Below are 72089 nucleotides of genomic sequence, written 5' to 3'. Positions count from 1 at the left end.
TGCAGCTGCATCAGCTTTTGCATTCCCTTTTGAAATTCTATCCTGTTGTTTTGAATGAGCTAAACATTTACAAATCGCCACTTTAGTAGGTAACTGAATAGAATCTAATAGGTTCAAAATAAGTTGCGCATGATTAATCGGTTTACCATTGGATGTTATCATTCCCCTGTTTTTCCATTGTTGCGCAAAAACATGCACTGTAGAGAAAGCATACTGACTGTCAGTATATATGTTCACACATTTACCTTTCGCTAGAGTGCAAGCCCGTGTTAAGGCTATCAATTCTGCTGCTTGAGCAAATAGGTTATGCGGTAAGGGTTGGGCTTCTAAGTTTTCTGTATCTGTAACTACTGCATACCCCACTAGATTCTTTCCTGTAGGACCCCTTCTGCACGAGCCATCCACGTAAAATGTCACCTCGGCATTATCCAAGGGCATATCAGTGAGATCTTGTCTGGACAAGGTTATTTGCTCAATTTCCTGCAGGCAACTATGCGGTGTGCCATCCACAGGGGTTGGAAGCAACTTTGATGGGTTCAATGTTGTACAACGTTCAATTACCATATGAGGTTGGCTCAGCGGTATGGTCATGTATGAAAGATGTCTAGCAGGTGAAAGATATGCTATTTTTTCTTGCAGTAAAATCATCGCGACTGCATGAGGCACTCTCAATGTGAGAGGGTGGAATAACACTACTGAGGCTGAAGCCTGTACTGCCATTGCAGCTGCGACCACTGCTTGCACACAGTGAGGCAACGATCGTGCCACTGGGTCTAACTGTGATGAATAGTAAGCTATGGGGCGTTGCTTATCCCCATGCTGTTGCATCAGAACTGACGTCATATATCCCTGTTTACAATCTACGGTCTGAAAAAATCGTTTATGGTAATTCGGAAGTCCTAAAACTAATGATGAAGCTATCAATTGTTTTAGTCTGCAGAAAGCTGTTTCTGCCTCGGGTGTCCATTGTAACAAATTTTGCGCTGCCATTGGTGTTTTATATATTAAATCAGCCAGTGGAGCAGACTCTAAAGCATAGTGTGGTATCCAGCTTCGACAAAAATTAGTCGTTCCCAGGAAGAACATCATTTCCTTCTTGGTTGCCAGTTTGGGTGCTTGTAAAATTGCTGTTTTTCTGTCTTCATCTAATATTCTACCTTCATTGGATATTACATATCCTAGATATCTAACCTGTTTTTTCCAAAGTTGTAACTTACTTTTGTTTACTTTATGTCCTTGTGCTGCTAAAAATTTCAATAACGCTATAGTATCCTCCCTGCATTGATGCTGGGTGGGGGCTGCTAGCAAAATGTCATCTACATAAAGCAGAATTTGACTGCCTCCTTGTGGGGTAAACCCTGTCAGGTTGCTAGCCATTTCTTGTGCAAATATTTTTGGACTCTCACAATATCCCTGTGGTAGCCGAGTATAGGTATACCTTTTACCCTGAAATGTAAATGCAAACCAATACTGGCTATCAGGATGTATAGGTATTGAAAAGAAAGCATTGCTTATATCTACCACAGTGAAATATTTTTGTTGTGGCTTCAAATCATTCAACAAGGTATGTGGGTCTGGCACCGTAGGTGCTCTAGGTATTATTGCATTGTTTACAGCTTGTAAATCCTGTACCATCCACCACTCCCCGTTTGCTTTTTTAACAGGAAATAGAGGGGTATTACATGGTGAATCAAGAGATTCTACCAGTACTCCTTCCTTGAGTAATGCTGCTATAATAGGCTTGATTCCCTGTTCTGCATCTTTCCTCAAGGGGTATTGTCTTTTCTGTGGTCTAAATGCTGATTTTGGTGTAATACTAACTGGTCCTGCTGTTCGAATAAGTCCTACATCTGATTTGCCTGTTGACCAAAGAATCTTTGATATATCACACAAGGCTTTCTCTTCTTCTTCTAATAAGAATGCTAATCAGCTGTCCTCACTAGTTTGTAAGTGTACAGCTGGATGTGTCTGTGTTAGCCAATTCAATTTCTGTTTTTGTATTCCCTGCTCTGATAATTCTGAATCAGTTTGTTTTTCCCACCTTGTTACTTTTTCTCCTAAGTCTGCCCATTTCACATTCTTGCTTTTCGTTAAGCTAACATGTGGTAGTCGATTAGACTTGTACAGTGCTATAAATTCCTGAGGTAATGAACAGCTTACTACACTGTTTCCCTCAGTATCCCAATACAAGGTTCGTAATACTAATCTGTTTGCAGGATTTTTGAATAACTCTTGCTCGTATTCTTTATCGGGTCCTGGTATACTACAGTAGTATAGAGTACAGTGTAACAAATGCTGTCGGTCAGTGTCAAGGGGGGGTTTTACTGATGGCTACGTTCATCAGTTCCTCGGTTACTGCCCCTGGACCAGTCGTAACTAGGTCCTGGCTGTACCAATAAAAAGTTTCACCCTCCGGTCGCACCACAAAAGTATCCATTTGTCTTTGTGCCTCCATACCCTGCATAGTGGGAACTACCACTATGCCAAATATCTGCATAAGATCTCTTCCCAGTAAGTTTACTGGACATTTTGCAGAAACTACAATTTTACTTTTCTGAGTCATACCTGAAACAGGGTCAGTTATTGCTATATAATGGGAGAGTGGCTCCCTATATAGCTGTCCGTTTGCTGCCTTCACTAATATATAATCAGGTGATTCAGAATATTCTGGTAACTTGGAGGGGTGTATCAAAGTCCGTGATGCCCCTGAGTCACACAGGAATTTTACTTCCCTCCCCTCCACCAGAAGTGTAACTTCCGGTTTCGTGTCTGCCAGATAGAGCTCCAAGCTCAGTAATGCAAATCTAAAATTTCACTTTCTTCATCCTCCATATCTACTTGCACTTCCTCTGTTCCTTCTACTACATTTACATTTGTTCTTTGTTTGTTAACCTTTCCTGATGATCTCTGACTTTCATCACTATCATATAGTCAGTCTTCATCATCCTTGCTTTCTGTGGTTACCTTTTTATTTTGCCTGCAATCCCTTGCTAAATGTCCTTTCTTTCCACAATTAAAGCACTCACCTTTCTGTTTTCTTTCTTCAAAATCTTCTGACCATTTGTCAGATTGTCTATTTCCCTGGGAATTTTTCTTACCCTTTTTACCTGACTGTACTACAAAGACCTCATCTCCATCTTCAGCTGTGAAGACCTGTGTCTTCTTTTTCTTTTTACTATTAAAGTGTCTTTCAGCATGTCTAGCATATTCAAGTAAGGCTTGTAGCCTACTTGTTCGATGATCTATCATATGCTTCGTAATGAAGCTACTGATAGGTGCAATGCAACCTTTCAAAAACGCATTTTTCAGTTGCTGCTCATACGAGGTATCATGTGTTTGATTTTCAGGAATAGTCATGCCACTATGGTTATTGAAACATTCCAATAATCTACCATAATACACATCTACAGTTTCATTTTCTTGTTGTATGCATTGATTAATGCAAGTCCAATCTGCTCTAGGTTTCCATTTTTCAGAAATTCGGTCTGTAAGACCTTTTACTCTGTTGTCTAGTTCTGCGTCACTATGTGGGAGTGGTTTAAGCTCTGCATTACGAGGATTCCAGGTGCCACAAATCATGTGCCAGTCTGGACCCACAATTTGCCTAACAACCTTTTCCACTTCTTCCCCATTCAAGTGGTAACTTAGTCTCATACCTTTTAAATCTTGTAAAAACTTTGTATAATTGACTTTTGGATGGGGAATTCCCTCAGTAGCTTTCTGGATATCTTCCGGTGTCCATGGTCTATATACTAGAAGAGTTGGGTCCTGCCCTTCCTGTCCTGCCTGAGGATTTGGTACCTCGATAAGTGGACAGATTTCTTCCTCACTTTCCTCTAGTGTGTTTTTTCTTATTTGATACGGGTCTGTGTCCCCAAGTGTTTTACGCGTCTGGGACCTAGTTTCAATAGGATCTCTAACAAATGGTTTTAGTGTCATCGTGACGTCAGGATAACGTGGAGGTGGACTAGCTTGTCCATCCACTTCATATCCTGCAAAAGGCATCAGAGGGGGCGGGGGAGGAGGAGCCGTCGCTATTACTATGTTATTATCCTCTTTGTCTAAAAATAACGTCTTAGCATTTTTAGTTTTCTGTTCCCTTCGGTTTACTTCCTCAATCCACCTGTGTGCCTGAGGAATGCCTAATCGCTGTTGCTTTTTCGCCTGACCTTCTGCGTCATATTTCAGTTGTTTTAAGAGTTTCACTAATGAAATTTTATCTAATTTACCATCGAATCCATATTTATTAACCCATTTTGTATAATACCTAACATTATCACCCCGTTGCAATTGCATATATTTTGCATCTTCAGTTAGGGGCGGATCTCGCGATGTTTTAGTGCACTGATTTCCCATATTAAAGAAAATGTTACGTAACCCTTTTTTCACCACGTGGTATTTCAATTCCTTGCACAGTTTATCTAGAATAACTGCCTACCTTATTCTGTTTCCCTGATCTCTGACAAAATATACAGTAATTTCCTTTTGTCCCTGATCTGTATAACAAATCTCTGACAATGGCATTTACTGTAACCTAGTCCCTGATCTAAAACAGAAAAAAGGCAAATATCTTCCTACCTGAGCCTCCTGGGTCGACCAGTTCAAGACCGCTCTTCGGCCGCAGATCAGAAAGTGGCCAGCCTCTCAAAACGACAATTCAGTCAGAGGTCTTTCGTATTTCAAGAACCATTTCAGTAGCTTCTCCTGCGCAGTGTTTGACCACCGGTACACTCTGATCTGTAGCTGTCTGAGGGTTTCCGATTCAAGAAGGACCAAACTGTTAAATAAAAACAAAGTTACAACACAGGAGGCTCAGATGCAAAAGTTTACTAGTGTACACCAGGAGGCAAAAAACCATACAAGTACAGAATTTTGTCTGACATGATGCAGGAAGTACACAATTTTATATAGGTTTAACATTCAAGCTGTGCCCACCTTACTGACGTGGTCAGTCACAGGGCACCTACATCACTATGGTTTACAATGTTCTATTCATAAGAAAAGCTGATGTTATACATTTTAAAAGTTTTTCCTATGGGAATAATACAGCCTTGCAAAGCACCTGGTCAGTTATAATGTCTCTCTGTAAATGTTACTCCTTCAAGGTTTCAGGCCTGCTCGAATACAATAGTTGGTTCAATCTTGTAATACGCCTCTTTGTTCTTCTTGCAACATTCTCCCAACAGCTGTGTCTTATCTCGATAACATTTACAAGGCCGATTGTCCCAGAGGAAGAAGAAGAAGATTTTCAATGCTTTATACATTTAATTTCCTGACCCAGCAGATAATCATTAGTGAAAAACATAAGCTTGCTGAGCTGGCTACTGCCAGGGTCAGAGTTCAAACACACTGCAGCTCCAAAGCTTCAAGCAATTACATGTAAAATCATTCTTATTGTCATATTATTAATAGAATAAAATGCATTATATACTATTTGCTTTTTAACTAGCACTTTATATATGTTCAAATACATATTTTTCTAACATGAAGTTTTTCAGCGTGCACTGGAGCAAATTTTTTCTGGTTATCCCTGTGCCATAATAGTAGATGATCTATTGGTTGGAGGCAGTGGTGAAACAGATCATGACAGAAACCTCAAGAAAGTTCTAGATAGAGCATGTGAAGTAAACTTGAAGCTCAGTCCTCTGAAATGCAAATTCAGACTTCAAGAAGTTACATACATAGGTCATTTGTTTACGAGTACAGGCTTGAGACCAGACCCGACCAAGCAAGCAGCTATTCTTGAAATGTCAGCACCAGATAGTGGACAAACTTAAAAGTGTTTTCTGGGCATGATCAACTACTTAGGCAAATTTATACCAGACTTCAGTGAGTTGACAGCAACTTTAAGAGAGCTCACACACAAAAATGTTGCATGGTCATGGCTGGAACAGCACCAGAAGGCATTTGAAGACCTCAAGCAGAATATTGCCCCCCCAGCGACGTTAAGATACTATGATGTGAATAAACAAGTTACTCTTTCCTGTGATGCTTCAAAATTTGGTCTAGGTGCAGTTCAAGAGGGCAGACCAGTAGCCAATGCATCTAGAACGCTAATCCAAACTGAGATGCAGTATGCTCAAATTGAGAAGGAGCTTTTGGCAATAGTATTTGTATTTTCCAAGTTTCATTATTATATTTATGGTGGAGCTATTCAGAATGAAGCTGACCATCAACCTCTAGTTACTAATGTAAAGAAGCCTATGCATTCTGCTCCAGCGAGATTACAAAGAAGGATGCTCAAATTGCAAAAGTACAATTTCAAAATGGTATACACTAAAGGCAAATTGCTCTGTCTGGCTGATACCTTGTCCAGATCACCCAGAAATTCAACAGAACAGCTTGATGCAGAGAATTTTGACTTTGATGTGATGTCAGTGAGTAATTTTTCCACCACTAGACTTGAATTAAGAGATCACAATCAGACTGATCCAATTTTACAGAAACTCAATAATGTCGGATGGCTGTCTAAGCAATCTAGTGTGTCACCTGAAGTGCAAATGTATTTTCCTTACAGAAATTAATTGCTGATGGAAGGTGGCATTATTTTCAAAGGTCCTAAAATTGTTGTTCCTGCTTCCTTACAACAAGAATATATCCAGATTTTCCATCGTCATCACCCAGGTCCACATCTACTAAGAGAAGGGCAAGAGAATTAGTATTTTGGCCTTCATTACCAAGAGACATTGATAGAGTTCTTTCATCTTGTTCAGTATGCAATAGTACTAAACCGTATTTGCAAAGAGAACCTCTTCAGGTAAGTCTAGTTCCTGAACTACCTTGGTCTACTGTAGCAATTGATATCTTTGAGTGGAACAATCAACACTACTTAGTTTTGGTAGACTCTTATTCAAATTGGTTTGAGATTGATCTGCTACCTAACCTAACATCCACTGCTGTTATTACTAAGGTGAAATGTCATTTCTCAGTACATGGTAGTCCACACAAACTTTTTTCTGACAATGGTACTCAATTCACTAGCTAGTTGTTTCAGAAATTTGCAAAAGAATGGGACTTTGTACATGTCACTAGTAGTCCTGAATATCCTTAGTCCAATGGTCTAGCTGAACATGCAGTGCTGAGTGCAAAGGAATTACTTGAAAGGTCAAAGCATGACAATACCAATGTATTCTTGAATCTACTTAATCACAGAAACATACCCAGTGATAATATTCTTGGCTCACCTGCTCAAAGACTACTTTCCAGGCAAACTAGAACTATGCTACCTATTTCTCCAAATTTGTTGCAGCATAAATCTAAGTACAATAAAAAACATCAAGGCTCAATTGTTTAAGAAGTGTAATATCCAGAAATCTAGTTACGACAGATCAAGCAGATTACTTTGTCCATTGAGGGAAGGAGAGATGGTACGAATTCAGACAACAAAAGGTTTTGATCGAATAGGACAGATTACAGGCATCTGTGCCAAGCCGAGATCCTACTTAGTAAACTCTGAGGGTGTGGAGTATAGGAGGAATCGCAGACATCTTCTTCCTGTGCCAGAGTCATCATCATTCCAATCACAACATTGTTTCTGTGATGCAGACTCTAAATCGAAGAATGAATCAGACACTGTTTCCAGACCAGAATGGGTTCAAACTTCTGATTCCATTCCAGAAAGTGATTTGAAGATTCCACAGGTCAACCATTTTGTAGAAACTGTTCCAGTTGCTAAATCTAATTCCCAGATTTATGCACACATTATGGACAGATATCTAAGCTTAGTGTGAAATACGCAGCAATGTGGACTTGATTGTATTTACATGTATATTTAGTATTGTATAATGCATGAATATGGATAACCTGTGATTTCTGTATACCAAATAGTTTCATAACAATTGTTTGATCTAGTTCTCAAAGAGAGAGGATGTAGATCATAAGCTAAGAGTGTTTATGCTACATCTTTAAGAAGCATGCGAGGCTGTATGTGCACGTATAAATTCCTGATGTGCAATCCCTAGTGCCATTTTGAAGAAGCAGCCAGAGAGGGAGAGCATGTATAATCACAGTTGTTAATTTGTATATAAGTTACTTAAGTTAAAGTTAGTAAGTCTCTATAATGATGTGTTTGTATAAAATAAAGCTGTTTAAACAGAACCCAAAAAGACTCGTTTTATTGTGCCCTAGACACAAAAGCGACACACTGTTTGTCAAGGATCTGTTCTGAATGTGTCTGTTCTGAACGTGTTGGGTGTAAGTTTGACATTAAGGAAATTATTGAAACAAGATGTGCACTAGTGTTACAATAAGATGAAAATGAGATTTGAAATGCTTAAACAGTAGTTAACACCTGCCAGTTTCTGCAGCGTCTTAAAGAAACTTATCTGTCATTCAGTCAAATTTAAATGCCATTTGCAGAGTCATCACTGTCTCCCCAAGAAATGAACATAACACCACTGAAGAAGCTATGTGAAACAACATGCTGACTTTCTCTACTTATCTCTTAACTAAACTTATCAAGAGTAGCACCTTCCCTCCACTAGTCTCCAGACTATTCAGAGATGCACCAACATACAACCTTAGACATCTTAACCACTCGTATCCTTCTCCAACCCCCCCCCAAACCACACTTCACTGCACAGACCATGCTTTCTCAGTCCTTGGTCCCAAGCTATGTAAATCTCTCCCTTCTTTTCTTAAAGGTCATTCCTCTTATCCCACTTTCTGTTCATAAATAAAAGCAGATGTCAAGACTCTAGAAAAATGCAACTGCTGTCTCTCTGGTCATATAACTTAACATTTTTATTTCCTTTTTCTGTCTACATACCTTGCACTGACTCTATTCGATTGTGAGATTCTACTCTATATTTAATGCATGCATATACTGTGCTTTTTCACTCACTCCATATATAATGTCATTGCGTTTATATCCTCAAGCCAACTGTGATATTCACTTTGTATATATTGCATTTTGTCATTCTCTGTGTGTATAATGTCATGTACTTCTGCATTTTATAGCATAGGCCAGATTCAGACTTGCTGAATCTAGACTGTTTGGTATCACCTGAGCACTAAAACCAGCTCTTCAATGAGATACTGAAAGGTCTCAGACATCAGTTGCTTCTAACTAACTATAAATGCCTGTTTTTGCTCTTCTATTGCACTTTTAATTTGTATTTGTATTCTGTTGTCTGTATGAATTGTCTGAACTGCTTTTTGCCACATTTTACTGTATACTGTACTAGTTCAGCTGTAGTATAGCCCTGGTCCAGGTTTGCTGTTTCTGGCTTTGTTTTGGAACTTCTGAGCATCAAATTCAAACCATCTTTGTTGGTGAAGGCCCTTCTGCACCCGTGTGGGAGAAGAGTGCTGTCAGGGTCCCATCTAATTGAATGTAATTGGACTAGAGCTCAGAGAGAGAGAGAGTTCTTATTGGCTAGTATGAGTTAAAAGGATTATTTCTTGTTTTATTTCCTCTATACACTTTATTTCCTTCTTCCCATAACCTATGCCTATATCTGCTGCTAGGCCCCCCACTACCTATAGTACACTCTGTACAACCTTTTACACTCTGATTTTTCTTATTTCCCCACCTTCCCTTACCTCCTCTTTACTGCAACATATCTCCATAATTGTATTCTCTCTCTCTCTTTTTTTTTTTTTTTACAGTCTGCCGTTTTGGGTATTCCCTCCATACATTTAACCCCAAGAAATATTCCTCCCTGCTAAGACCAGATGACACCCTGAACTGCCTGCTACCTAGGCACCACTGAATGCTACTAGAACAAGGACATCACAGTGTATGTAGTATTAAACTAAAACTTGTAACCTGATAAAGCAGCTGTAACTATTACTCTGACCCCTGCGTGAGCAACAACAGCCTACCACAGCCTGAATGCTATTTTTTCCCCTCTTTACTCTTAGTAGCATTTTTATTTTATTTTGGAGCACACAGGCCCTTCTCTCTTGCCACTAGGTGGCAGCATTCTCCACACCATACGATCACACACCATATAACTGCAGTAATTCCTATACCAGAATTAAAGTACTTACTTAAATCTTACTCCCCTCTTTTCCCTAGCTAGACCTCCCATTTACTCTATTTGCTAAAACTCCCAATTCTTCCCTGTAGGAAAAGTGTCTAAACCACACTTATCTTTCAGTATTAACTGTAGTCCATCTTCATTCATCTTTAGGTTTCAGCTGGTGATACTTTTTTAATGGGTCTTCACTTCCTTTTGGCTCTTCCCGCTCCGTTTGCCCTACAGGCTCACTCCCCTACCCTACCCCCATTTACCACCCACCCCACACCTCTATATTTATACTCCCCTAACCACTCCTACTTCCTCTCCCCACCCCTTTCACCACCATTCACATCTTACTCCCCCTACATACCATCTATCACCCCACTCTCCTCTTCCTTTTTAATAAGGCAATACCTACTCCTATACCTTTCTCAACACCATATATCCACCTTAGCAAACCCTCAACATGCCTGCAAAATATACATCCTTCTCAATTCAACTATTACTTCTCCTAGCCCTTACTTACAGCCAATACCTTAACCCTCACACCACTCCTTCATACAACCAACTCACTCCCCACAACACACCTACACTCATTTATCTCAATATCCCCTGGTCTTTATCCCATTAATAACCATCTATTCTTTCACTACAAACTAATCACCGCTTATAAAATCTGTACCTCCCCACTAACCTCCAAAACCCTCACAAAGCTAACAATACACAACCTTGAAACAAAGCAATCCAAACATGTCGTCAGCATAATCCAACATCTAACAACCATACATCTATCTGGAGATATACACCCCAACCCCGGCCCAAACTCCACTTGCTCTACATCCAAATCCATCCTACTAGCTTCTCTAAATGTCCAAAGCATAGCTAACAAAATTCCCAACCTACATGCCTGGCTTCTCCACAACAAACCTGACATCTTAGCTATCTCTGAAACCTGGTTAAAACCTCATATAAAAGATTCTGAAATAATATCACCTAACTACTCCATCATAAGAAAAGACAGAGCACAGAAAAAGGGTGGTGGAGTAGCTCTACTCTACTCATCCTCCCTATCCATTACTCCCTACAATAAACCCATTCCCCACTTCACCAATGCAGAATTAATACTAGCTCTATTTCAATTAAATAAACACAAACACATATGCATAGCCTCCCTTTACATTCCTCCTGGAGACAATATCTCCGTACTTGAGGATATCCTCTCCTGGCTTTCTAGCAATATCAGTAATGAAACTATCATCCTGGGAGACACAAACATTAACTGGTCCTCCATTCAGTCCCCTACACACCCCCTAAATATCACCCTATATAATTACTCTCAGCTCATCAACTCCATTACCAGGCCCTCTAAAGACTTCTCCAGTGGTAGCACCCTAGACTGGATCTTAGTCTTTCACCCCCACTACTACCATGATAGTGGGACTCTTCCTGATTCCCTCAGTGACCACCTTCCCATCTTTACAAGGCGTCTTCCTTCTCCTTTACAAGTAACTCATAATTACATCACCATTCGCTGCCTAAAAAACTTCAACCCCCAAAGTCTTCTCTGACTCCCTAAAATCACTTAACTGGAACCCTGTAAAAACTCTACCCCTGGAAAATGCTGTTGCACACTTTAACGCAACTTTCCTAAAAATGCTAGATAGTTATGCCCCCATAATAACAAAAAGAATAAGAAACAAAACCGCCCCCTGGCTAACCAAAAACACACTGCCATGCACCTTAGGGAAAAAGCCTGGGCATGTCACCAAAGAAACAAAACTCCCACCACCCTTATTGAGCTCAAAACACTCCGCAACAGAGTTAAAAAGCTTATCACAGCAGACCGACAGAATTACTTCTCTTTACTTCAAAACAACCATAAAACCAATCCACAAAAATTCTGGAAAGGCAACACTGTCCTACTAAAACCCAGCACAACTGAAAACCCAAGCCCTGACCCAAATGTACTAGATATAGATCTGGCCTCCCAATTCAACTCTTTCTTCATAGACTCTATTTCCAAACTAACCTCATCCTTCTCTAACAACACTTCTCCCCCTACTTCTGCATTTCATCTCCTGTCACCCCCTTCACCTCCACTCTCCCATACTCTATCTTCTCAACCCCCACCATTCTCCATAAAACCCACTCCTACTTATGCCATAACAAAAATTATTGCAAAAGCTAAAACCATGCACCAATGCCCCCGATAACATTCCCTCAACCTTCCTTAGCATAGCTGCTGAAGCCATTGCCTTCCCCATCCACATCCTAATCAATCACTCTATCCAAGAAGGTTTTGTACCCCAACTCTGGAAAAAGGCTTTCATCATTCCCTTGCACAAAGGAGGCAATAATAACAATATTGCTAACTTCTGTCCCATCGCCATCCTCTCTCCCATCTCAAAACTCCTAGAAAAATGTATCCATCTTCAACTCCTTCCCTATCTCTTACATAACAACTTATTAACTCCCACCCAACATGGATTCAGACCCAGTCACAGCACTATGACTGCCCTCCTATCCTTCTTGGAAACTGTGAATAAAGCCAGAGATTCTGGCTATATTGTATCTACCCACTTACTTGACCTCACTAAGGCCTTCAATACTGTCTCTCACAACCTTCTCCTTACTAAACTTTCTAACCTAAACCTATCCCTTTCCTCTCTCAATTGATTCACCAGCTACCTCTCTAACAGGCAACAAGCTGTCAAATGGAAAAAAGCCATCTCCTCTTTCTGTATCAACCCCACTGCTGTCCCCTAGGGTTCCATATTGGGTCCCCTCCTCTTTAATATATTCATAAATGACTTCTTCCACACAATCACTTATGCTAACCTTATTCAATATGCAGACGATTCAACGATAATCTGTGCCACCACATCCATCCCCACTCTCTTAAAGCTAACTCAAAACGCCTTCTCCACCACAGAACAGTGGATGAAAGACAATCATCTAGCACTCAATGCATCAAAAACCAAACACATGGTATTTACCCCGTCTAAAACCAACACCATTGATAGAAACCTATCCTCCATCACCAGCCAGAACAACACACCTCTTGAACTGGTATCTGAAACCAAACTATTAGGGGTCCAAATCGATGACCAACTTAAATTCAGTTCCCATCTACAGCTAAACATAAAAAAACACATCAAAACTTGTTATGCTCTACTGACATAACCAATTCCTCACTACATCTACTAAGCTCACTCTCTCTGCTACATTCCTCATTCCTTCCCTCCTTTATGGTGCCCCTCTCCTAACAAACCTATATTCATCTCTCAAGTCAAAACTCTCCTCTTGTTATAACAAAATTGCCAAATTTGCCACTAGCCACAAATCTTCAACTCATCACTGTGCATCTCTCCACAAACTAAACTGGCTCGAACTTCTCAACTATCTCACCTATACTCAGCTTACTTATGCACACAAACTCATTTTTCACCCCTCCCTCTGTCCCTCCCTTTCCTCTACCTTTAAAATGTACCACCCTGAAAGACTCCTAAGATCTAACAAACAATACCTAATAGAACTATACAGACCCCTTCACCCCCCCAGGACAAAAACCTCCTGTCCTTTGCCCTAGCACGCCTATGAAACTCCCTCACTCACATCTAACATTCAAGTGGGAATGCTCCTGCTCACACCCTACATAGCCTATTCTCCACTTCCTATAGGTAACTATCTCATATATCCCAGACACTAACTTCATATTTGCATCTAGCAAATACTAAGCCAATTTAAATAACTTGTACTACTTCATTTCAACTAACTGTATATTTACTAATTCAGTGTTTTGTCTTCTACTAAATGTAACCTAAAAATGTAATTGTAACTGCTGAAACTTTGTGTCTTGTAACCAAAAATTTAATTTGTAAACCGCTATAATCTTTGTTTTGTCATGGAGCTTTTCTCCCCAGGACTCCATTGAAAACTGGTTCTCATTGGCCCAATGGACTATCCTGGTTAACCAACTGCAAATAATAAATAAATAAATAAATACATAAATTTAAGCCCCGTGTTTGTGCTTGTTTCCGTGTAGCGCACCATTGTTCACTGCCTCGTAGAGGTGGTCACCATTGGTGGTTATAGACGAAAACGCTTTGCTTGTTAAATTTTCCCCTTAGCATTTTGCTTGTGGTCCTTCAGAGGTTTTCGTGGCCCTGCTCTACTGTCAGGGGGAACACTAAGCCTAGCCTCAGAGGTACCAACACACCTCTCATCCAATAGCCATTCCTAAGTGAGACCTCATTTCCTGACCATATAAATTTACCTAACACTATGGATGGACGGTTTTCCACAGTTTCTCCAGGCATCTCGGTTGACATGGGCATCCTGAGGCAGTGTAGCAACTGCCTCATGTTCACCGACAACCTTCTACTCCTGTTTTACATAAACTCAACATGTGAGAGATGCAACTGTATTAAGAACCTTGAATCCATGGTCTTTCATACACGAGTCAGTACATATGATAATAAGCGGTTTATCAGCATTACACACCTTACCTCGTACTCCACTCAAACCCACATAACACATACCTGCATATGCGGCCGTCCTCACCAGAAACATACCTAAACACCAGAGACCTCCCAAATACAAACACAAGCATGCTACACATAATACTTCCTCTGCAGAAATAGCTCATGCACCAATGTCTCACATGTCAAGCCCTTAAGGCAAAACACAAAACAAGACAAATTAGTCTTAGGTGATTCCATCGTGAGACACACAGTTGTCCCTGTCACCAGGCTGTATAAGGAAAAAGTCACAGTCAGCTGTAAGTCAGGTGCCAGGATCTGCAATATCACACATGCACTCACGTCTCTCAACAACAGGTACTGTTATGACTCTGTCACAGTCCATGTCAATGTGAACGAATTGAGACATACCTCTCTGGACTGTATGAAGAGAGACATGACTGAACTCTCGGACTATGTGTCTCAGGCAGGTATGTCCCTATCCTTAAGCAGCATTTTACCTTCACCTAGGATGATGCCTCAATGCAAACAGAAAATGATTGACTTCAATAATTGGCTTATTTTCTGGTGTCATTCTAAGAGGATTCAGTATCAGTCAGCCTGGGATGACATGATCGATAGACATTGATGCTTTGCCAGAGATGGTCTTCATCTGTCACCCCTGGGATTTCGGCTACTGGCTAAGGCGCTTGCCATCCCCATTGTGCCTTTTTAAGGCAGTGTCTCAAGGACAAAATTCCCAACGTAAAAACTCCAAATAAAAATAACCTTAAGGTTATGTGCTAACTGCTAGGAGTCTCAACATGAAACTGCACTCACTGGAAGTAGTCCTCACCTTGGAAGATGCAGACATTTGTGCAGTCACAGAGACCTGGTTCAAGGCTGTGGAGAGCATCCTAACCATACTGGGTTATACCTCCTTCCACATGTTCAGACCACAAACTGAAGGCATGAAAACTAAAAGAGGCAGTTTATCGATATTCATTAAAGATAAATACATCTCCAAATTGGTTAAACAATATGATTCCCTGGAGATACTTCAGGTGCAATTAACCATTGGTAGGACACCTATTTAAGTCATTGCCAGCTACAGGACCCCCTCTGTGAATCAGGACATGACCTCTGCCTGTTTGGATCTACTTGAGTCTATCAAGATACATCCGAACTCCATGTTTTTTTGTGACTTTAACTACCCATCCATTGACTGGATAAGTTACTTGTGCTCAAGCTCACTTGCCCAGAGGTTCTTTGACTTCATTAACTCCAGTGCCCTGGACCATCTGGTTGACACCACCACAAGGGGTGCAGACATCCCGGATCTGATGCTTACCATTATGGGGGACCACTGTAGCACCCCCACTGTGAGGTCTTTCCTGGTAAGATCTGACCACAAATCCGTCTCATTTGAAGTAACTGTCACATCTGACCCCTCCCACCAGCACCTAAATTAAAAAAAACTTCTCCAAAGTAGACTATAACCTCTTATGGATTTTATAAATAGATTCATTGCACTGCCTCCCTCAGATGGATCTGGCAACTATGCAGAGTTCTACACCAATACTTGATACAAGCACTTGTATAACTGCATTGACTCGGCTGTACATGATAGGATCAAAACAAGCTTCTCAAGGAAGAGCAAACCTGCCTGATGGACAACTGCCATTAATAGGCTTTACAATAAGAGGAAGAAATAGCTGTTTAAAAGTAAGAGAGAGCATGCCCTAAACTGGAAACACTCCCTCCTCAGCTTAAACAAGCAAATAAGACTTATTGTGAAGTCCTCCAAAGCAAATTATGAATCCAAATTAGCTTCCTCAACTAAGGACAACCATAAGGTGCTCTTTAGTTACATCCATAACCTAAAAGGAAAGGCCCAGATCTGTGCCGAACTGAAAGCTTATGATACCACATATACTGAGCCTATGGACATAGCTAACCTCTTTGGCTGACAGGTTCTGTGAAAACTTCACTCCCCAGTCCTGCCACATATATCCCCACGACATCCCTACCACCTATCCTCTACATTGTATCAATAAAGAGCAGGTTGCAAACACCCTCTCTAAGGCCAAAAACACAGCATCTATGGGACCTGATAACATCCCAGGCTGCATTATGTATAGGCTCCAATGAGAATTAGCAACACCATTGGGTACTCTTTTAATCATAGTCTAAGCCCTGGCTTAATCCCAGCTGAATGGAAAACGGCCACTGTTATCCCCTTGCACAAAGGTGGTGCTTCCACTGACCCTAGGAACTATACATCTGTTAACCTGACTAGCTTTATCTGCAAGGTCATGGAGCGAATGATCATGGACCTTGTCAACAAAAATATAAGTAATCTCCAAACACTTGACCCTACTCAGTTTGGATTTGTCAAAGGGAGATCATGCCTGCTAAACCCGGTGGACTTCTTCGAGATAGTCAACAAGGCCCTGGACGAGGAGAAATCTGTGCATACAACCTACCTAGACTTAGCAAAGGCTTTTGCCACTATCCCCCTCTCAGACAGCATTGACTAACTCACCCAGCTAGGTATCAACCCTTATATCATTAGATGAGTCGCTAACTGGCTCACTAATAGAACACATATAGTCAAAGTAGGAGAATCCACCTCTAACAGCAGACCTGTAACCAGTGGTGTTCCACAGGGATCACTTCTGGGACCTCTAATGTTTGGAATCTATTTGTCTGAAGTACAAGCAAAAACTAAAGGTCTGTGGCTGACAAAGTTTGCTGATGACTGTAAACTGGGAGCAGTCATAGAATCTCCAAATCATGTCAGCATCCTACAAGAGGGTCTTACACAAACAAATGATTGGTGCCAAAGTCACAGCTTTAAACTCGATACAAAAAGTGTATTATCATCCATTTTGGTAAGAGCAATGTTTCTTCTAACTACCACATCAATAGCAACACCCTACGTACACAGTCAGTGGTGACAGATCTAGGCACACTGGTTGACAGCAGCCTTAACGTTGAGCACCATGTCTCCACAGTGGTAGGAAGGGCATTTTGTATTGCTTATCTCATAAGTAAGGGCATTGCCTCCAGGAAAAAAAGAAGTTATAGCCTCCTTGTACACTTCCTTCATCAGGCCAATAATTGAGTACAGTGCCTCTTTTGGTATGTACCTTTCCAAGCACCTGCAGCAATTAGAGAGACCACAAAGGTTCTTCACAAGGATAATTCAAGATCTTCAGCATCTGTTCTATATGGATCATCTTAAATCACTATCCCTGTATTCTGTTTCCTACAGACTACTAGAGGCGATCTCTGCCTTGCATATAAGGTGATCTCTGACCGTGCTTTATTGGAAATGCTGCATATCCACAAGTCAAATGGTACATGGGTTACTCAATATAAAGACCTTAACCTGGTATGTGACGTTAATACAACCTGCTAGAGTGACAGATTTGTCTCCCAGAGGTTACCATACCTTTGGAACAGACTCCCACTTCTTGTCAAACAGACAACCTCATTGGCCCTCCCCAAACATAATCTGGGTGATTTGATGGGTAACCGTAAATTCAACCTGGGAGTTTCACTTATGTTCCTCTTGGACAGGGGCGATAGGTGCTGATCATGGAAAAGGATAGAACTTGGCTAGGCTTGTAAGAGTCCTAGGGCCATTAGCCTAGTAACTTCCTATGATCCTATGTATCTATTGCGTTTTCTCTGGGCTGAGATTGAAGTGGGTCCAATGGGATCAGTGTTCTACCTCTTATAACAAATTCAAAATAATAAGTAAATAAATAAATACCTCGATTATACAATTATGATGCAAGTAAGTCACTTCATTATATTGGAGGTAGGTGCCTGCCAGGACGGAAGTGGTGCATTGATTCTATAGGACCAAGAAACAGTTGCTTATAGTTTTAGAACCTTTATGAATGCTAGAAAAAGCTAGCCATAATCTAATGTTGTAATGGCTCAGAAAAGTTCTCCAAATATATTTATGGGAAGAGTGTTGGTTGAAAAAGTCTGAAAGTCCTTACAAAGCATATTTGAAATGTCTTTCCACAAGGTGGTATCAATGCTGCAGAGAATGTTACTAAAGCAGAAGAACTATGGCTTAGTGTGTGAAGTATAGAAGTGCATATAGCAGATACGCTGAGATGTCTGTATTTAGGGTCTATATTGTAAGTTTGAAGTTTGAAAACTTCGAATCTCATATGATCGACATCATATGAGCAAAGTTTTCAAACACTGAACGTTACAACAGAGATTGCCGTAGGGAATATTTCCCTTCACTTCAATGTAGTGCGATCTCAGAGTTGGTATATTTAGGTAGCAGGGGGGCTTGCCCCCCTGCATAGGGCATTCAGGTCGATTTTTTTTTATTTTTAGTTTGTTTATATTTTATGTTCAGTGTTTGCAAACTTCGCTCATATGGAGTCGATCGTATGAGATTCGAAGTTTTCAGACTTCGAACATATTATATAGACCCTGTATTTACAGTAGCACCAAAACTTGGCGAGGAAGCAAACTGGGTAATTCTACAATTGTTTATGACTGAAATGGAGATTGAAAGAGTTTCAGCTATGTACTGAATGTGATACTGAGATGCACTTTATTTAAAATGTGTTGATGAAAATTTGTAAAATATTTCTTTTACCAGCTAAGCTAGGGGTTATTGATTCAAGAATATACTTCCTACCTCTGCTTTCTTACTTTAGGTCTGAAACCCTGAGCTCAATTCAAGAGGTGGTATAACAAAAACAATGTAGACAAAAATGCTCCTGTAATAAAAGGGAAAGGGTGCAAAGGGAAAATTGAAGAGAGACTGAAACCAAACCCATCTCAACAAAAGTGTTACTTTGATTGAAGAGCAAAACACCTGTCTCCTTTAAGAGAAGGGTGTTGGGAGTGAGACTACGACAAGGCTCCATAGAGAAAGCAGCTTGAAGGAGTGGCTGTAAAACAGAATAAGCAACACAAATCATGTGTTGTTCTTACTGAAGATGGAATGTTGCTGAGAAAAAAATGGAGAGATTTATTTAGTATAGATATGTGTTACAGCAACTCTTCCAAATACAGATACTGTGATGCATCTAGCAGACAGGCAGTTGGACCAGTTGGTCCAGAGAGATATCCAAAAAGGTGGCCTAAGAGGTGTTTCCAGCAGCAGTAGTAGCAGCAAGTTTATTTGCGTCTATAGTATCCATTGGTTCATAGGTTCATAGGTATGTACTAGGCTAACGGCCCTGGAGCCTACATAAGCCTAGCCCAAGAAGATTCCCTGGCATCATGCCACCCAAAGTTAGTTTCCATTGGCCCTATCAAGCAAAGCCACTGAAGTGATCCCCAGGATGAACTTCCTATTGCCCATCCGCTCGTCAAGATTTCTCTTAGAGGGCCTGTGAACTGCTCTGCTTGATGTAAATGGGAGGTTTGTTCCAGAGTATGGGAAGTCTTTGGGTTAGGAACCTGTCCCTCTAGCATGTTCTGTTTATTGTGGTAATTAAATTTAGGTCCCTGGAGCATGTGGCACAGAGGGATTGGGATTTCTTTAGGTGTAGCATATCTAGCAGCTCTGGGTCAGACATGGCTTTGTAGGTCAAGCAGAGATTGCTTCTAAGTAGGTGATAAGAGACAGAGTAAAGCTGGAGTTTTTTGAATCTGCTCATATAGGGCATGTGTCTGAGGCCAAAGATATTCTTAGTGAGGTATTTTTGTGGCATTTCCAGTTGTTATAGGTGTCTAGTGAGGTACATACCAAATGAGGCGTTGTATTCTATAATAGATCTAATGAGAGACGAGTAGAGAGGAATTATGACCTCTTTCTTCCTGGATGACAAACCTTTTGTAATGAGATGTGCCACATAGAAGGATTTTCTGACTACAGTGGCAATGTGGCTATCAAAGGAGAGGTTGCTGTCAACCTGTGTCCCCAGGTCTCTTATCACACCTTTGGTTTTTAGTGGACTACCACCTATGTGGTAGTTTATAGGCACCAATTTTTTCTCAAAGGGAATGACAATGCACTTTTTGGCATTGAGCTTAAGTCCATCATTCTGGCACCAGTCACTGGTGTCAGGAAGGCCTTTTTTGTAGAATGTCTACATCAGTTGGAGAATCAGTAATGGCTCCCAGTTTGCAATCATCTGCGAACTTGGTCAGCCAGTCTCTTTGTGTTGGCTTGAACTTCTGAGAAGTAGATGCCAAACAGGAGAAGACCTAGGACCGATCCCTGTGGGACACCACTTGTAACTGGTTGGTAGTCAGATTTGGAGTCTGCTACTTTCACAATGTGGGTTCTATCAGTGAGCCAGTTGGTAACCCATCTTATGACATACGGGTTTATGCCTAGTTTAGTGAGTCTATCTATGATTCCTGAGTGAGGGATGGTGTTGAAAGCCTTGTCAAGGTCTAGGTAGACTGTGTGAACTACCTTGCCCTCATCCACAGCTCTGGTGACAGACTCGAAGAAGTTTATCAGGTTGAGCAGGCATGATCTACCTTTCACAAACCCAAACTGCGTGGGGTCCAGACTTTGGAGATTCCCTATGTCCTTATTTATAACGTCCATGATGATGCGCTCCATAGCCTTACATATCAGACTCGTCAGGCTAATGGGGCGGTAGTTCCCAGGGTCTGTAGTCGCTTCCCCTTTGTGGGGTGTGATGATCATAGCAGTGCACCATTCAGTAGGAACAAAGCCTGAAATGAGGCTGTGATTGAACAGGGTACTCATGTGTAGTGCCAGTTCACTTTGTAATTCATGTAGAATAGAGCCAGGGATATTATCAGGTCCCATGGAAGCTGTATTCTTGGCTTTGGACATTGCATTTTTTACCTGTGTAGCCGTGAGAATAGGGACTTGCAATTCCTCAGGTATTGTTATAGGCCCTTTAGGGGGTGAAAGGGGGGTAAAGTTCACACTGAAATTGTCAGCCAATATGTTGGCAATATCAGTTGGTTCTGTGTATGTATTGTCATTGTGGTGTAACTCAGAGCAGATCTGAGTATTGCCATGTAGATTCTTGACATAACTATAGAATGCCTTGTGGTTGTCTTTAGAATCTTCAGCAATTTTGTTTTCATAGCTAGCTTTAGAGGATTTGATGATGGATCTCAGTTTTTTGCTGAGGCTGACAAGGGAGTTTTTCCAGTCTTGGGACTTCACCCTTTTCTGCAACACTCTTTTCCTTCTGTTGTAGAGTTTGGTTATGGTGGGGGACCACCAGATTGGCTTCCTTTTTTTGGAGGAGAGCGTCTTTATTCTGTTTGGTATGGCTTTGTTCCATGCACTTGTGTATGTGCTCATACAGTGCATTGGTGTATGATTCAGTCATGCAACTATTTTCCATTTGCATGGGTGTCATGAAGTTAACCACCTATGTTTTTAGAAGTCCAAAATCGGCTTTGGAGAAGTATTTTAACAGTGGTTTCCTTTGGGGGGGGGGGGGTTGAGAGTGGGATATGGATATCAATGGTGATTAGCTTGTGGTCAGATCTGACCAGGGAGGAGTTGATTACTGGTGTAGAGCAATGGTCGACCATGTTAGTAATGACCAGGTCAAGGATGTTTCTACCCCTGGTGGGGGTAAGAATGAGTTGGTCCAGAATGTTGGAATTAATGAATTCCAGAAAACGTTGAGCAAGTGTGTTGGTACATGAGTAATTTTCCAAGTTAATGGAGGGGTAGTTAAAGTCTCCCAGTATAAGGGTATTGGGTTGTACTCTAATATTTTCCAGTGTGTTTAGGAATGTGGAGTGGGAGTTGTTGGACATGGTGGGGGATCTATAGCAGGCTACAACCTGGATTGCAGTTTTACCCAGTGTTAGTTGTACCTGAAGTATCTCTGATGTGTTATGCTGAGCTACTAGTCTGGAGGTGTGCATATCCTTTATGAATATGGAGACACCACCGCCTTTAGTGCTTCGATCCAGGTTTAGAGGCTGAAAGGTGTGGTATGAATTACAGCCTGGTAGTGCTGGGGTGCTGTCCTGAGTCTTGAACTAGGTCTCGGTCACTGCACAGATGTCAATGTTCTCCATTTTAAGAAGTGCTTCGAGCAAGTGCATTTTGAAATTTAGACTTCTAGAGTTGAGTAGCATTACCCTCAAATTTTGTTTGCTTGTAGCTGTTATGGTGGTAATTTTGTCTTCAGGGCATTACCTAAAAAAGGCACCATATGGGGCGACAAGAGCCTTGGCCAGTATCCAGAATCCCTGGGGTGACAGGTGCAGGCCATCTTTGGCAAAGCATCGAGGTCTGTCGATCATGTCATCCCAGGCAGACAGATACTGGATCCCATTAGAATGACACCAGAAACTTAGCCAATTGTTGAAGTCAATCATTTTCTGCTTGTACTGTGGTATCATTCTGGGTGACGGTAGGATGCTACTCAGAGCTAGGGTCATATGTGACTGGGCTAAAAGATCCAAGAACTCTTCTATGTCTCTTTTCATGTAGTCCAGGAAGGTACGTCTCAGGTCATTCACACCAACATGGACAATGACAGAGTCAGATTTGTACCTGTTGTGGAGTGACCTAAGTGCATGCGTTATGTGGTGGATCCTGGCACCTGACAGGCACCTGACCGTAACTTTCTCCTTACTTAACCTAGTGAGTTCGACATGAGTGTGCCTTACTATTGAGTCACCTATGACTAGTGTATTGGGTAAGTTGTTTTACTTTTTGGGCTTTGGTTGAGTGGCTATGTGTCTCATGGTTTGTGCTGGGATGCAGTGGTTATTTGCGTTTCTGCCTCAGAGGTCTCTGTTGTTTGGTCAGATTTTTATTGAGAGCCTCTGCAAAACTAGGTGTGTGTTTTGTGTTACTATGTGAGGGTTATGGTGATGTATGTTCTGGAGGGCTATGTGTTGAATGTGGTGTGGTGCAGGTTTTGACCTTTTCCTCTTGACTGGCTAATCCAGTCTTGGCTGAAGAGTGCTTGGCTTCCATTTTGGCTATATATGTACATCTCTCACATGTCATAGTGATGGGAGGTAAGAGGAGAGGGTTGTCTGCGTACATGAGGCAGTTGCTACATTGCCTCAGGATGCCCAAGTTCACCAGGTTGACAGGAGAAAGCACAGGGAACTGACCTTTAGACATGCCTGGATATGAGCTCAGTATATTAAGTACTGAAGTCTTTTGCAGGAAAAATGTCACTCAAAGTGTCTGAGTCTGTACAGAGCACTGCCAAACAATTGAAGGGAAACTAATACTAAACTAATACGTAGACCCTGAAAATGTAAAGATGAAGTATTAAGGCAGATATTCTAAAGTAAAGAAGAAGTCAAGCAATACTTACTGAAAATAAAGAATTAGCTTGTCAAGAATGATAAAAAGAGGGGAGTCGCATGAATGGCTACTGTTTGGCTACTAGTAATGCTGGTCTCAGCACAGCTTCATGCTGTTGGGATACAATACTCCTTTGCTTCTTCTCTCACCAGAAGCAAAATGTTAGCACTAATCCCAAGAAAAGAAGCAGGCCACGGCCTGTTTGGTGATCCACAGTCTTCTCCCAGATGATGCAAGGGTCTGCAGTCTTGTAACCTTTTTCTGGTAGATGCCTCGAATAGCGACCAGATCAATCAGGTGCGTTAAGCACAGACACTCACTTTCGAACTAGAAAGACATTGACTCTCTGATTAGGAGTTAGCTGATAGAGTTCCTAGTGGGCAGCATCCACAATTCAGACTAGTATGTCCCAAATATTCTGCATTTTGGAAGATTACTTAAGAAGTTGGTCAGACACTCAGACGATTGGAAGGACTTAAAAGTATTGATTGTATTTACTGAATTAGCCACTTTTGTAATGTGTTTTAAATGTGTAATTGGGTCAAAAGCATATTAAAATGGTCTGCATTGAAATTCAGAAGAAAGTTTTGAATTTTTTTCATTTTACGACATTGCGCAGACATGCAAAGACTCTCTTGGTAATAAATACTATGTATTTTGTATGGCTCCATTACATCTCCTTAACACACCAAACTCATGTCACTGAAGCTTTGTAACAGTAGCTCATTAATGACGAGTTCAAGCACACACATTCTTGCAACATATATACTCGAGTGTGCAAACGTAAGACAAAAATGTGTCTGTGTGGCCAGTCTTCATTCCCGCACTCCATCTTTATTATTATTTTCACTTTGAGGTCACTGTAACTTGGCATTGTAAAGCCTGTGTCAGTCTTTCTGCAGGAGGCTGTGAGATTGAACCATTCACTAAACAATAATATACAAGTACTTTAATCTTGCCAGTATATAAATCATGGACCTGTCCACAAGCAACAGCCAACCCAAGTCATTAGGCTGAAGCAAGTGTGACACAAGTTAAGATGATCCAAGCAAGTGACTATACGCCTTTGCAAACATATCTGCATAAAATCTATCTCAATAAAAAAGAGAAATAGCTTCTGAAAAAAGATGATGTGTTGCATAAAGAGATTTGCTTCCTTTAGTTTTATGTTGGAGTTTGTAAGGTACATCATGTGGTCCTGCATCTCCTGCACATTCAAAGATCTGTAGTTCACATGCAGTCCCTTCTATCTCATTATTTAGGCTTACTTGAATACCCAGCTTTATGGAATATTTTCCTTACAGCCTGGGGAAACTATTTTGGCAGCTTCATATATCAGGGGATGTAGACCCCTCCAACAGAGATTCTATACATAAACCAGCTGGAGTTACAGGCAGTGATCTTTACCCAGTGGGGTCTGGAGTAGGACTGAGGCCAAAGCCTCATCTGAGAAAGTTCAACAACCAGCCCATTATGTGGTACGTAAGCGCTTGTACCTGCACTTAAATACATATTCAGCTGCTTCTAAACCCCTGTATAGAAAGGTGGCATAGATCTGGTAATGGGATAAACACAAATGCATCACTGTTATAACTGTTAAGATTGTAGGGGAGGTAAATGTACAGATGGACTCCAGGAACTGCTCCCTGCTCCTCTGGTCTTTACCTTGAGCTGAAGACCAGAGGAATTCTGTCTGGCACATTCTTCCAAGACTGTGGAACCTAAGGGATGGACCAGCTTGCTACCTAGGAGAATGCAGCCCCCCTTATGCTCACTTCAGCATTGCTAGGAAGAGGTTATAGTGGATGTAGTCTTCTTCTTGTGACAACAACAATCCCTTTACACTTCTTCCATCATTTCTACTGACTGTACATCTAATTGCAAAAGTTCTGAGAAAAATACCAAAGTTAATCTTTGTTCTCACTTAATGACCAAGAAGGGTGTGGTTTCATGCATTCAGGTACATGAGAGAACTGACACTATTGCAGCCTAGAAACTTCCTCTGGTTAAGGTGACAAATGTCTGCACCACAGGGCATGTCTTCTGTTTTAGATGCCTTCCTCCTTCTTGAGATTCTTTTGAGCTTCTTATGAGAATTTCAGTTGTGATTCAGGCCTTCTGTTGTACAGACTTATTAGTAAATATTAAAGTTTCTTCATCTATATGCAGCAATAGCTGGTTAGCCTACATTTTGTCTGACCCGAGACACCTGTTTGATTTGTGTCTCAGTTATACATTTCATGGTGCAGGTTGCTCACATTTTAGCTCAACATTAACATGCGGGAGGGCAGGAATGTTGATTAGCACTGGGTCAACAGACAGCTCCTTAAAATGCTTCTGCATTTTTATCTTGTTTTGCAGAATCTACTTTGTGTCTGGAATTTCTTAACTGACAGACTGTATGTCATATGCTGGAATCTGCGTCTTTGGCATCCCTGAAGCAGTAGCTTTCTTCTCTACTTACATGAGCTCAGAGACTCCCTATTGTAAGTCCAGGAATGATAAGTTTGAGACCTAGAATTATGAAAAAAAACAGAAATGCAAGAAAAAAGTGAGTGTTGATCAATGCACACCCCGTATCTCTCGCACTTGTATATACTAACTCCAGGATCATTATACAGTGGAAAAAGGGAGCACAATCTCAGACTTAGTGTGTTAAGTCCACATTCTCACTCATTCAAGTCTCACAATTCTGGGACTTGCACTAATGACCAAATCTCAGATCCTCAGGCCCTTATTTACAGAAAACCATACTCAGTCATTCACAAGGATTGCGTGTCCCTTAGAATTATCTTTACCCAAGCATTGTTGTTTTGCACCATAACATCAGGAGCTGGTAATCCTTTGGCACTTCATTATTAAAGACTTTTACATTCAGAACTTGTGCATTTTAATGTTCTTTGGCATGGCCTTTAGGAGATTTTTAAACTGCTTTGGAGTCTTTCCAGTAGTCTACACACTGGGGAGCAGTTCCTGTAGCAAATTTCACAGATATTTGTTTATCTGCGAAGGTGTCCTCCCTAGTAGTTACATTTATCATTCCACATCTTTCTGTGATAAAATGACCACTCCATTTAGCAGCTGCTGGAAGTTCCTGTAAGCTAGACAAGTACATATTAATACATCCTCATATGTTGTTGTTTTTGGGAGCGAACTGGCTAGTGCAGGGCCTAGGCATGCCTTCCTTATCTGGCATATGAACTCAGTGCATGCTGTTGTAGGAGGCATATGTGCTTAAAAGTGCAGGAGATGAAGATGAAAAAAAAGGAAAATAACCAAGACACTTATTGCATGAGAGAAACTCCTAGCGGCCTGCATACAGAAGATGACTCCCTCACTGATTAAGTTTCCAGTAAGTACATATCTGTTTTTTTCAGCTGGTTGACACTGCTGATTTACAGTTCTGTCAGTTCACTTTTCATTTTGTAGGATAGCTCCTAATGAATGGCAGCAGTTATCATATTATTTTAACATTTGGAGTCTAATGGTTTGAGCCATCTAATGTTTAACATCACAAAAAGAAACATAATGGCTCTGTCTGTCTAATGTTTAACATTGTGAAGAAACACTTAACCGTCAGTCCACATTGAAATCAGCCCTGAACTAATATGTTTAACTAGATTATGGAGTGAAGGAGGAAAGTGTGTGACACTTGAATTTATTATCAGAGCTGAAAATTGTCGTGCAGTGAACCAAGACAGAATGAAAAAATAAACATTTACAAATAAATTATCTTGTGAGAATTTGTTCAGATTTTTTAACTGGATATATCTGCCCTTTACAGTTGTGAGATAACAGTACATGACACTGGAATGCTGGCATTTCACCTAATTTACTTAAATTTCAGATGTTTTTATTGTTTTGTCTGTGTACTGCTGTCCTCCCATTTTCCTTTCTCTAGTACAAATGTCAATGAAATATGTGGATGTTCAAACAGCTCACAAAGTCCTTGGAACAGCAGAGCCAAAGACACTTCTACTTCTGCATATGATGTCCAATTTGTAATGTGCAAGAAATGTGTGAGGATTAGACCAAGTAACTGCTGCACAAAATGTCCTCGATGGAAACTCTAGACCAAAAAGCCTGAGAAGTAGCCATGGATCTTGTGCAGAGGGCCTTAACTTGTCCTGGTAAGGAAACATTTTGGGAAGAGTAAATAAAGGTAATACAAGCCTTCAATCATCTAGCTAGCGAGACTTTAGGGATCGATTTATGTTTGTCACAGAGAAAGATACAGGCAACTGATCAGAGTTCCTAAAGTACTTGGTCCTGTCTAGATAAAAACAAAGCTATCTGAGAACATCAAGCAAGTGAACAGTATATTCACCTTTGTTTTCATAGTTGGGGAAAAAAGACTGGAACATCAATAAACTAATCAATATTCCTTTCCTTAGCCATCTTGGGCATGCATGGGGAAAAGACTAATTAAGGACCTTTGTTTTAAGAGAAAGAGAGCAAGTAAATGAAAAAGAATATTGACTATTATAAGGCTTTTTTGTACAGCCGCGGTGGTGCAGCGGTAGCGTTGTTGCCTCACAGCAAAGGGTTCTCCTGTTTGATTCTCGGCTGGAGTGCAGGGAGGGCCTTCTGTGTGGAGTCTGCATGTCCTCCCCATGGTTGGGTGGCGTTCGAAAGACATGCGTAAATGGGCGTGATTAGTTAAAGGTTGGATGTCGAGGTGGCACCTCTGCGTTCGTGAAAATCTACTGCCAATCATTAGCAGACTGGAGTTCCGCTGTGGCGACCCCTAACCGGGAAAAGCCAAAAAGACAAACAACAACTTGCATATATGTATACTAAGTAGCATGCCTCCATGAAGAAAATTTGATATAGAGACACTGGAGACAGTCTGGTGGAAGGGGATTGGCTGATTGACAAGAAGAAAAAAGAGCAAAGATATTGGCTAGGACATAATATTCTCTGAAAACAATCAGGGGTTTTCACAGGTGTGGCAGCTTTAAAGATAATACAAAATCAATTAGACGAAGTAAAGTTCTCTCATTTTTTTAAACATAGTGGGGATACTAATATAAACATGTGCTTTTGTTTTTTCTTGCTTAACCTTCTTATCTCTTTTTCTTTGTCCAGTTTTGGGAAATGTAGGCACTGCAATGTGGAAAAAAAGAAGAGGGGAGGAGATGGTGGAGAGCAGAAGGGTCTGGTTAAGAGAGTATGACAAAAGAAAAACAGTGTGCTTTTTCCCATGCTTGCATAGGGAAATGACTGGGTAAAAACCCTAGGCAGTATCCAGTAACAAGTTTATTACAAAGCATGTAAAGGAAAAAGAATATTGAATATTGCAAGGGTTTTTTTCTGATAAACAAGGTACCCTTAACAGTTTTGTGTCCAGTTTGCATGTCGGTAGAAGACAATTTGATAAAGAGAAAGGGCTTGGACAAAGTGTTTACTTGAAAGCATTCAAGCGATTTCGCATTTGGGAGAGTTATACAGATTTACAAAATCAAATAGCATTTACTAATAGCACAGGCTGTACCATGCATCTTAGCATGACTAACCTTTATTTTTGGTTAACTTTAGCCTTGTCTGTGTAACTTATGTTCTTACTAGGAAGCAAAAACTTCAATATTTGAAGATGTACATAGATCTGATGTTGTCAATCTTCATATAATCATTGACTGTGAGCTTGGTTCCCGGCCTTGGAACCAACTTGGCAGTTCATTTCAGCTCGCTCCTTCCAAACTTTCAAGCTAGGCTTTACCCATAATGCTCCTTTCAAAATTACCTCAGATCTTGTTTGCCGCTTCATGTGTCAGATGTTTATGACCGCTGTCGAGCTTTCGATTATAATTAACGTAAGATTTTTCTGTAAAAATATCTTTTTTCTCTTTTATACGTCTCCCTTTTATCTCTAGTGTCTTTTTTCTCTACCTTCTCCTCTCGTTATCTTAGTAGCGTGTGTGTGTGTCTCTCTCACACTGCTTTCACTAATATTGGTAGTTCTTTCCTCAGTACCATTGTTGATACTTCCTTGTACCAATTTAGGTATTCTCTTAAATATCATCATTGGTATTTCCTTTCTTTTTCTCTGTTCTTAATATAAAAAAAAAAGAAATTTTGTTGTTCTTTTCTGGTTAGTATGTGCGAGGGTGTTTGTTTTCATTATGGCTGATAAATCTGCTTCCCCAGCCAAGTCATGTAAGGGCACCTTGGGGTTTAAAAGGTGCCAGAAATGTGAGAGAACAATGCCCAACTTGGATTGCCATTTGTGGTATGTTTATTGACTAGGTAAAGTTCACCTGCAGGAGGATTGTTCAATATGCCATGGTTTCTCTGCTAGGACACTCACCAAACAGAGAAATAAACTTATTCTTAAAGGACTGCTAAAAGGTGACTTTGAAGAGGCCATTTCTGGGTCCAAAATGGAAGCCAGTTCTTCTTCATCATCTTCTTCTTCCAAGAAGCAGCCTTCCTCGGTTTCTAGTACTTTGTACCCACCTAAAGCTAAACAGCCTTCGGTGTTGAAGCATTCCTCGGCACCGAATGGCAAAAAAGATTCAGCACCTACCAGGACTTCGGAGTCGACTTCAACTGTCTCGGCACCAAGAGACTCGGTACCGAAGCAGTAAGAGGTTATTTTTGTTCCAAGATCCAGATATTTTCCTTCTATAGATCTGTTCAAAGATAGACCACTGAGCCCCTTTGTCAATCTGACACCCCCTAGGTCTCCTTTGATTTCTTCAGTTCGATCCACTAAGAGTCTCCCTTGAAGAGAATCTCATATTATGAGACTGGTGGATCAGCTCCTCATGGCGAGGGAATTGTCTTTGGTTCCTAGTCAAGCTGGCACTGGGAGCGGCCCTATTATGACACCATCCGTTCTTCCTCCTCCAACTCCTATTAAGTCATTGGAGCCCATGGTCCTAACATTCATGGCTTCGACTGTCTCAGTTCTGGTAGCAACTTCTTCTCTGGAACTGAGGGTTTCCTTGATCTCCTCTGGGCTTTTGGCACCAGAGGCCTCCCAGGATCGAGACTCCCTGGCCAGTTCTGAGGTGCATGGATTGACTTCATTAATTTCAGAGCCTTCCATGACCCTCAGTGCTTCGGCTTTCATTGGATCGACCCAGATGTCAGTTTTGGGGGGTCGCCTCCTTGGTGCAGGGTGAGAGCTCTGTTCTGCTTCCCATCCATCTTTGGGGGGGTAGCTTTCCAAATCATGGAGAAGGCCTTGTCCATTGGGAGCTCATAGTCTCTGCCATCCCTGTCGGGCCAGACTTCTACATCTCCTCAACCAGAGCTTTCATCAGTCTCTTCCCAGGGACAGAGGGCACAAAGGCCCCAGGAAAGATCTCTTTGGTGATTTCCTCTTTGGACATTTCCAAGGAATATCCCCCTGAGGAAGTACCTGAGAAGAAAAAGTGCAAGAGGAAGCACTTAGATTCCCTGGAGGGTCCTTCATCAAAGATACTGACTTTGATAAAGGGGAAGGTTCCCCAAGGTCACCCCTGATGATGTTTTCTTTGGGGATTTCCTAGAGATCATGAAGCAGAGGGGTAGCTGGTCTTCCCTCCGACCTTCTTTGGAGGAGTTGGTATACCTGGAGGCTTTTCATGCCCACCCTTCTACCTCTTGGATCTCTCTACTTGCTGATGAGCTTACTAGACTGATTGCTCAGTGGGCATGGAAGATGCCTGACTCCATGGAACCAATCCCCAAGAGACCTGACTGGATTCTTTCCACCCCCAAAGAAGAGCAACATTGGTCCAAAGGCATACCCGTGGTCACCATGGTGATAGTAGCAGCCACTAAGAAGGAATTTTCTGAGGAAACTTCAACTGTCCATCCTCCTAACAAGGAGTCTAGGACTATGGATAGGTTTGAGAACTGCTTTTGCGCTTCATCAAACTTTGCTCTCAGGTCCTTGAACTACATTGCGCACTTTACAAGGTTAAAGAGGGATCTAATCAAAGAGCTCTTGGATACCCTCTCAGGAGCAGTAGCTGAAGAGGTATGGGACAAAGCTGCTTCTCAGCTCGCCACCCTTGAAGCAGTTTCTAACTCATCCATGATGCTGATTGCCCACACAGCTGAAGGGATGGGAAGAGCGGTAGCTGAAGGGATGAGGAGAGCGGCGAGTTCCGTCATAGCCTTTAGAAGGCACTCCTGGATGTGCTTGTGTGACTTTGTGGAGCCAATTAAACCATCACTTGTCAATGTTTCGTTTGACAGATCATCCCTTTTTGGTCTTAAGGTAAAAAACACTCTGGCCAGATGTGAGAAAGATGAGAAGACTCTTTCTGCTGTAGGCATACAGTTCTTCACTCCTCAATAACCCTACTGTAGGAACCAGAGAAGTGGGAGACTATGATTTAAAAAATCCCAAGGGCCTTTCCAGGATTCACTTGGCAAAGACTTTCCCTGGTACACAGGGAGAAGTAATGGAAGACAATGCCCTAAAGGCAGAAGTGGCCCACAGAACCCGGGGTCCAGAGATTTCTTCTTTGGTACTTCCTACCAGCACTCCTGAGTGGAGGCCCGATTGCTTTCCTCTGGAGGCAGTCAAGGGATGGTTGTCTCTGCACCAACCTGCCTGGCAACTTGTAACTTCAGACAAATGGATGCAGGGAATCATATCCAGAGGTTACAATATTCCACTTTCTGTAGGTTCATATTCCTAAAAAAGACTCCCTGATGTTCCACCCAATCACAGGGAAGCAGCAGTAGCAGAAATTCAAAAACTGCTCGACAAAATAGTCATGCAAAAAGTCTGCCAGACCAAATAGGATCCAGGTTGTGCTCAAGGTTCTTTTTAGTGCCCAAAAAACAGGAGACTTGGAGACCCATTTTGGATCTCAGCCAGTTCAACAAGGCAGTTCAGCAAACCAAATTTTGGACAGTCTTGGTGCAGGCTGTACTTCCATTTATGGAAAAGGATGATTGGATGTGCTCTGTAGCCATCTAAGATGCGTATTAACACATAAAAATGAACAAAAGCTACAGGAGTTTCCTGCACTTCTGGCTGGGAGTCAGTCATTTCCAATTCAGAGCACTGCCCTTTGGACTCACCTCAGCCCCCAGGGTGTTCATCAAATGCATGGCAGTGGTAGCAGCTCATCTCAGACTGCAAGGTTTTCAGGTTTTCCGTACCTCAACGACTGGCTGCTCACCACTACCACCAGGTGTCAGATAGAATGGGCAAAAGATTACACTCTGCAGCTATGTGCATCCCCAGGCATCACAATAAAATTACTAAAAGTCAAATTTACAACCCTCGACTGGCTGCTCACCACTACCACCAGGTGTCAGATAGAATGGGCAAAAGATTACACTCTGCAGCTATGTGCATCCCTAGGCATCACAATAAAACTACTAAAAGCCAAATTTACAACCCTCGACTGGCTGCTCACCACTACCACCAGGTGTCAGATAGAATGGGCAAAAGATTACACTCTGCAGCTATGTGCATCCCTAGGCATCACAATAAAATTACTAAAAGTCAAATTTACAACCCTCAGAACAACTAGAATTCATTGGAGCCCTGTTGGACACAGTTGCAGGAATTGTTTCACTTCCACTGGTAAGGCTACAAAGGATCATATCTCAGGTCAGCCAAATTATCTAGAGCAAAAGTGTTCCAGCCAGATTAGTCCTACAAACATTAGGCTCGATGGCAACCTCAATCACTCTTGTTCCCTTAGCAAGATATCACATGTGAATCTTACAATGGATGCTAGCCTTTCAGTGTTCTGTGATAGATCAGCCAATGTCTCTCACCATCCTGATTTCCAATTGCTGCAAACAGGCTCTTTCATTTTGGCTCCGCTCCAACAAGATTCTTTTGGAACAGCCATTCATCCTTCCGCACCCCCAAGCCATAGTGACCAGAGATACTTCCCAGATAGGGTGGGGGGGCATTATCTGGGAATGACAGTCCAAGGCGTGTGGTCCCAACTGGAGGCCAACTTGCACATCAAGATTCTAGAGATGAGGGCAGGTCTGTTAGTGTTGCAAGCATTTTAGGATGCCCTTCCTCTAGGAACAGTAGCAATTCAGACAGACAACATGTTGGTATTCTGGTATATCAACAAACAAGGGTGAACCATATCTTACCCATTGTGTCGGGAAGCCCTCAGAGTTTGGTAATGGGTGATTTTTTTTTCTAACTGCTTTCTCACAGCAACAGACATTCTGGGGATTTCCAGTCTGGTAGTGGACAAACTGACCAGAACTACTCTCATGCCTCACAAGTGGTCTCTCAATCCTGTGGTGGCGAAAGAGATTTTTTGTCACTAGGGCCAACCTTGCTGCAATCTTTTTGCATCCCCTGTAAACAAGTGTAGCAGTTATTTTGCCCTAATCCCCCCTCTGGGGGAGTCCCCCAGAGGACCTGTTCTCCATGACTAGCCTCCCGGTCTTCTCTGTGCCTTTCCTCCAACTCCTTTGATATCCCAGTTTCTAAAGAAAGCCAAGAGGTCGGAGAACTCAATAATCCTCATTGCCCCCTTTTGGTCTCGACAAATTTGGTTTCCCTTCCTTTGGCCTCATCTTCTTCAGAAACCATGGGTACTGGACCCAACTTCAGATCTCCTGTCTAATCTGGAAGGCATGGTTCATCCGAACCTTCATCATCTTAAGCTCACTGCGTGACTTCTCCAATCCCCATGATTGCCAGGCATCCTTCCCTTTCCTCTTCTGTCCGTCAAATCATTGTGGTCCATCACAAACCTTCAACTAGGAAACTGTATCAAAGTAAATGGAAAAAATGTGCAAGTTGGGCCCTTATGAATGAACTTGATCCTTATACTATCCCTGTTCATAAAGTTTTGGATATTTTAGGTAACCTCTAACAATCTGGTTCCTCTACCTCAACAATTAAAGCCCATCTAGCATCATAGGTTCATAGGTAGGAACTAGGCTATCTGCCCAAGGGCATTTATAAGCCTAGCCAGAGTGTGTCGGCATTCGCCACCCCATTGATTAATTAACTGAGCCTCTGTCAAGCAGAGCCAATGAAGTGATCCCAGGGCTGTATTTTCTGTTACCCATCCACTCATCAAGGTTTCTAGTGTTAGTGAGGGGCTCTGCCTAATGTAAATAGGAATTTTGTTCCTAAACATGGGGAGTCTCTGTGACAGGAATCTATCCCTTCAGCATGTTTTATTTATTGTAGTGGCAAGGTTTAGCTCACTAGAGCGCGTGGCTCTCAGTGACTTGGATTTCTTTAGGTGGAGCATGTCCATCAATTCTGAGTTGGACATGGCTTTGTACGTCAGGCAGAGATCACCTCTGAGTAAGTGATATGCCACTGAGTATAGCCAGAATTTTTTTAGTCAGTCTGCACAGGACATATGTTTGAGGCCAGTAATCCTCTTGGTGAGGCACTTTCTTGGTCTTTCCAGCTGTTGGAAGTGTCTTGTGAGGTACATCCCAAATGGGGAATTGTACTCTATGATGAGTCTGATGAGTGACGAGTAGAGGGGCACTATAACCTCTTTATTTCTAGATGCAAACCCTTTAGTAATTAGATGGGCCACATAGAAGGATTTCCTAACTACTTTGGCAATATGATTGTCAAAAGAGAGATTACTATCTACCTGGGTCCCTAGATGTCTTATTATCTTTTCTGTATTAAGGGGGCTGCCACCTATGTGGTAATTTGTGGGTGTTTTGTTTTTCCCAAATGGGATGAGTATGCATTGTTTGGCATTTAGCTTGAGGCCATGACTTTGACACTAGGTGTCCGTCTCAGTAAGGTCTTTTTGGAGGATGTCCGTGTCAGCCGGAGAGTCAATTAGGGCTCCCAGTTTGCAGTCATCGGCGAACTTGGTTAGCCATAGTCCTCCTGTGTTTGCCTGTACTTCTGAGAAGTATATGCCGAACAGTAGAGGTCCCAGGACTGAGTCTTGCAGGACACCACTTGTGACTGGTTTAGAGTCGGACCTGGAGCCTGCTATTCTTACCGCATGAGTTCTGTCTGTAAGCCAGTTGGCAACCCATCTTGTGACGTAGGGGTTTATGTTCAGGCTGCTGAGTTTTTCTATAATACCTGAGTGAGGAATGATGTTGAACGCCTTGTCGACGTCAAGGTAGGCTGTGTGAACTACCTTTCCCTCGTCTATGGCCTTGGTGACTGTCTCAAAGACATCAACCAGGTTTAGTAGGCATGATCTGCCCTTAACAAAGCCGAACTGGGTCGGGTCAAGTGTTTGGAGGTTCCCAATGTCTTTGTTAATGAGTTCCATGATGATGCACTCCACAGCCTTGCAGATCAGGCTAGTCAGGCTTATGGGGCGATAGTTACCAGGGTCAGTTGTAGCTCCTCCTTTGTGGAGCAGAATAACCGTTGCTGTGCATCATTCTATAGGCACATAGCCTGTAGAGAGGCTGAGGTTGAACAGTGTGTTTAAGTGGGGGGTTAGTTCATTCTGTAGTTCATGCAAGATGCATCTTGGGACACCATCTAGTCCCATTGATGCTGTGTTTTTGGCTTTTGAAAGGGCTGTTTTCACCTGTGCATCTGTGATTTCTGGGACACTACACTTTTCCAGTATTGTTGTGGGCCCTTTTGGAGGTGAGAGGGGGGTGAAGTTTGCACTGAATCTATCTGCCAGGATGTTGGCAATATCAGTAGGTTCAGTATATTTTGTGCTATTTTGCACTAGCTCAGAGCATATCTGTGAGTTGCCATAGATTCTTGACATAGCTAAAGAAGGCTTTGTGGTTATCTTTTGAATCCTTGGCTATTTTTCTTTCAAAGTTAGCCTTGGATAATTTTATGAGGGACCTTAGTTTCCTACTGATACTGATACTGATCAGGGATGTCTTTCCTTCTTGGGATTTGCTTTTTTTTCTGAACTAGTTCCCTCCTTTTATTGTATAACCCGTTTATGGCAGGGGTCCACCAGACTGGTTTCCTTCACTTAGTGGAGTGAGTCTTGGTTTTGCTAGGGATGGCACGATCCATGCTTCCTTGTAGGTGCTCATAGAGTTCATTTGTAAAGGATTCTGCATCTTGGGCAGCGTTATCCTTTAGCATGGGGGCTGTGAAACTTACCACCTCTGTCTTCAGTAAGGTGAAGTTTGCTTTAGAAAAGTTTTTCACTGTGGTTTCCTTGGTTGGGGGTGGTGGTGGCGTGTGGACATCCAGAGTGATTAGTTTATGGTCTGATCTAAGCAGTGACAGGTTGACTTCTGGTGCGGAACACCTGTCACCCATGCTGGTGATGACCAGGTCCAATAAGTTTTCACCTCTGGTAGGGGAGTTTACCAGCTGATCCAGGGCATTTGAGATGATAAATTCCAGGAAGCGCTGAGCCTGGGAGTTTGTACTCAAGTAGTTTTCCCAGTTAATGGTAGAGTAATTGAAATCTCCCAGTATCAGGGTGTTCTGTAGGACCTTCATAGTTTACAGTGTCTCCAGAAAGGCAGAGTGGTGGTCCTGGGTCATGGAGGGTGACCTGTAGCAGGCCACAATTTGCATTGCAGATTTGTCCAATGTTAGTTGCACATGGATGATCTCAGAGGTATCATGCTGCACCACTAACCTGGAGGTGTAGGTATCCTTGATGAATATGGATACACCCCTCCTTTTGTGTTTCAGTCTGTGTTCTGTGGTGGAAATGTGTGGTATGAGTTGTAGCCCGGTAGTGCTGGAGTGCTCTCTGGAGCCTTGAACCAGATTTCAGTTACTGCACAAATGTCAACATTCTCCATACTGAGGAGTGCTTCGAGCACATGCATTTTGAGATTTAAACTCCTGGCATTGAGTAGCATAACCCTCATTTTTTTATTTGTGCTGTTTATGGAGATGGGTTTGACTTTTGAGCCTTTCCTAAAAAAGGCACTATGGGGGCATCAAGAGCCTTGGCCAGTATTCGAAAGCCTAGGGGTGACAGGTGCAAGCCATCTCTTGCGAAGCAATGTGGCTTGTCGAGCATGTCGTACCAGGCTGACAGACACTGGATCCCCTTTAAATGACACCAGATGCTTAGCCAATTGTTGAAATTGATCACTTTTTCTTTATACTGAGGTATCATTCTTGGTGAGGGCAGGATGCTACTCAGGGTCAGGGTCATACCCGCCTGAGCTACATGATCAGAGAGCTCTTCCATGTCTCTTTTCATGTAGTCCAGGGAGGTACATCTCAGGTCATTCACACCAACATGAACAATGACAGAGTCATATTTGTACTTGTTCTTTATTGACCCGAGTGCTTGTGTTATGTGGCGGATTCTGGCTCCTGACAGGCAGCTAACAGTAACCTTCTCCTTGTCCAGCCTACTGAGTGGGACATCAGTGTGCCTGACTATAGAGTCACCTATAACTAGTGTGTTAGGTATGTTATTTCGCCTTAAGGGCTGTGATTGTGCGGCACATTTATTTTGTGTTTTATGCGTTGTCTGGTTTGTGATGGGAAGTGCAGGTTTTTTGGGTGTTTGCTTTGGAGCTCTTGGATGCTTTTTCAGGTTTTTATTTAGAGCCTCCGAGTATGATTTTGTGCATTTATGTGTATTTTTTGCCAGTGCTGGTTTAGTAGGTCTATGTGAGGCTGGAGGTGTGGTGCAAGTGTTAACCTTCTCCTCTTGACTGTCTGTTCCAGTCTTGGATGGAAAGACCTTAGCCTCCAGTTTAGCTGTATAATTGCATCTCTTGCATATGTTAGTGTTTTGTGGTAGGAGGAGGGGGTTATCTGTGTACATGAGGCAGTTGTAACATTGCCTCAGGATACCCATGTTCACCAGCTGGACTGGAGAGTACACCTGAAGTTGCCCTTTGGTCATGCCTGAATGAGCTACTTAGTCGCTTGGTTGGTGAGGGAGGGATAAAGAGCCTTGCCCTGCTGGCAATCAAGTGTAGAGGTATATTAGTGCTTGCTATTAGGTCTGAGCAAGTGCTGGACTGTAGGATGCTTTTTGAGTGCTTAGGTTGAGAGACTAGTTTCAAGAGAAAAACTAAAGAGGAGACTTAGTGGAGCCGGGAATAATTTAACTGTAGCTAACTGGTGCTGCCTGGCTCGCAAAACCATGCAAATCCTTTTTTTACACTACTAACGTCTGGGCTGGAACCACTCCTCCAGGGATAGATGGCTGCTCAAAGTTCCCCTCTCTCACAGGTGAACAGAGAAACTTCCCTCTATCTAAGTAAGGTATGGGCAACTCAGAAACTTGTAACAGCCCTGAATTCAACACTAGTCTGAAAACTGGACTATACTAGCTTAGAAGGGTGGGAAACAAGGAATGTTTTTTTTTTTTTTTTTGTTTTTTTTTTTTGAAAAGATAAGGCAAAAACAATATAAAATACACTTAAAACAGCTTTAAAATACTACAAGCGATCAGAAAAGGCTATTGTACTTTAGTGTGTAGCCTACAACAGTTAAACAAATTATTTAAAGAAAAAACAACTTTTTAAAAGTGCAGGCAGTCATATAAGTACAATATGTAAAAAAACAAGCTTTTAAATCACAATAAATGCTGGAAAATCAGTGTTTAGGCAGAAAACAGTTAAGTACAGCAAGAAAATACAGAAAACTGATACTTAATCACTCCAAAGACTCTCTTTTAAGCTAGAAGGCTTGTATCAGTTTAAGGCTTTCTAGTGCTTTCCAGTAGACTAGTTACAGGAACGATGGGAAACAAGTGTAGATGTGGTCTTTTAAACGAGAAAGTTGAAAGAGATGGACAGCTTCCCAAATCATCAATAAACTGCAATTCCTGAGCCAAGAACCACTCCTCTTGTGGTAGATAGGCTACCTAGTACTTACCACTCCCACTGATAAGCTAGAAGGCTCCACTCCAACACAAAGGCTTGGGGGGCTCAGAAGCTTGCAAGCAGTCCTGGATACAGCAAATCTGTACATGGACTAGACTAGTTACGGGAAAGGTGGGGATCAAGCGCAAACATGGGCTTTAAAACCAGAAAGTTGAGTGAGATGGAAAAACTGCCCAAATGGCCAATAAACTACAATTTCTGGGCCAGAACCATTCCTCTTGTGGTAGATAGGCTACCTAGTGCTTACCACTCCCACTGATAAGCTAGAAGGCTTCCCACCAACACAGAAAGGCTTGCGGGGCTCAGAAGCTTTCTAAGAGTCCTGGATACACCAACTCTGTATCAGGACTAGGCTAGTTACAGGAAAGGCGGGAAACAAGAGCAAGTGCGGCTTTTAAATTAGAAAGTTGAAAGAGGTGGGGAGAAAAACTGCCCAAACAGCCAGTAGCTACAATTTCTGGGCCAGGAACCACTCCTCTTGTGATAGATAGGCTACCTAATGCTTACCACTTCCACTGATAAGCTAGAAGGCTTCCCTCCAACACAGAAAGGCTTGGGGGGCTCAGAAGCTTACAAAGAGTCCTGGATACAGCAAATCTGTACCTAGACTAGACTAGTTACAGGAAAGGCAGGGAACAAGCAGAAACACAGGCTTTTAAACCAGCAAGTTGAAAGAGATGGAAAACTGCCTAAATGGCCAATAAACTACAATTTATGGGCCAAAACCCACTCTTCCCATGGAAGATAGGCTACTTAGTGCTTACCACTCCCACTGATAAGCTAGAAGGCTTCCCTCCAACACAGAAAGACTTGGTGGGCTCAGATGCTTACCAACAGTCTCGGATACAGCCAGTTTATATCTGGACTAGGTTAGTTACAGGGAAGGCAGGAAACAAGCGTAAATGCGGCTATTAAACCAGAAAGTTGAAAGAGTTGGGAAAAAAAACTGCTCAAACGGCCAATAAGGTACAGGTTCTGGGCCAGGTGCCAATCCTCTTGTGGTAGATAGGCTACCTAGTGTTTATCCCTCTCACTGATAAGCTAAAAGGCTTCCCTCCAACATAGAAAGGCTTGGGGGGCTCGGAAGCTTACCAACAATCCTGGATACAGCAACTGTGTATCTGGACTAGGCTAGTTACAAGAAAGGCAGGAAACAAGAGCAAGTGTGGCTTTCAAACCAGAAAGTCTTCCCAAATGATCAATAAACTGCAATTCCTGAGCCAAGAACCACTCCTCTTGTGGTAGATAGGCTACCTAGTACTTACCACTCTCACTGATAAGCTAGAAGGCTCCACTCCAACACAAAGGCTTGGGGGGCTCAGAAGCTTGCAAGCAGTCCTGGATACAGCAAATCTGTACATGGACTAGACTAGTTACGGGAAAGGTGGGGATCAAGCGCAAACATGGGCTTTAAAACCAGAAAGTTGAGTGAGATGGAAAAACTGCCCAAATGGCCAATAAACTACAATTTCTGGGCCAGAACCATTCCTCTTGTGGTAGATAGGCTACCTAGTGCTTACCACTCCCACTGATAAGCTAGAAGGCTTCCCTCCAACACAGAAAGGCTTATGGGCTCAGAAGCTTACTAAGAGTCCTGGATACACCAACTCTGTATCAGGACTAGGCTAGTTACAGGAAAGGCGGGAAACAAGAGCAAGTGCGGCTTTTAAACCAGAAAGTTGAAAGAGGTGGGGAGAAAAACTGCCCAAACAGCCAGTAGCTACAATTTCTGGGCCAGGAACCACTCCTCTTGTGATAGATAGGCTACCTAATGCTTACCACTTCCACTGATAAGCTAGAAGGCTTCCCTCCAACACAGAAAGCCTTGGGGGGCTCAGAAGCTTACAAAGAGTCCTGGATACAGCAAATCTGTACCTAGACTAGACTAGTTACAGGAAAGGCAGGGAACAAGCAGAAACACAGGCTTTTAAACCAGCAAGTTGAAAGAGATGGAAAACTGCCTAAATGGCCAATAAACTACAATTTATGGGCCAAAACCCACTCTTCCCATGGAAGATAGGCTACTTAGTGCTTACCACTCCCACTGATAAGCTAGAAGGCTTCCCTCCAACACAGAAAGACTTGGGCTCAGATGCTTACCAACAGTCTCGGATACAGCCAGTTTATATCTGGACTAGGTTAGTTACAGGAAGGCAGGAAACAAGCGTAAATGCGGCTATTAAACCAGAAAGTTGAAAGAGTTGGGAAAAAAAACTGCTCAAACGGCCAATAAGGTACAGGTTCTGGGCCAGGTGCCAATCCTCTTGTGGTAGATAGGCTACCTAGTGTTTATCCCTCTCACTGATAAGCTAAAAGGCTTCCCTCCAACATAGAAAGGCTTGGGGGGCTCGGAAGCTTACCAACAATCCTGGATACAGCAACTGTGTATCTGGACTAGGCTAGTTACAAGAAAGGCAGGAAACAAGAGCAAGTGTGGCTTTCAAACCAGAAAGTCTTCCCAAATGATCAATAAACTGCAATTCCTGAGCCAAGAACCACTCCTCTTGTGGTAGATAGGCTACCTAGTACTTACCACTCCCACTGATAAGCTAGAAGGCTCCACTCCAACACAAAGGCTTGGGGGGCTCAGAAGCTTGCAAGCAGTCCTGGATACAGCAAATCTGTACATGGACTAGACTAGTTACGGGAAAGGTGGGGATCAAGCGCAAACATGGGCTTTAAAACCAGAAAGTTGAGTGAGATGGAAAAACTGCCCAAATGGCCAATAAACTACAATTTCTGGGCCAGAACCATTCCTCTTGTGGTAGATAGGCTACCTAGTGCTTACCACTCCCACTGATAAGCTAGAAGGCTTCCCTCCAACACAGAAAGGCTTGCGGGGCTCAGAAGCTTACTAAGAGTCCTGGATACACCAACTCTGTATCAGGACTAGGCTAGTTACAGGAAAGGCGGGAAACAAGAGCAAGTGCGGCTTTTAAACCAGAAAGTTGAAAGAGGTGGGGAGAAAAACTGCCCAAACAGCCAGTAGCTACAATTTCTGGGCCAGGAACCACTCCTCTTGTGATAGATAGGCTACCTAATGCTTACCACTTCCACTGATAAGCTAGAAGGCTTCCCTCCAACACAGAAAGGCTTGGGGGGCTCAGAAGCTTACAAAGAGTCCTGGATACAGCAAATCTGTACCTAGACTAGACTAGTTACAGGAAAGGCAGGGAACAAGCAGAAACACAGGCTTTTAAACCAGCAAGTTGAAAGAGATGGAAAACTGCCTAAATGGCCAATAAACTACAATTTATGGGCCAAAACCCACTCTTCCCATGGAAGATAGGCTACTTAGTGCTTACCACTCCCACTGATAAGCTAGAAGGCTTCCCTCCAACACAGAAAGACTTGGTGGGCTCAGATGCTTACCAACAGTCTCGGATACAGCCAGTTTATATCTGGACTAGGTTAGTTACAGGGAAGGCAGGAAACAAGCGTAAATGCGGCTATTAAACCAGAAAGTTGAAAGAGTTGGGAAAAAAAACTGCTCAAACGGCCAATAAGGTACAGGTTCTGGGCCAGGTGCCAATCCTCTTGTGGTAGATAGGCTACCTAGTGTTTATCCCTCTCACTGATAAGCTAAAAGGCTTCCCTCCAACATAGAAAGGCTTGGGGGGCTCGGAAGCTTACCAACAATCCTGGATACAGCAACTGTGTATCTGGACTAGGCTAGTTACAAGAAAGGCAGGAAACAAGAGCAAGTGTGGCTTTCAAACCAGAAAGTTGAAAGAGATGGAAGAAAACTGCCCAAAATGGCCAGTAGCTACAATTTCTGGGCCAGGGACCACTCCTCTTGTGGTAGATAGGCTACCTAATGCTTACCACTCCCACCGATAAGCTGGAAAGCTTCCCTCCAACACAGAAAGGATTGGGGGGCTCAGAAGCTTACAGAGTCCTGGATACAGCAAATCTGTACCTGGACTAGACTAGTAACAGGAAAGGCAGGAAACAAGCGCAAACATAAGCTTTTAAATCAGAAGGTTGAAAGAAATGGAAAAGCTTCCCAAACGGCCAAAAAACTGTAATTTATGGGCCAAAAACCTCTCCTCCTATGGTAGATAGGCTACCTAGTACTTACCACTCCCACTGATAAGCTAGAAGGCTTCCCACCAACACAGAAAGGTTTGGGGGGGGCTCAGGAGCTTACAAACTGTCCTGGTGGACTAGACTAGTTACATGAAAGGCAGGAAACAAGCTTAGAATTTTTATTTATTTATTTTTTTTTACAGAAAAGCAGCTAAAACAGCAGTATATACAATTCAAATGCAGTGCAGGCTAGTACAAATGTGTAGCAATATTACGACAAATACAGTTTAATTAAATGCAATTAAATTAACAAATGACTAAAAAGCAAGTGCAGAAGGCATTAAATTAGAAGGCTACTAACAAGCAGTAATAAGTGCAGAGTAAGAGCAACTGAACACACGCAGAACAGCAACTAAGACAGTTACAGTAAGAACAGCTGAATAAAGTATATATATATATATATATATATATATATATATATATATATATTTTTTTTTTTTTTTTTTTTTTTTTGAGGGAGGGAGGGAACAAATCAGGATTAAGAAGCTACAGGTGTTCTCTTTATACACAGTAGGAGTGCCTGAAATCAGAATATGATCTCACTGCACTCAGTTACTGAGTGAGCAAATGAGATGGGCCCAGAAGGAGTATCCAGATACAAATTTACAAGAGGGGCGGGCAGTTTCAAAGCCACCAAGATTACCACCAAAACAAGAACATGGAGGGTGGGTGGGAAACACAGTGGAGACAACAATTGACAGAAACAATACAGCACCACTATAAATAATATGCAAATGTATAAATGCAGCACAGTGCAAATTAAGTTGCAAAAAGTGTACTTATCAGTTTGGAATAGATTCCAACTCTTCTCACAGCAAATCTATCAGCTTTCCACCAGTTCACAGAAATACCAATCTCGAACTTCCATATAGGGTTTGATGGGTCATCCCTTATGTCACACAAACTTTGTAAAACCTTTTTAAAGGGAGTCCAAATGTTAAGACCTCCATTTAAAGAACCCATTACTCCTTGGGATCTAATACTAGTTCTTCGGTCCCTCATTGTGTCTCCTTTTGAACCATCAGCTACTTGTGACTTAAAGTTTCTGACTTGGAAAACTTTATTTTTAGTGGCTATTACATCTGCCAGAAGAGTATCTGAACTTCAGGCCTTGTCCTGCAAACCACTCTACATAATATTTCACAAAGACAGGGTCCCTTTTAGGACTAATCCATCCTTTTTACCGAAGTTAGTTTCAGAATCTAATATCAGTCAGACACTTCAACTACCAGTCTTTTTCCCTAATTTTTCTAATAAAGGGGAGTATTCCCTTCATTCATTAGATATCCAGAGAGCTACATTTTTATCTCCACAGAACAAAGGATTTCAGAAAATCAGACCAACTGTTTGTTGCCTTTTTTTCGCTTTCATTAGGTAACCAAATTTCTAAGGTTACTTTAGGCTTTATGGCTCAAAGATTGTATAACATTTATCTGTCAGTCAAAAGGGTTCCACCTTTCATGCCCAATAGAAGCCTACCCAAGCTTTTTTAGATGATATTTGTGCAGCAGCCACTTGGTCTTATACTTTTATCGCTCATTACAAATTGGATCAGACTCAAGGGGATGAGCATCATTCGGTTTGATGATGCTTAGGAATATTCTTCCATGAGACCTCCCAAGATCTAGGTAGATAGGGATACTGTCTTTCAATCAAGGATTATGTGAAGATTGACAACATCAGATAAAAAAGTTATGTCTTACCATAATGTTCCATCTGTATTGTCGATCTTCACTAATCCTTGACATTCACCCCCTCCTTCCCCCAGTCTGAGACTCTTAGTGGATCTATTTTTTCCAGAACTGGCCTCATAATAGGGACACATATCTGGTCTCTTATTCTTATTTGCTAATTCTCTGCTACTGTTTTCAGCGAACTCAGTCTGAGGTAATGTTGAGAGGAGCATTATGGGTAAAGCCTAGCTCGAGAGTTTGTAAGGCGCAAGCTGAAAAAATGGCTGAGTCAGTTCCGAGGTTCCGAGCCCACAGTCAAGGATTAGTGAAGATCGACAACACAGATGGAATGTTATGGTAAGACATAACTTCTTTTTTTGTGTGTTATTGTTAAGTTCATAGGTTTTAGGAGGCCTTTTTTTTGGGGGGGCTTAGTTCTGTTTGAGGGCTTTCAAAAAAACCCAAAAAGTTATGTAAGTTGTGACACAGGTGCAAATGGATATGACAAGAAACAACTGTGTAAAAGAAAAACTGTGAAAATGAAAGATACTCAGATGCTGTCCATTCAGAACAAAATCCAATAGCACAGATGAAATCCAATGGTTGGTCAGAAAAAATACCTCTTCCTTGTCGGAAAATCAAGGCAAAAATACTGAATTCCAATTAAAATAATTTAATATTAACGAACAAAACAAGTGCATCACATAAAAATCCACACAAGCGCTTTCGCCCTGTCTTACCGGGCTTTTTCAAGTACAATTATAAGCAGATCTGTGACATGCTTAAATAGTATAAGCTGGAACAATTAGGATTCAGACATTAAATTAATATAATTAACTGCAGAATCAATTAACTGCTAAAAGCTGCAGTAACATAATAACGACTTCCACCATAATGTAGAAACTGATTTACTTGAGAACAAATACTAGCTATAACTTGGAAAATATTAAATTATTTGTCATTCTAAATGTCCTTTTAAAATAAATTAATTATTATTTATAAATATTAAACTAAGCTAGTTTTACTCCTAAAAAATCTTATGGTGATAAAATATTATGTTTTGTTAACAAATCGCAGCATTTACTAGATTTTATTCACAGATAAATGACACTTTCTGCTCAGCTGCAGTGTGTGAATTAGTGGTGAAGTGCGTAATTCTCTTAATGTTGTAAATGCATGCTAAAAAATATATGTGAAAAATGAATCTAAAAATGTAAATAAATAACTCTATTCTAACACAAAATGTTTAAAACATCATGAATACTTAAAATATGTAAAAATCAATACTGATACTGTTTTATAATTATATAAAAAAACTGTCATGTAATGAATTAATCAAAGAACGTTCCTTTTGATTTTTAAAATGCTGGATAAACTAATGCTGTCATTTAACCCTGGATGCCTGATGGCATCCAGCTTCAATTGCCAAATGAGCTCTCTGCTAGCCAATCTGGCTTCCCAGTCTCTACCTCTTAAATCCTGCAACACTTTTTCTAATACAAAATTTTTTTTTAACAGCATACGTGGGAAACTGAGAGAATGCTTAAAAAACGCATTACTCTCTTTTTTCTTTTCTACATCATGTAAGTGTTCATAAATCCTGCGCTTTAGCACTCTCTCCGTCTTGCCCACGTAAAAAGCTTGGCAGGTTTGACATATTCCTAAATAAACCAAACCTGTTGATGTGCAGGAAAAATAACCAGTTGCTTTTATGGTGAGCTTCCTAGAAGGTATAAATACTTGCTCTTCCTGCCAAATATAAGAGCATTGGTGACATCTCCCACAACTGTGGGTACCTAAACTCTTGCAAGGTTTAATTATAGGTTGCATTAACTTAGAGTCTAGGGTTTGTTCAAAAAGGCCTTTTAAATTTGTGTCCCTTTTTCTTGTGAATTTTATGGTGTTGGGAAGCAGAGAACTGATGTCATCTTGCATAGTGACCATAGTCCAAAAGGTCTTTATGGTGTTTTCTATTAGCTGGGAATCCCCTGAATATGTATAAATAAAATTCTTATGTGTGTGATCTCCAGAACATTCAGTGTGTGAAACTGTCAATAAACCAGCACCTAACAAGGGGGGTAGCATCTGTCCCTTTTCTCTAACATCTCTGTAAAGCCATCAGGCATCCAGGGTTAAATGACAGCATTAGTTTATCCAGCATTTTAAAAATCAAAAGGAACGTTCTTTGATTAATTCATTACATGACAGTTTTTTATATAATTATAAAACAGTATCAGTATTGATTTTTACATATTTTAAGTATTTGTGATGTTTTAAACATTTTGTGTTAGAATAGAGTTATTTATTTACATTTTTAGATTCATTTTTCACATATATTTTTTAGCATGCATTTACAACATTAAGGGAATTACGCAATTCACCACGTATTCACACACACTGCAGCTGAGCAGAAAGTGTCATTTATCTGTGAATAAAATCTAGTAAATGCTGTGATTTGTTAACAAAACATAATATTTTATCACCATAAGATTTTTTAGGAGTAAAACTAGCTTAGTTTAATATTTATAAATAATAATTAATTTATTTTAAAAGGACATTTAGAATGACAAATAATTTAATATTTTCCAAGTTATAGCTAGTATTTGTTCTCAAGTAAATCAGTTTCTACATTATGGTGGAAGTCGTTATTACGTTACTGCAGCTTTTAGCAGTTAATTGATTCTGCAGTTAATTATATTAATTTAATGTCTGAATCCTAATTGTTCCAGCTTATACTATTTAAGCATGTCACAGATCTGCTTATAATTGTACTTGAAAAAGCCCGGTAAGACCGGGCGAAAGCGCTTGTGTGGATTTTATGTGATGCACTTGTTTTGTTCGTTAATATTAAATTATTTTAATTGGAATTCAGTATTTTTGCCTTGATTTTCCGACAAGGAAGAGGTATTTTTTCTGACCAACCATTGGATTTCATCTGTGCTATTGGATTTTGTTCTGAATGGACAGCATCTGAGTATCCTTCGTTTTCACACTTTTTGGTTATACTTTTTCTTTGCGTGTTTTTATAACTGTGTAAAAGACCAACCTGCCAAACAGTATATACATGTAACATAAAAGTTGGAACTAGACATTTAGCAAAAGAGCAGGTATATATAAAAAGTGGTAGTAATAACTACATAAGAAAATGATGCTTTTTGTAATGTCTTTCAATCTTAATGGTCTTACAGATAAATATAAAAAAGAGAGTGTAGTGAACTATATTAAAAATGTAGAGTGCAAATAGTTGTGCTACAGGAGACACGCCTGGAAAGAACGGAACATGTGAATTTGATAAAGAAAGGTTTTCAGGATGATTATTCAGCAGATTATCTAGGGCAAAGGAAAAGTGGAGTACTTATATTAACTGCAAGAGGAGCTCCAGTAGTGATAGAGGAAAAAAAAGATAATGGAAGATACATAGTACTAAGGAGCTACTGGCTAGGGAGGAAGATTACACTGGCATGCATTTATATCCCCTCTAAAAGTGCTATAATGGAGCCTAAGAAAAGTTTGGTCGAAATAATCAGCTTTCAGCAAGGAAAATTACTTATAGGTGGAGAGTGGAATTTGGTTTGCAACAATGAAGATGTCTTGGGGTCTAGAAGGGAAAATATAACAAAGGAGGGTAGATTTTTGAAGAAATTTATGAATATGTTTGGCATGGAAGATGTGAATTCATTAGTAGGAGTTTGAAGTGAATTTACGTTATTACTCACCAAGATACAAAAACTGGGCTAGGCTAGATAGATTGTATATCTCACAGGAACATGTGCTTTAATTGAAGGTCTTGAAACTCACCCAATAACTATTTTAGATCATGCAGTAATAACTAAAATAAAAATGTAAAGTAATGAAATAAAAATGAGGCACTGGCGTTTTCCAACCTATCGGTTGAAAAGAGCGGAAGTTAAGGAATGGTTTGTGTAATTAATTCAAGCACTACTAGAGAAGATAGAATTGTCTTCTGAAAATATAGCTGAGAAGTGGGATAAAATTAAAGTGCAGTTTAAAATTAGGTTGGAAATAAAAAAAAGGAAGATACGGTTAAACAGTAACAAGAATTATTTAGAGGGAATGACGAATGTTAAAGTATTGCAAAATATGGGGGAATCCCTCAGAACAAGAAAAGGAGCAACTGCAGAACGCTAAACAGAAAATAAGGGATTACCTCCATAATATGCATGAATTTAGAATGATTGCTATTAAGCAACTGTTTTTTTGATAATAATTCTAGAGCAGAAAAAATTTTAGCACAACAACTCAGGCAACAGAAAGTGGAAAGGACAGCCACCAAGCTTAGGGACTGTATAACAAGAGACCCTATAGAAGTATTAGAAATATTTTGGAAATTTTATGGAAAGTTATATAAAGCAGAGAAATATGGAAATCAAGAAAAGGTACAAATGGAAATGTTTGTGGAAGAATTAAATATGCCATAGTTAGAGGTAGATGAGGCTCAGCTACTGACAGTTAGGATAGGAAGGGTTGAGATAAAAATGGCTATGCATAATCAATCTACAGAAAAGTCCCCAGGAATAGATGGTATTTCTGTGGAAGTTTGGATGTTAGGAGGGAAAAAATTGATAAAGATCTGGAAGGTTTTGTTTAACAGTATTTTAAGAGGAGGAGAAGTACCAGCATCCTAGAAGAAGGCGGTGGTAACGGTAATACCTAAAGAGGGTAAAGATCCATCAGATCCAGCTTCATACAGTCCCATTTCAATACTAAACCATGATTATAAAGTGTTTATGTCTATAATGGCTAAAAAAATGTGAAATATGATACCAAAATTGATAGGTATGAATCAGTGTATTTTTGTGGAGGGGAGGCAAACGTTTGACAATATTAACAAAATATTGATGATCCAGAGAGAAGCAGAATGTAAGAAAGTACCACTTTTACTGGTGGGTTTTGATGCAGAGAAATCATTTCACAGAGTACACTGGGACTTCATGAGCAGAGCAATGGAAGTATTTGCTTTCCCTGATACAATTATAAGGTTGATTAGAAGAATATATGAGGGATCGGAGGTGCAAATTAAAATGGGTGGGGTCCTCTTCAGTAATTTCTGCTTGAGTAGAGAAACCAGACAGGGTTGTCCACTTTCTCCTTTGTTGTTTGCATTATATTTAGGACCATTGGCAAAGAAAATAAGAGACCCAGAAATTCAAGGATATAATTGGTATGGTAGTTAGGAAAAGTTGGCTTTATCTGCAGATGATATTATTTTATACATGACAAAACCAGAAAGGGACATTACAGTGTTATGGAACATGTTAAGACAGTTTAAAATCTTCTTGTAATACAAAATTAATGAAGCTAAAATAAAGGCAACAGAGGTAAATTATGTACCCAAACACTAATTAGTCCAACAATATTCATACTTATGGAGACATGATAAAATGAAGTATTTAGGAGTATGGAATCAAAATTACTCTGTGGTGGCAGCTAAGGATATGTGAGAAGAGACTAAACAGAAGATAATGCAAAAATTGAGAAACTGGAAGTATTGTTATATTGATACTAAGATACAAGCCATTAAAATGTTTTTAGTCTTTTTAGTCTTATACACAGGTCAGGCATATTTTTATCGGGTCTATAATACGTCCTCGAAAGATGTCTTCGGCAACACCTGTTCGCTGCCCAATAATCAGCAAACTGTCACTTCTCCAAATGGCCATTTTAGCAAATTTTTTTCCTAGGGGAAAAATGCTTGGCCATCATCAGTAATTTGCCCTTTTCCCCACTGTAATGTGATCTTGGAGTTGGTATATTTAGTTAGGGAGGTGGGGGGTTGGGGGTGAAGCCCCCCACTTTGAAGGGTTTGAGACTTTGTTTGGTTGTCATTTGATCAAGCGATTTTTTCCCCTAGAAAAAAATTTGCTGAAATGGCTGTTCAGAGAACTGAGAGTTCACTGATCGGCGAACACATGTTCGCTGAAGACATCTTTCAAGGATGTAATATAGACTCTTTTTATCAACCAGAGGAGAAGTTGTGGATAGCAATTAAAAAAGAGTTGAAGGATTTTATCTGGGAAGGGAAAATAGCAAGGGTCAAGTGGGATAAGCTGATTTTACCAATAGAACAAGGTGGACTAGGGCTGCTTAATTTGAGGGGATATTTTAGAGCAACACAATTAAGGCTCTTATACATAGAGCAAGCAGAAAACTATATCTCAAAGTGGAAAGGAATAATGCTGACACAGGAAGGAAGCTCAATAAATAAAGAGAGATTGGGATTTTGGATGCAGACGCTAAAGGAGAACAACCAAAATCTTACAGAGTATTATAGTCATAAAATAGCAGGGATTATTCTGAGAACCAAACCAGCACGAGAATGGAGGAGAGAGATTTTGCCGATATGGATGTCTGAGGTCGGGGATACAGATAATAGGAAAGAGGAGGCTGGAATGTATTGGAGAAAACTGGCAAAGGAACCAATGTATTGGGAGTAAATAACTAAAAAGGGAAAGGTAATAGAATGGGAAGAGGCCAAGAATTTATTTGGATTGTAGGTTAGATTGTCTTCTCTATCAATGATTGATATAAGAGTATAGGCAAATAGAAAGAAATAGGGGGCTCCTAAATGAAAGACCAGCACTGGTAGAGGTTTTAATAGAATTTAGAACAGAAGCTGACATTAAAAAAAGGAATAATTAGTAAAGCATATAAAATATTGTATGGTAATTATAAGAATCAATCAGAGGAGTTTAGAAAGTATTGGGAAGAGAGAGATTGGATAAGCAATTCACAAAGAGACAATGAGGGAATATATTTATATCTCCCAAATATGCACCAAAGTCTAGACGATTTAGGATATTTGTCTGGAAGTGTTTACATAGGTAATTTTATACCCCAAGTAGACTCCAAAGAAGTTTTCCTCAGGTGGATAGCAAATGTTGGAGGTGTGACTGGCAAGAAAGAGGTAGCTAGGAACATATTTTTTTGGGAGTGTAATGGGCTAGTAGAATTTAAGAATCCCCTGCAGGCCACACTGTCAGACATGCTGGGTGAGTGGATTGGACTGACTAGGGAGATTATTTTCTTGAGTTATGACAGAGAATCAGAATTGCCTAGACATAGTAAAGCCTTGCTGAGTCTAATTATGGTGGCTGCCAAAAAAACAATTACTAGAAAATGGAAATCAATGTCTAGCCCAACTTTACTAGAAGTAGTGAATATAGTAACAGAGATAAAACTGAAATTGGGATCTTTAGAAAAGGGAAGGAGCAAACTACATAGGAAGTGTACATAGGGAATTGTGGGAAAAATACATGCAGAGCAGGAACGAGGTTTAAGAGGCAGGATTTAAATGAGCCATATAATGCTTAACTGACAATGACTGGATGGTTTATAAGTGATGTATAATTTTTGCAACTACAGTTGTTTCAATGGTGTCTTTGATGTAAGCTGTTTGCAAATAAAGTGGTATCATTTTGTATGGTTTTCATTTATATAAGTGTAAGATTGCATTTGTCATATGTGAAAATTTAATAAGGATGTTCGGGAAAAAAAGTCCAACGGGCAGCCATATCCAATTTTTATTTTGGTTTTGATTCCTTATCCCTTGCCTCTTCTAAATTCTGTAAAACCTTCCTCAGGGGTACTTTCCTACTACAGCTTCCAATGAAAGATCCTACTCCTCTGTGGGATCTAACTGATTTTTAGAAGCCCCGGTTCACCTGCCCTTTGAACCTGCAGCTACTGTAGATTTGAAATTCCTTTACTGGAAAATGCTTTTTCTGGCAGGTATTACTTCTGTGAAAAGAGTGTCTGAACTCTAGGCCATTTCATCAAAATTTTCATATTTGATTTTTCACAAGGAAATACAGCGATTAACATTAGACCAGCGCTATTATAAATGTAATTGCGAATTGATTTTAGTATCAGGAATAGATGAATAATTGGTTATATGTATAGATAGGGACTTATAAAACTATGTAAATAATTTTTGTATTAATTTTATATTAATTCTATATGTTTCTATTTGACATGGAATCATGGTGTCAATTTAATTATACATTCTTCATACAGAATATATCTTTATACTATATATATTTTTATTGTACAATAGTTGATGGTTTTATTTATTTCATATAATACATAGTTTCTGCATAGATATATATATTATTTTAGATCAATGATAACCTTTTGTATTATGAATGTATCAACATATATGCTATTTATTTTAGTGTAAAGGTTCATGCAGTGCTAGTATAAATGGATATGGTATAGTATCTTAATTTGTAGTTAATAACAGAATGAACGCAGTATATGATTCTAAATGGAGATTAAATTATTTGTAGCTAAGAAGATATTATAACATATTCAAATCTACTATAATGTGCATCCAGACGGACAGAAGATTAAAGGATGGGGAACACTTTTGTTTTACACTTACATTTATCTAGCGTATTTTTCTAAAAAATTTTTATATGATTCAAAGAAGTCTTACTACAGGAAATGTTACCATATATGGGCATGAATCCAATTACAAATGGTAATCAAATATTCACAATTGTTTAATTGTTATTTTCCCGCCTGAATTTTAGTTAATTGGGTGCATATTTTACTATATAAAATGAATTCCTGTTGTTTAAAATTTGTAACCTGATGAAGCGCATTGTTAGATGCGTGAAAGCGCTTGTTTTATTCCAATAAAATAATATTTGCTGCTATCGTGGAGGCTTCAGTGATTTGTTGAACAACTTGTACCTTACTTCTTTATTGAAGCCTTGGATGGTCGTGCTGGGTCTGCTGCTGATACTCTGGATTCTTTTTTTCTTGTTTCCGGCTAATCATCACACGATGGAAAATCTTAACATAGAATTGGATTATACACCAAAAGTTGCTAGTGATACTATGAACTGGAATACCATCTTCCACCAACGTGAAAATTCTTTACTGAATTTTAACATTCAAGGGAACGCTGCACAGGAGGTGAATACCCACAGTGAGAACATGCAGGATTTTTATGGAGAGTTGAGGAGCCTGGAGAATAATCTTTATAAACTCCATAGACTCATTTGGCAGAGGAGACATCTGGAGGCATGCCTGCACTTTAAAGTCATTCCGCGGGGCATGCGCGTCCTCTGTATGCCGAGCTATGGAGAGGCGCACCCAGAACTCCTACGGAGGTGGCAACAGCTTAACCTAGAGCTTGGTAACAGTTACCTGAAACTACTCATTGACTATTTCCAACCAACGGAGAACGAACTTATTGAGAAAGTTGAAGGTGAGCACCAAAATATAATTGCAAGATACAAAAGTGAGCATTGTATATCCAAACTTAATAATATGTTATCGCAAGTGACTTTTTATAGCAACAAGCTGGAACAAGTGAAGTTAAAAAAGCTGAAAAGAGATTGTAATGATTTTCATGTCGGCAATATTTTTATTTGGCCGAGGTACAACGAAGCAGTAGCAGCTGGAGAGACCAATCGGGCTAATAATGATTTGGCAAATAGCTCGATCACTAATATGACTCCTATTAATTTAGATAATAGTGCATCTAACAGTGGTGTACTTACTTCACCGCAAGCAGAAGTAGATATCACTTCTTCTGTTTCATCTTTACCTTGCAATCAGCAAGGTTTAAAATCTCTAACAACAGGAGCCAGACCTAAAGAAGGTACAAGTATATTGAGTGCCATTTCTAATAAGGCTTCGGTTTTAAACTCCCCGCTCCCATACAAACAACGTGCCCCGATGCGCTCCACCAGCAGGGGAAGGGGGAAGCGCAAGATGTCAGGAGACAACTGGCAGAACAGGAAGAAGAAATTCTGAATACCCTGTTTTTTAACATTTCATCCAGGGAATTAACAGAAATTGAATGTTCCATACTCAATAAGGGCTTATCATATATTCCCTCACGAGGCAGTGAACTGTCAGAGACTCTCATAATGCTTCGGGAATTTTACCAGAAGGCTGACTTTGAGACTCTTGTTTCAGAATCCAGAATGTGTTGATGGCATACCTGAACCTATGGCTCCTAAAAGGAAAAGTACATTTACTCCACCGATACCTGGCTCTATAGAATGCTTCTTACGAGCATGTGAATATGACTTTTACATTTATTACAAAGAGAAAGGACATAAAAAACTGTTCTATAACTTGAATAAAATACAAAGATGCAGCTTAGATTCGCTGTGCAATGATGAAAGTGTGGTATTTAAACCCGCAGATAAAAGGGGGGGGGTGGTAATAATGGACTCCAGCTTCTATAATAACCTGATGATTATGATGTTGAGTGATGACACAGCATATATAATGATTAGTAGATCAGAAATCATGTTAATAATAAGAAATGTCCAAGAATCATTATATGATCTCCTAATGACAAGATGCATTGATAAACAACTATATGATTATTTGGAAATAGAAGCCCCTTTAATTCCCATCATAAAGGGACTCCCTAAAATGCATAAAGGGATATATCCCCCACCAATACGGCCTATAGTATCAGGCCAATCATGGGTGACCGAGAATGCATCACAATATGTGCAATATAAACTAGCTCCTTTGATAGACAAAATTCCTACCATATTAAAAAATTCATACAAATTGTTGGAAGATCTTGAAAACTCACCATGGATTGAAAAAATAAATCAAGAGACATTGTTAGTCACCTTAGACATAAAGAACTTGTTCACGAGTATACCCAATGACTTTGGTGTAGAGGCGGTTAGAAGTTGTTTGAATGAATTTAAAATGGGCAGTCAGAATGAACAGTTTGTAATATGTGCTCTGCTAGAGCTTATACTTAACAATAACATTTTCATGTATCAGGATAAGATCTATAGACAGACATGGGGGGTAGCCATGGGCACCCCCTGTGCAAATGTCTATGCTAATATAGCTGTATTTGAGTGGGAGAGAACCTATATCCTAAATAATGAGATTTTTGCTATAAATGCAATATATTACAGGAGATTTGTGGATGACATCCTACTCTTTTGGAATGGGAGTAAGGAGTCCTTAGAAGAATTCATTAAGTATATGGAATCTACCACCTCTTTCCTTAGATTCACTTATGAAGCCTCTTTACACAAGGTGAACTACTTAGATGTAGTAATAATAAAAAACAATCTGAATAGATTTACTACATCATTATTCAGAAAACCATGCTGGAAAAATGCCATATTGCACCATGAGAGCATGCATCCACGCCATATCTTTCCTAACATTGTGAAAAATCAAATGGATAGAATAACTAGAATATGTAGTGATATTAAGGACAGAGAAATGTTTTTGAGTTTTCAAAATGAATGTTTTATGAATAGGGGATATTCTGACCATCTGCAACTGATATCTGAAGATAAAACAAATATGACTTGTAGTACTAAATACAAGTCAAGTGGATATAAGCATCATGTTAGATCGAATAGGGGCAAGATACAATATGATATTAAATTCACTAATGATATTCAATACATAAAAGAGATTATCCAGAAGAACTGGAAGTTACTTTATATGAACAAAGATCTGAAGAATGTGGTGGGTGCACACCCCATCTTCAGATACAGTAACTGTCCAAATCTGAAAAGATTATTGTGTAAAGAGAAAACACTACATATTCCTTTGGACATTAGGATGAAATATAGGCAAGGAACCTATCCATGTAATAAATGTTGTGTCTGTAAGCACATTAGTGTCCAACAATCATATGAAAACATGCAGACAGGTTATAATTTTATACCTAACTTTTATGCTACTTGTGATACTACAAATATTATATATCTGGCGACATGTGACTCTTGCAATGTATATTATGTGGGCATGACAACACGCAGGCTCAAAGATCGAGCCTATAACCACCTATATGACATACAAAAAATTAATATCAATAATGCTCTAGCCAGACATTGTCAAATGTTTACATCGCATTTGTTTAAATTTAGAGTCTTACAGATACTTTATCCAAGTAGAAGGGAAGGTAATGCACGTGACACTTTAGAATTTTATGAGCTAAAATGGATATTATTGCTCAGGGCACATATAGAGCCAGGTCTAAATACAGCGATTAACATTAGACCAGCGCTATTATAAATGTAATTGCGAATTGATTTTAGTATCAGGAATAGATGAATAATTGGTTATATGTATAGATAGGGACTTATAAAACTATGTAAATAATTTTTGTATTAATTTTATATTAATTCTATATGTTTCTATTTGACATGGAATCATGGTGTCAATTTAATTATACATTCTTCATATAGAATATATCTTTATACTATATATATTTTTATTGTACAATAGTTGATGGTTTTATTTATTTCATATAATACATAGTTTCTGCATAGATATATATATTATTTTAGATCAATGATAACCTTTTGTATTATGAATGTATCAACATATATGCTATTTATTTTAGTGTAAAGGTTCATGCAGTGCTAGTATAAATGGATATGGTATAGTATCTTAATTTGTAGTTAATAACAGAATGAACGCAGTATATGATACTCGTCGTAGATTAAATTCTTTGTAGCTAAGAAGATATTATAACATATTCAAATCTACTATAATGTGCATCCAGACGGACAGAAGATTAAAGGATGGGGAACACTTTTGTTTTACACTTACATTTATCTAGCGTATTTTTCTAAAAAATTTTTATATGATTCAAAGAAGTCTTACTACAGGAAATGCTTTCCATATATGGGCATGAATCTAACTATAAGTGGTAATCAAGGATTCATAATTGTTTAATTGTTATTTTTCCCACCTGAATTTTAGTTAATTGGGTGCATATTTTACTATATAAAATGAATTCCTGTTGTTTAAAATTTGTAACCTGATGAAGCGCATTGTTAGATGCGTGAAAGCGCTTGTTTTATTCCAATAAAATAATATTTGCTGCTATCGTGGAGGCTTCAGTGATTTGTTGAACAATTTTTCACAAGGATAGATAGAGTGACCCTGCATACATGGAGAGATAGAATGGCTATTGATTTGTACTTGGTAAGATCTGTGGAAGTGTCGCCTATGTGGAAGGGTAAGATGTAAGTTTATTTCCATATATTGGGAACATTGATGTCTTTAATGGATCATTTAATTAGTATACAAATTGGGTAAGTCAGACTATCTGTTGCCATCTTAATGTATTCACCTGACAGATTATCTGGGGCAGCAATGTGAAGTTTCTGTTTTAGAAGTATTTTTTTTATAATGGTAGAGGTAAAGATGGGTTCTGGGCTAGACATTTTATAGTGGAGTGCTGTTTCAGAGCAAGGTTGTGAGATAGTGAAGGTTAAGAGGTTTAGGAGAGAAGTTACCAAGTTGATGAAATGTGTATTGAACTTGGAGGCCAAAATGTCTTACTGAGTTGTTTGAAGGATAGCAGAGGGACTAGGTTGTGTGACTTGACCAAGATTAAGAAATCAGTCGATTGAAGACCAGAAGAGTTTGGGATTCTTTTGACTTAAAATTTGAAGATTTTTATAATATGGTGTAATATCTTTTTTTGTTAAATGTAATTCTTTGCTTAGTGTTATTTGTGAGGTATTTATATTTCTGTAGATTACACTCTGTATTACTTTTTCTCCATGCTTCCCACACTTTGCCCCCCTGGTTAATAAGTTGTTTGGTTTGTCTGGAGAGGGATGGTGCTGGATTTGATTTGACTATTTTGTTTTTTACAGTGGTGTGAAAATAAATTTAGAATAGTGAGTAAAGCTGTGCTAAATAGGGAGACAGCATCATATAATTAAAGGGGTGGTTCTGGTTTATTATTTTTAAGTTTGAAGGTATCCTTTTGGAAGGAGACAGACTGTGAGCATGGGTGTATCATTGGAGTTTATAGATATTGTGCTGTTCCCTTATAAGGAAGGTGGTCAGTTAGGGTATTGGATGGACCACTACAGCAGATAATTTTGTTTGAGGAGTTAGTGAGGATCCAATCTAACGAAGAATGTTTGTTGTACCTAGTTGAGTATGTAATAAGCTGAGTTAGCCCATATAAATTTACTGCATCATTAGAAGTGTCAGTGCTTATGGTCTGCCAGCCAATATTTAGATTGACAGTTTCCTAAGGAATATTTGAGAAATCCCAGCAGAAGAATTATTCTGCTGCATTTGTAGTGTTGCCTGAAAGAATATAAGTTTTTGCTGAGCATAGAGGCTGGGTCATCATATAAGTAGTGCCGAGCAGGTTCTTACTGATCGCCTCTTGACACTTCTTTTGTAGTCAGAAAATCCTTCTATATCTCACAATTAATCACAAATAGCATCTCATCTAAATTGAAGGATGCTATTTTCCTCTGTACTCTATCCTGGTTAGAACCATTGTAGAATATAATGCAGCCTTTGGTGTGTATCTCATTAGACACACTAAAAAGCATAAAAAACACAGAAGATCCTAACAAAACAATTTTGGACCTCAAACGTCTTAATTATCAAGATAGGATGAATCACTTTTCCTGTACTTTGTGTCAAATAGGCTCTCTAAGGAAGTCCCGTGCCTTGCCTCCCATGCCCTAAGGACCCCAGTCTTTGACTTCTTCTTTCCAGACATCAAACAGTGTAGACAACACTAGAAAACCTCAGACTTATCTTGTTTTTGTTTTTTTGTTTTTTATATAAAACTATTTAATGGTAAGTTATTTGCTTAGTTTCTCTGCTGCACTTACTTTGTTTTGGCCTGGTGAGATCCACATTAACAGGCAGTGCACCTAAGTACTGAAAAGGGGATTATTTCCAACACTGAAGTTATAAAGACATTGAGAGTGATGTGAGCACCAATTTGGAGATGCATTCTTTTGTTGATGGAATAAGAGATCTTAATTTATATCAGGTAATAAATTAAGCTAAATGGAGTGATAAGTTCTTTATTCAGCACCGCCCCTTGCTCTGGAATAGACCTCCTTGCATGTCAAGCTATGTGCCTATCTTGCCTTTATTGAAAGGGCTGATAGAGCCTGAGGGTGGTTATTGGCAAGGAACATGGCTACTAATTGAATAGCCTTATATTTCCTATGATTTCTATGAAGCAATGAATATATAGCTTATACATATATAGTCTATATATTCAGTGCTTCATAGAATATATAGTTATACTGTAAAACTATATGGAACTTCCTATCCTCAAATAAAAAAATGCTATCTAATTCCTACAAACTTATTTTATCAATCAAAACGCAAAAAAAGTAATTTTTTCTAATTACTGGAAGGAAACCGATCCTTCACTCACAAACAAACAAATATCTCAAGTGATCCAGCTTACCTCCAAACTTATTCCCCTTAAAAAACTTAAATATACTCAGATCGTGATACTTCATAATGCCTATCTTACTCTAATCATTCTACATAAAATATACCCAACCACCTCTCCATTCTGCTCCTACTGTGATAATCACAAGGCTGATCTACTCCACATCTTCTGGAGCTGCAACTGCACCTACAAGCTATGGTGCTCACTCATAGTCCAACTAAAAAATGGACTATGAAAAAACAACCTTATCTTAGAAGCTTGCTCTACTACACATCACCCCTGCTGGCCTGACAAAATTACAAACACATATATTAATAACAATAGTTTCATTACTTAAATACTACATTACATTACATTGGAAGGATACAGCATCGCTCACCTGAGAGGATCTCAAACAATTCGCTACCAAACACCTACTAGCTCACAAATATTTAACATACACTCAGAAATCCCATACTCACTTTACAGAATTTTTGAAATCCCTTTTTGAACATATTCTAATTTGAAGTTGGTATATATAATCAATGCTAGACTTTTGGCATATGTGCAAATAGTTCTAAATATTTTTCTTTCATGTTTTATTATTCAGCAATGTATTCACTGGTCATATTGTTACCTGCCAAAAATCATTGTTATGTTCACTGTATCTGTTTACATAAAAAGTAATAAAAGATTTTGCACAAAAGAATATATAGATTATACATACATAGTATATATTTATCTAGTATGAGACACATTCAACTTCTCTCTGTTTTCATAAAACAAAACTCTGGTCCTACAAACCCTAATTAACTAACATTTACATTTTCCCTACTTCTTATATATGTTCTTTGTTAACTCTTAGGTTCATAGGTAGCTACTAGGCTATAGGCCCAAGGGCCTAAGTAAGCCTAGCCAACAAGGTTCCCCGGCTTACACCCTCCAAGAAAGTTATTTTCCTGTGCCCCTGTCGAGCAGAGCCACAGAAGTGATCCTCGGGGTGTATTTCCTATTTCCCATTCACTCATCAAGATTCTTCTTGAAGAGTGCTAATGAGGAGCTTTGCTTGACATAGATGGGTAGCTTGTTCCAGGGTATGGGAAGTCTCTGGTACAGGATTCTATCCCTCCAGCATGTCCTGTTTATTGTGGCAACAAGGTTTAGGTCCCTAGAGTGTGTAGCTCGGAGGCATTGGGATTTCTTTAGGTGTAGCATGTCCAACAGCTGTGGGTTTGATGTAGCTTTATTTATTATTTATTTATTTATTTATTTAAATTTGTTGACCAGGAGTGTCCGACTGGATGTGGGTCCATTTTCAGCGGAGGCCCGGGGAGAAAAGCTCCACAGTAAAATAAACAGACAGTAGTTACATTGGATTACATAGCGATTAACAATTTAACATAGAAATTACTTACGACATATTTACAGATGAAGAACATAGTACATCAGTAGACAACTAGAATCTTTATCTGTGAAGTACATAACAGGCATTAACAAATGTAACAATGAGAAGTTCCTGCTGTATAATAAGTACTAGGCTTATGAGCATCTGAGCTTGCTATAATCAAGGTAGTTAGTGGAGTGGAAAGAAAGGTAGTAGTTGGATGGGGTGGATGATATTAGAGTGGGAGTTGCAAGGGCATAGCCAGCGTGTTTTTAGGTGCACTTTTAGTAAAGTTTTGAAGTGGGTGCATGATGGTACAGAGGTAATTGTGGGTGGGAGTGAGTTCCATAATTTGGCTATGGCGCAAGAGAATAGTGCTTCACCAGCAGAGTTATTGGCTTTAGTGATCTGCAAGTGATTTTTGTTGCTGGATCTTAGTGGTCTGGTTGTGTGATAGGGTTGGAGTAGATTCTGGAGGGTGGGACATTTAGTGGATGGTTTACTAGTTTGTGGGCAAGTGAGAGTTGATACCACTGAAGGAGGTGAGGGAGTTCAAGCCAGCCCAGTTCAGCAAGTGAGAGACAGTGGTGACTACGGTAGGATGCCCCTGTGGCGAATTTGGTGATTTTGTTGTAGCAGGTCTCTAGCTTGTTTAGATCACATTGCCTTAGGTTGGTATATATTGGAGAGGCATAAAGTAGGGTGGAAATAAGGTGGGAATTTGCTACTGAAATCTTTGCTGCTTTGGTGAGAAATTGTTTATTTCTGTATAACGCTCCTAGTTTTTTGTGGACTTTTTTTATGGTCATGGATATGTGAATGTCAAATTTTAGTTTATTGTCTATTTCCACTCCTAGCAATTTGGTGTGTTCAGTTGGGTATATAGTGGTGTTGTCTTTTGCTGTGATGTTAAAGTGAGAGTTGTTTTGAGTATGTTTGGTGGTTTGGAAGATGAGTAGTTTAGTTTTGTTTGGGTTGAGTATTAATTGGGCATCGGATAACCATGTTTCAACAGAGGAAAAGGCTTCCTGTGTGACTTTTTGCAGTTTGGGTAGGGACTGGGCTGAGGAGATGATGGTCGAGTCATCTGCGTATTGGATGAGTGTGCCATGTTTGGTGGCAGAGGCTAGATTATTGGTGTAAACAGAGAAGAGTAGGGGTCCAAGGATGGATCCTTGGGGAACCCCTATGGAGACAGGTAGTTGGGGAGATATGTCATTCTGCCATACAACGGATTGTTGGTGGTCAGACAGGTAACTCTGAAACCGGTTGGTGACTGATTGTGAGAAGGATAAGTTATTGAGGACAGAGATGAGTTGTTTGTGTGGGACCATGTCAAATGCTTTAGAAGGTCTAGGAAAGTAGCAGAAGGGAGATGGCCATTGTTTTTATGCTGAAGGATAGTGTTAGTAAAGGAGAGTAAGGCAGTGATGGTGCTATGGTTTGGTCGGAAACCATGCTGAGTACTGGAAAGGAGGTTGTTAGTAAGGAGGTAGTCTGAGACCTGAGAGTGTATGCATCTCTCTAGTATTTTGGAGAGTGGAGAGAGAATAGCTATGGGGCGGTAATTGGTTAGTTCTGCAGAGGGTCCGCCTTTGTGGAGGGGAATTATATGTGAGACTTTCCACAGTGTGGGAACGTAACTTTCTGACAGAGATCGGTTAATCAAGATGGATATTGGGTAGGCCAGAGCATCAGCTGCGATTTGTAGGTATTCACTTGGGAGGTTGTCTGCTGCTAATTTGGTGGGTTTAAGTTTAGTTAAGAGTTTTTTTATGTTGGAGGTAGGTACAGGAGAAAAAGAGAAGGCAGTGGGGAGATTACTAGTTGAAGGTGTGGGTTGGAGGGGAGGGGGGTTGTGTTTAGCTAGTGATAGTATGGTTTGGGTGAAATGTGTGTTGAATGAGGTAGCAATATTTTCTGAGGAGTGAGAGATGTTAGGAGGAGGGGTACTGACTTTACCTGGGTAGAGGATGGAGTTTATGGAGAACCAGAATTGTTTGGGGCTGTGTTGTGAGAAGTCTATATGTTTATATATATATATGTCTATAGGAGATTATATGTTAGACAGAGATCACCTCGGAGTAGGCTATATGCTATGGAGTAAAGCTGGAATTTTTTGAGACAGTCAGTATAGGGCGTCTGTTTGAGGCCAGTAATCCTCTTTGTGAGGTACTTCTGTGGCCTTTCCAGCTGCTGCAGATGTCTTGTGAGGTACATTCCAAAAGGGGTGTTGTACACTATTATGGGTCTAATGAGTGTTGAGTAGAGGGGAACAATGACCTCTTTTTTCCTGGATGAGAACCCTTGTGTGATGAGGTGTGCCACGTAGAAGGATTTCCTGACTACTGTGGCGATGTGATTATCAAAGGAGAGACTACTGTCCACCTAGGTCCCAAGGTCTGTTATCACACATTCAACATTAAGTAGATTGCTGCCTATGTGGTAGTTCATGGGTACAGAGTTTTTTACCAAAGTGGATGACAATGCACTTTTTGGCATTGAGCTTGAGGCCATGGCATCTGTCTCAGTGAGGCCCATCTGTGGGATGTCCACATCATTTGGGGACTCGAATATGGCTCCTAGTTTGCAATCATCTGCGAACTTCATTAGTCAAAGACCTTCTGTGTTAGCCTGTACTTCAGAGAAGTAGATACCAAACAGGAGTGGTCCCAGGACTGAATCCTGTGGTACTCCACTTGTCACCGGTTTGAAGTCTGCAACTTTTACAGTGTGGGTTCCTTCAGTGAGCAGTTGATAACCCATCTTGTAACGTAGGGATTTATACCTAGTTTAGCGAGTTTAGCTATAATTCTAGAAGGGAGATGGTGTTGAAAGCCTTGGCAAGGTCAAGATAGGCTGTGTGAACCACCTTACCCTCATCTAAGACTTTGGTGACTGCCTCAAAAAAGTCAAGCAGGCTCAGGAGGCATGATCTGCCTTTCACAAACCCAAACTGGGTGAGGTCCAGAGTTCGGAGATTACCAATGCCTTTATTTATGAGTTCCATGATGATACACTCCATGGCCTTACAGACCAGGCTCATCAGGCTAATAGGGCGATAGTTTCTGGGATCAGTGGTGGCTCCCCCTTTGTGGAGTGAGATAACTGTTGCTGTGTGCCATTCGGTGGGCACAAAGCCTGACCTGGGGCTATGATTGAACAGGGTGCTTAGGTGGGGAGCCAGTTCATTCTGAAGTTCGTGTAAAATGCAGCCTGGGATGTTGTACTGTCACGTCGGATGCTGTGTTTTTAGTTTTAGAGAGTGCAGCTTTTACCTGCATAGTTGTGATTACAGGGACTCTCCATTCTTCCTGTATAGATATGGGCCCTTTAGGGGGCGAGAGGGGGGTAAAGTTAGCACTGAACCTATCTGCCAGGGTGTTGGCAATATCAGTTGGTTCTGTAATTTTCATGCAGTTGTGCTGTAACTCAGAGCAGATCTGGGTGTTGCCATTGAGATTCTTGGCATAGATATAGAATGCTTTGAAGTTGTCCCTAGAATCAGTGGTGATTTTGTTTTCATAGCTAGCTTTGGAGGATCTTATAAGGGATCTCAGCATTTTACTAAGGCTGACCAGGGAGATCCTCCACTCATGAGATTTTACTCTGTTTTGCAACAGTTTCTTCCTTCTGTTGTAGAGTTTGTTTAGGGCAGGGGACCACCATATTGGCTTTCTTTTTTTTTGGAGGATAGAGTCTTGGTTCTGTTTGGGATAGCATGATCCATGCACTTGTGTAAGTACTTATAGAGTGCATTTGTGTAGGATTCAGCAGTCGTAACTGTATTGTCCATCTGAAAGGGTGTCATGAAGTTCTTCACTTCTGTCTTAAGAAGCATGAAGTTGGCTTTGGAGAAATTTTTTACTGTGGTTTCCTTTATGGGGGTGGGGGCGGGATGTGGATATTTAGGGTGACTAGCTTATGGTTAGATCTGACCAACGAGGAGTTGACTTCAGATGTGGAACACTGGTCACTCATGTTGGTAATGATTAGGTCTAGGATATTGTTGCCCCTGATGGAGGTGTGGATAAGTTGATCCAGGGCATTGAAATTTATGAATTCCAGAAAGCGTTGAGTGAAGGAGTTGGTACATGAGTAGTTTTCCCAGTTAATGGTGGGGTAGTTGAAATTGCCCATTATTAGGGTGTTTGGTTGAACCCTAATATTTTCCAGTATATTAAGAAAAGAGGAGTGGGAAACCTGGGGCATGGTGGGGTATCTGTAGCAAGCTACAATTTACATTTCAGTTTTGTCCAGAGTTAGTTGCACTTGGATAACCTCGGATCCATTATGCTGAGCAACTAGCCTGGAGGCATGGATATCCTTAATGAATATGGACATACCTCCGCCTTTGGTATTCCGGTCCAGATTAGATGGCTGAAAAGTGTGGTATGAGTTACAGCCTGGTAATACAGAGGTGCTCTGTGGAGCCTTTAACCAGGTCTTAGTCACTGCACATATATCGATGTTCTCCATTTTAAGGAGTGCCTCGAGGGAGTGCATTTTGAGATTTAGACTTCTAGCATTGAGTAGCATTACCCTCAGTTTTGCTTGCCTGTTCCTGTTATGGTGGTGAATTTGTCATTTGAACCTTGCCTAAAAAAGGCACTATAGGGGCAGCAAAAGCCTTAGCCAGTATCCGGAAACCCAGAGGTGACAGGTGCAGGTCATCTCTGGAAAAGCATTGTGGTCTGTCAACCATGTTGTCCCAGGCAGACAGATACTGGATCCCCTTAGAATGACACCAGAAGCTTAGACAATTGCTGAAGTCAATCATTTTGTCCTTGTAATGCGGTATCATTCTGGGCGATGGCAGGATGCTACTCAGGGCTAGACCTCCCTTTTACTGTATATTAGATCTATACACAGATTTTCATGTACAAAAAGTCATTCTGTACTTTAGTCCATATGGAAACACTCTTTGGTCACCAACTGGGCCTGCATCTATAGAATGACTTCCACCATCTCTTTTTCCCATAGCAGTAAAGTCTTACCTCACTCTGAAGTTCAAGCGTCCATCACTTCATCCTCTTACCCTCATACTGTTATACTTCTTCTTCCACTGCTTTTTTAGCCTGTTGTTTGGGTCACTATATGTTTCTTCTGACCTGTGTTCTCTGTTGAAGCCTTCACTTTACTTTGCCTGCTTGTTGACCCAGTGCTGCTCAAATATTACTGTATCTCCCCTGCTACTCCTTCTTCCATTCTTAATATTCAGCAATTATCCTTCTGGAATCTGTTTTCCAGGCCATCCATTTTTAAATTCACAAGTAAATAGTAAGTTTTCTTATTTTAATTTCCTCTTACAACCCAATCCCTGTATCAGTTCCAAGTCCATCTTCTCAGTATCTGCATATATTTCTTTCCTTCTTTGATCTCCCCTTATGTGCCACAGCTGTTATGTCCATTTCTCTTCTCCAGCCTCTCCACTTTCCTTTCTCTTGTTGTTGTTGTGTCTTTCGGCTTTTCCCGGTTAGGGGTCGCCACAGCAGAACTCCGGTCCACTAATTATTGGCAGTAGATTTTTACATGCTGAGTTGCCAGCCCTGACGCACAACATTCAACGAAGGTACGCCCATTCACGCATGTCTCCACGCAGAAGACGCTCTAGCTGAGAATCAAACCAGACAGCGTCTTACTGTGAGCCGACAACGCTACCGCAGCACCCCCACCACCTTTCTCTCTGGGTTCAATAATGATATTAGCAAGTCTTCATTTTCATTAACTCTGCTGTGTTTCACTTTTCTTATTATAGCTACAGTTTTAGCATGCAGTTTGCTACCATACTGTCTGTCGTCTTCCAATCCACATTGCTTTTTCTTTTGCTGCCACTCCATTAAACTGATTGTACCCCCTTCCTCCTTCATCTGCACATATAATTTTTGTTCTCCCTTCTCCCTTACTACCAGTTCAGCAATCTCAGCATTTCGCTAAAGCTGTTCATATACCTGCTACTTACACTTAGAGCTGTTATTTACTTTCCATTCCACCTTATTCATCTTCAAGATATTTACCTAGGTATAAGCTGCTTTCCTAAGCAGCCATCTTCCTCCTCTTCATCTCTACAATATGTACATTCACGACTCTGGAATTTACCTGGATATGGTGAACTTTGTGTTGCTGAAAATACTTTATGTGTAGCCCTTGCAGTGCTGCTGTGATTTCCTGGACTGATTTATGTCTTTTTGTGATAGTGTTTTCTGTGGCTTTAATAGTTACTGCACTTTCCCTGGAAAATGACTAGGTGAGCATATTTTATTAAAGGTGCCTGTAGCACTGTAGTAGATGTTTTTGCATAACTGCTGGAATATAGCTGGTCTGTACTGCTGGGCAGTTCCTGGTGTCTGTGGTTGATTGCATTTTGCTGGTGGTCACCACAACATTGCAATGGATGTACTGGGTTGGATTATATTCTCTGGCTTTGGCATTTCCCTAGACTTATGAATTATTTAGCAATTCTGGGATATGGGAAGATTTGTGGAGTTTCTGCTTAATCCATTTCTATATGTTTCATACTGGATGTTTCTTCAGTCATATTAATATCACATGCTGTTCACAAACCTGGGCTTCTTTTCTTTTAATATTTTACTGATGTGGAAAGGCTTTATTGGATGGTGGAAAGAAGTTCTGTTTTATCTATCACATCTCTCTGTTCTGGTCATAACTGTTTGATGGTCATTTGTGACTTTAGCCACTTAGTGGTATTAAATTTATTTTAGTCATTACTCATCTTCTTAGCCCAGTACAATGCTTGTTGCAAACATAATCTTGATTTGATATTCCTACTTGCTCCACTCCTGTGACTTTATGCCTTCTTTTTGTAATATATGTGTAGTTTGGCGCTATTTGGTGTATGTTTTACTGTTTTTCACTACTTATCAAGCATCATTACCATCTTATTATTCTAACGTTATGTACAGGTAAACCCTGTTTGCTTGCTCTTCATCATCGTCATCATCAACAACAACAACACCCTTTTTCCCATTTTCTGCAGGGGGTTGGGGTGTTGTGTCAACTGTTGCCATGTCTCTCTATTTTCAATGCCACTCTCCTGCCTTCTTTCAACACTCATGTCTAACTGTCTCAGGTCTTCTCACACAATCCATCCACCTGTTTGCTGGATGCTCTTGTTTCCTGTTCCCTTCTTCCTGTCTGTCCCACATCTTCTTCACTAGAGTGTCTTCTGCTTTTCTGCACATGTGCCTGAACCACCGTAATCTGCTCTCTTTGACCTTTTCTATGATTGGAGCTACTTTGGCTTCATCTCTTAACTCCTCATTTCTTTGTCTGTCCCACGGTGTGCATCCTACCACTTCATCTCCGTTACTTCATCTCCATCACCTCTAAGTTCCTCAACTGCTCTGTCTTTATTGCTCGGGTCTCCATGCCATACAGTAGTATTGGTCACACCACTGTTTTGTACACCTTACTTTTCAACTTCTTTGACATTCTTCTGTCATATACTACACCTGACTTTCTGTGCCGGTTGGCTGCAGCCCCTCTGATTCTTTGACCTCCAAATTCAGACTTCCCTTCTCTTCAACCACCCCTCCCAAATACTTGAAGCTGGTAATCTGCTCTACTATTTTCCCACCTATCTCAATTCACAGCTTCTTCTGAAATCCACTGTTTGCTGCCATTACAGCTGTCTTATCTGTATTCAGTTTCATCCCATGTGCCTTCAGTATTGCATTCCATTTACCTATCCTTTACTGAAGTTCTTGCTCAGAGTCTGCCTGTAATACCACATCATCTCCATGCAGCAGATTTGTTGATCTGTCCCCTCTGAGCTGTTTGCTAATGTAGTCCATCATCAGTATGAACAGCCGTGGGGTTAGAGCTAAACCTTAAGGCACACCCTCTCCCACTGGGAACTCCTCTCCAAGACCGGACACTGTTTGTACTTGAGTCATTGGGTCCTTGTACATAGCTTGCACTAATTCTACCAATGTTTCTAGGACTTCAAACCACTGCAGGACTGCCCAAATCAGCTTTCTTGGAACCTTGTTATATGCTTTCTCCGGTTCCCTATTAGAAGACCGAAGACGCATTCTTTCGAATGTGTCTTGGTCGAACTCAAAAGCCTGAAACGGCAAAATATCGAAGTGGCTTTTAAGCAAATTCTTTCCCAGGGAAAAATTCACTTGGCCGCTTCATTACTTTGCCATTTTCGGCACTGTAGTGCAGTCTCAGAGATGGTATATTTAAGTAGGGGGGTGTGGGGGGGGCGAAACCCCCCACTTAATGTAATATTTAAAGTATGTTTTTTTTTTTTTGGTTGTTGTTGGAACAATGATTTTTTTTTCCCTAGGAAAAAAATTGCTGTTCTGACAGTTCGAAACTGTAAGCTTTCGCTTACATAGGGTCGATTAATCACCGTTCGCTTTTTTAAGCGCTCGGCAATCTAATATAGACCCCTTTCTCCAAGTCTAGGAATGTCCATTTGGACTCTTTCCTCATCTGTAGCGTCTTCTTAACTATCTGTCTCACTGTAAACATTGAATCAGTTGTACTGTATCCTTTTCTGAATCTGAACTGCTCATCTCCCATATTACTTTCTACTACTCTGTGTATTTGTTTATAAGTCGCCCACTGCAGTACTTTCATGCAGTGTGATAGTTTGATACCGCTATACTGCCCACACTTGTGAATGTCTCCTTTATTCTTGAACACTGTCACTGTTGCGCTTATTTTCCAGTAATTTGGGATATGCCTTTCTCTCCATACTTCTGTGAGTGCCCTCAGGAGCCATTGTTCCCCTATATCTCTCCAACATCTTGTGGCTTCATCTATTCCTGCTGCTTTCCCTGACTTCATTTTCCCTAGTGCTGTTCTTATTTCTCCTCTTCTCTCACCATAGGCTGTGTCTGGGTTAGCCTTCATGAAATCAACAGGCCTCTCATTCTTCCACCTCCAATGCCTCCCCATCTAAAATGAGCAGGAAGCAGCTTATCAGGAAGAGGGAAATTCCTGTACCTCAGAGAATGAGGAGGAATTGTCTTACTCTGGTCATTTACGGGAGATAATTTGAATTAGATCAAGTTACTTCAAACATTACAACATTTGATTGTTTTTATGATTCTCAGTTTCTTTATAATTTATTTCATTGGTGTTTTTCTGTTTTACTTTTATTCTCTGTTCATTGTTTTGCATTTTTGGATCTACCTTTTGGTATCCCTCTTAGTCATGGCATTTCTATCTTGGCTTCTATTTGCTTATGGTTTAAAATAATTGATAGAACTGATATGTTATAACAGAAAAGCTCGTTTTGGCATTCCACCTCTTTAGTCCACCTTTTCTGCAAAGATTGATCTTTCAAATATTCATGAGTTAGTGTATCACATGTAAACATAGGCACATTTGCCTCAGTTTTGACTTTATAGCACATCATGAGTGTAGACTGTGGTAGTCTGTACTCCACCCTGATGTGAAACAGCTTGTTGAAGAATGTACACCTCTCATTCAAGTTTTACTAAACGTACCTGTATGCCAGCTTAGGTAGTGCATTGCATGCATCTTCCTTTGGCTCCATCTAGGGTTTGTATACTAATGCAGTTCCATCCATAACTGGAATTATTTCTGACTAGTTGCATGATGCTGACATAATAATGGAATTATAGTTTGATAACAACTCTGGCCCTTAGCTGGTCCCTGATGTGCCTCCTGTTATCTCCATTACTTAGCACCCTAGCCTAAGGTAGAGTCAAGAGAACCCTAACCATCCATTTTAAATTTGAGCTTCAGGTGGTCCAGATTAGTAGTAGGAGTAGCAACTCATGTGAACCTGTCCTGGCTAAAGCAACAAACTGTAGGTTTTGGCTCCCTATTGCAATGTTGACTGACACACTGAAAAAAAAAAGACAGAACATGCAGGAGAAGAGTAAATAGCACATATCACTTTTCTCATTTAAAAGTGTTTTTTTGCAGCATCACCAAATACGCACATGCGCACGCACACACACACACACACACATATATATATATATATATATATATATATATATATATATATATTATATAGGTGTACTATGGAATGCTTGACACTGCCAAGATTGAGTTGAGCTCTGCGAACCTCACATTTCAAATGTTTGAATGTTGAATACTGACATTATTAATTGTCTGAACTTGTCTCACTTGCAGACCCACATTAGCGCTTGATCCTGGGCCTAGAGTGGTATGGAGTTTCAGCATTTGAAATAGTGTTCAAGCTTCCCAGTATCTACCAAGATTCTTGATAGTCAAGTATTCAATAGAAAATTGTATATATATATATATATATATATATATATATATATATATATATATATATATATATTAAT

Source organism: Protopterus annectens, chromosome 5.part0 (genome assembly GCF_019279795.1).
Source record: "Protopterus annectens isolate FY-2018-M chromosome 5.part0, PAN1.0, whole genome shotgun sequence".
Taxonomy (NCBI): Eukaryota; Metazoa; Chordata; order Ceratodontiformes; family Protopteridae; genus Protopterus; species Protopterus annectens.
The sequence above is the reverse complement of the archived record's forward strand: the minus strand, read 5'-3'. Positions refer to the sequence as shown.